The sequence below is a fragment of the Cynocephalus volans genome, chromosome 12, assembly GCF_027409185.1.
Source record: "Cynocephalus volans isolate mCynVol1 chromosome 12, mCynVol1.pri, whole genome shotgun sequence".
Taxonomy (NCBI): Eukaryota; Metazoa; Chordata; class Mammalia; order Dermoptera; family Cynocephalidae; genus Cynocephalus; species Cynocephalus volans.
Genome location: NC_084471.1, coordinates 96,055,235 through 96,127,323, shown reverse-complemented (window position 1 = coordinate 96,127,323; position 72,089 = coordinate 96,055,235). Strand labels below are relative to the sequence as shown.

Below are 72,089 nucleotides of genomic sequence, written 5' to 3'. Positions count from 1 at the left end.
TGGTGGCCACTCAACAGTGACTCAGGATTCAATGTTGTGACAAGGTCACTTGAGGGATGGTTCTGGTATTTTGTTGGGATGACTTGCTGAACTTTGGTCATGATAATAACCTATGATAAATGAAGTGGAGAGGCCAGAACTTCCGTGGAATCTTATTGAGGAAGGTGAGAGAAGGTTCAGGGAGTGAGAACGTTTGAGTGGTATTGTTGGGAAAGACCCACCACTTGACAATGGTCCCTGGGAGGGCCTCGGAGAAGTCAAAGAAAGGACTATCCCTTCACTAAGGCAATAAGAAATGCACTCGAGAGGAAGACACCAAAATCTTTGAAAAGCTTGTTGGTGGCTGTTCTCTGCAGGCTATTATTGACAGTAGTATATGACAGAGAACTAGGCTCCCTATTATCTGTAGGGATTTTGGGATTCCATCATGTCAGGGATCAGGTGACTGTACTTCAAAATCAGAGATAAGATGGATTCAATTACAGAATCCAAAGTAAAGATACCAAAGCAATTGTGACCATCAGATTTCTTTATCTGCAGAAGTCTGTGGCAATCACCAATATGTCATGGTATTCCTAAGACTGATATGTAGGAACAGCTAACTAAGGTATTGCTCAATTTGTGTGTTAAAAAAAATGAAAATAAAGATAGAGCTTGCAAGTAGAAGTTGCTACAGTGGAAAATTGAGATCCCTCGCTCAGTTTATGAATCTAAGTCAGTTCACAGATCTAGATGTCATTGATGGACAGGAGAGACCAGATCCTTTTGAGAAGAGACCCCCGCACCATCACCTAATACTCCTCTGAACCTCCAGCAAAGAACATGTGCCCATTTACCAAAGAACAGTGAAAGGGGAATGCAAAAAGTTTTCAAAGATATTAGATTTGTGATCTTATGTAAAATGCCATCGTAGTCACTCAGGCAGAATGGGGACTTATGGAAAGCAGGTGATAACTGGATTGCTGGTCTAAGACTGTCTTACAGTGGATCCTGTGTGTCCGTGGATCTAACCTGCAGTTCTTTCCCCATTTCTGTAAGGTAAAGGGGAATAGATATGCTTAGCTGCTGGCAGAACCCTGTTACTGTTTCTCTGACCTGTGGAGAAAGGTCCGTTATGATAGAAGAGCCAAGTGGGAGTCCCGATAACTGCCCCCACCCTTTGGACAACACAGTGAATCAGAAGCAGTAGTACATCTTAGGGGGGATTGCAGAGATTGTCACCCTTATTAAAGGCCTGAAAAATATGGGGATAGTGGTTTCTATTCTATCTTTGCTCAATTCACTTGTCTGACCTTTGCAATAACCTGATAGATCATGACAGATGACACAACAGGATCATTACAAACTTGGAGCCCCAAGCACAGTGGCTATGTCTTAGATAGACTCCTTGATGCAGTAGATCAACATAGCCTCTGGTACTTGGCATGCAACTATTGATTCAGTGAATGCCTTCTTTTAGATCCCCATCAATATGTACCCCTCACTGTTTTGCATAGGACTATACAACTCTCCTGCTTTATGTAATAATACAGGGACCTGGGCAATCTTGTCATTCTTCAGACTGTCACACTGCTCATCTATGTCGATGGCATCATGCTAACTGGACCTGGTGAGCAAAAGGTAGTAAGCAACCCAGATGCTTTCATAAAACACATACCCAATTATCATATTGTACTCTCTCTATATATATACAATTATCATGGGTCAATTAAGAAAAATAAATTAAAAAGAGAAAAAAATGAATTGAATCAATACTAAAAAATCAATCAATTAATCAATCACATGTAAATGAGTCACTCAATCACATGTGCAACAATGGGAAGAAAAGATAAACCCAGGAAGTGTCCTAAAGTGTTTAGGAGCCCAGTGGTCTGGAGCATGTTGGGAAAACCCTTGATAAAGGACTTGCACCTCTTATCACTAAGGATGATGCACCTTGCCGCTCTTATCACTAAGGATGATGCACCTTGCCCCCCTTATCACTAAGAAAGAGGCCCAGCACTTGGGCCTTTTTGGATCTGGAAAGCTGCATGTGTTACTTATTTACCAGGGTGATTTGGAAAACCTCCAGTTTATAATTGAGCACGGTGCAAAAATGGCCTCTGTCATGGGTGCCAGCTGCAGCATAAGCCACCAATGCCATTTGGATCATATGACCTAGCAGTTCCCTAGTGCTGGGGTAAACATCATGGTGAATAGGATGGCCCAGGAGGAGAGTCCCAGTGCAGAACTTTAGGGTTCTGGAGCAAAAACATTTCTGCTTATTAAAAATAGCTCCCAGTGTGTTTCTTTCTTTCTTTTTTTTTTTTTTTAAATTTTATTTTGTCGATATACATTGTGGCTGATTATTGCTCCCCATCACCAAAACCTCCCTCCCTTCTCCCTCCCCCCTCCCCCCAAAAAATGTCCTTTCTGTTTGCTTGTCATATCAACTTCAAGTAATTGTGGTTGTTATATCTTCTCCCCCCCACCCCGGTTTGGGGGTGTGTGTGTGTGTGTGTGAATTTATATATTAATTTTTAGCTCCCACCAATAAGTGAGAACATGTGGTATTTCTCTTTCTGTGCCTGACTTGTTTCACTTAATATAATTCTCTCAAGGTCCATCCATGTTGTTGCAAATGGCAGTATTTCATTCGGTTTTATAGCTGAATAGTATTCCATTGTGTAGATGTACCACATTTTCCGTATCCACTCATCTGATGATGGACATTTGGGCTGGTTCCAACTCTTGGCTATTGTAAAGAGTGCTGCGATGAACATTGGGGAACAGGTATACCTTCGACTTGATGATTTCCATTCCTCTGGGTATATTCCCAACAGTGGGATAGCTGGGTCGTATGGTAGATCTATCTGCAATTGTTTGAGGAACCTCCATACCATTTTCCATAGAGGCTGCACCATTTTGCAGTCCCACCAACAATGTATGAGAGTTCCTTTTTCTCTGCAACCTCGCCAGCATTTATCGTTCAGAGTTTTTTGGATTTTAGCCATCCTAACTGTGGTTAGATGATATCTCAGTGTGGTTTTGATTTGCATTTCCCGGATGCTGAGTGATGTTGAGCATTTTTTCATATGTCTGTTGGCCATTTGTATATCTTCCTTAGAGAAATGCCTACCTAGCTCTTTTGCCCATTTTTTAATTGGGTTCCTTGTTTTCTTCTTGTAAAGTTGTTTGAGTTCCTTATATATTCTGGATATTAATCCTTTGTCAGATATATATTTTGCAAATATTTTCTCCCACTCTGTTGGTTGTCTTTTAACTCTGTTAATTGTTTCTTTTGCTGTGCAGAAGGTTTTTAGTTTGATATAATCCCATTTGTTTATTTTTCCTTTGGTTGCCCGTGCTTTTGGGGTCATATTCATGAAGTCTGTGCCCAGTCCTATTTCCTGAAGTGTTTCTCCTAAGTTTTCTTTAAGAAGTTTTATTATTTCAGGGTGTATATTTAAATCCTTAATCCATTTTGAGTTGATTTTAGTATATGGTGAGAGGTATGGATCTAGTTTCATTCTCCTGCATATGGATATCCGGTTATCCCAGCACCATTTGCTGAAGAGGCAGTCCCTTCCCCAGTGAATAGGCTTGGTGCCTTTGTCAAAGATCAGATGGCAGTAAGTGTGTGGGTTGATTTCTGGATTCTCTATTCTATTCCATTGGTCAGTGTGTCTGTTTTCATGCCAGTACCATACTGTTTTGGTTATTATAGCTTTGTAGTATAGCTTAAAGTCCGGTAGAGTTATGCCTCCAGCTTTATTTTTTTTGCTCAGCATTGCTTTGGCTATGCGTGGTCTTTTATTGTTCTGTATAAATGTCTGGATAGTTCTTTCCATTTCTGAGAAAAATGTCTTTGGAATTTTGATGGGGATTGCATTGAATTTGTATATCACTTTGGGTAGTATGGACATTTTCACTATGTTGATTCTTCCAATCCAAGAGCATGGGATATTTTTCCATCTTCTTGTATCCTCTCTGATTTCTCTCAGCAGTGGTTTGTAGTTCTCATTATAGAGATTTTTCACCTCCTTGGTTAACTCAATTCCTAAGTATTTTATTTTTTTGGTGGCTATTGTAAATGGGCAGGCTTTCTTGATTTCTCGTTCTGCATGTTCACTATTGGAGAAAAGAAATGCTACTGATTTTTCTGTGTTGATTTTGTATCCTGCTACTGTGCTGAAATCATTTATCAATTCCAAGAGTTTTTTTGTAGAGGTTTTAGGCTGTTCGATATATAGGATCATGTCATCTGCAAACAGGGACAGTTTGACTTCATCTTTTCCAATCTGGATGCCCTTTATTTCCTTCTCTTCTCTGATTGCTCTGGCTAGTACTTCCAACACTATGTTGAATAGGAGTGGTGAGAGTGGGCATCCTTGTCTAGTTCCTGTTCTTAAAGGAAAAGCTTTCAGCTTTTCCCCATTCAGGATGATATTGGCAGTGGGTTTGGCATATATGGCTTTAATTATGTTGAGATACTTTCCCTCTATACCTAACTTATAGAGGGTCCTTGTCATGAATGAATGCTGAACTTTATCAAATGCTTTTTCAGCATCTATAGAGATGATCATATGGTCCTCGTGTTTGAGTTTATTAATATGGTGTATCACATTTATTGATTTGCATATGTTGAACCAACCTTGCATCCCTGGGATGAATCCCACTTGATCGTGATGAATAATTTTACGTATGTGTTGCTGTATTTTATTTGCTAGTATTTTAGTGAGGATTTTTGCATCTATATTCATCAAGGATATCGGCCTGTAGTTTTCTTTTTTGGTTATATCTTTACCTGGTTTTGGTATCAGGATGATGTTTGCTTCATAGAATGAGTTTGGGAGATTTGCGTCCGTTTCAATCTTTTGGAATAGTTTGTAAAGAATCGGTGTCAATTCCTCTTTGAATGTTTGGTAAAATTCTGCTGTGAATCCATCTGATCCTGGGCTTTTCTTTGTTGGGAGCCTTCTGATAACAGCTTCAATCTCCTTTATTGTTATTGGTCTGTTCAAATTTTCTACGTCTTCACGGTTCAGTTTTGGGAGCTTGTGTGTGTCCAGAAATTTATCCATTTCCTCCAGATTTTCAAATTTGTTGGCGTATAGTTGTTTATAGTAGTCTCGAATGATTCCTTGTATTTCAGATGAATCAGTTGTAATATCGCCTTTTTCATTTCTAATTTTTGTTATTTAAGTCTTCTCTCTTCTTTTTTTTGTTAGCCATGCTAATGGTTTGTCAATTTTATTTATCTTTTCAAAAAACCAACTTTTTGATTCATTGATCTTTTGAATTGCTTTTTGGTTTTCAATTTCATTCAGTTCTGCTCTGATCTTAATGATTTCTTTCCGTCTGCTAACTTTAGGTTTGGATTGTTCTTGTTTTTCTAGTTCTTTAAGGTGAAGTGTTAGGTTGTTCACTTGCCATCTTTCCATTCTTCTGAAGTGAGCGTTTAATGCAATAAATTTCCCCCTCAATACTGCTTTTGCAGTATCCCACAGATTTTGGTATGATGTATCATTGTTTTCATTAGTTTCAATAAATTTTTTGATTTCCTGCTTGATTTCTTCTTGGACCCATATGTCATTAAGTAGAATGCTGTTTAATTTCCATGTGTTTGTATAGTTTCCAGAGTTTCGTTTGTTATTAATTTCTAGTTTTAATCCATTGTGGTCTGAGAAGATACATGGGATAATTCCAATTTTTTTGAATTTATTGAGACTTGATTTGTGACCTAATATGTGATCTATCCTGGAGAATGATCCATGTGCTGATGAGAAGAATGAATATTCTGAGGTTGTTGGGTGGAATGCTCTGTAGATATCTGCCAATTCCAATTGGTCTAGAGTCTTGTTTAGATCTTGTGTTTCTCTACTGATTCTTTGCCTAGATGATCTGTCTAATATTGACAGTGGGGTGTTCAGGTCCCCTGCTATTATGGTATTAGTGTCTATTTCCTTCTTTAGGTCTAATAGAGTTTGTTTTATAAATCTGGCTGCTCCAACATTGGGTGCGTACATATTTATGATTGTTATGTCTTCTTGATGGATCAGTCCTTTTATCATTAAGTAGTGTCCCTCATTGTCTCTTTTTATGGTTTTTAGTTTAAAGTCTATTTTGTCAGATATAAGAATAGCTACTCCAGCTCGCTTTTCTTTTCTGTTTGCATGGTAAATCTTTTTCCATCCTTTCACTCTTAGTCTGTGTGAATCTTTATGGGTGAGGTGGGGCTCTTGTAGTCAGCATATAGTTGGGTCCTCCTTTTTGATCCAGTCAGCCAGTCTGTGTCTTTTGATTGGGGAATTTAAGCCTTTTACATTAAGAGTTGTTATTGAAAGGTGTTGATTTATTCCTAGAATTTTATTGGATGTTTGGTTGTCTTAGGTGTCTTTTGTTCCTTGCTTTCTGATTTACTGTTTGGTTTCTGTGTTTGTTGGTTTCTTAGGTTGTAGATAGCATTTTTGTTTGCTTGTTTTCTCTTCATGAATGCCATTTTTATTATACTAGTGGGTATTGATTTTTCTTGGGTTTTTATGGCAGTGGTAGTTATTTTTCAGGAACCAAACCCAGTACTCCCTTGAGGATTTCTTGTAAGGGTGGTCGTGTGGTAGTGAACTCCCGCAGTGTTTGTTTGTCTGATTAATATACGATTTGCCCTTCATTTCGGAAGGATAGCCTTGCAGGGTAGAGTATTCTTGGCTGGCAATCTTTGTCTTTTAGTATTTTGAAAATATCATCCCATTCCTTTCTAGCTTTTAGGGTTTGTGATGAAAAGTCTGATGTTAGCCTGATTGGGGCTCCCTTATAGGTGATTTGACGCTTCTCTCTTGCAGCTTTTAAGATTCTCTCTTTGTCTCTGAGTTTTGCCAATTTGACTATGACATGTCTTGGAGAAGGCCTTTTTGGGTTGAGTACGTTTGGAGATCGTTGAGCTTCCTGGATCTGAAGATCTGTGATTTTTCCTATACCTGGGAAGTTTTCTGCCACTATTTTGTTGAATATGTTTTCAATGGAATCTCCATTTTCCTGCCCTTCTGGAATACCCATGACTCGGATATTTGAGCACTTAAGTTTGTCTGATATCTCTCCCAGATTTTCTTCAATGTCCTTGATTCTTTTTTCTTTCTTTTTGTCTGCTTGTGTTATTTCAAACAGCCCATCTTCAAGTTCAGAGGTTCTCTCGTCAAATTCGAGAAGCCTGCTGGTTAAACTCTCCGTTGTGTTTTTTATTTCGCTGAATAACTTCTTCAGTTCAGCAAGTTCTGCTACATTTTTTTTTTCAGGAAATTGATTTCCTTGTACATTTCCTCTTTCAGATCCTGTATACTTTTCCTCATTTCATCATGATGTCTAGCTGAGTTTTCTGGTATCTCATTCGGTTTCCTTAGAATTATCACTCGAAATTCCTTGTCAGTTATTTCAAGGGCTTCTTGTTCTATAGGATCTAGAGTTTGAGATTTATTAACTTTTGGTGGTGTACTTTCTTGATTTTTTGTATTTCTGGTATCTTTTTTTTGGTGTTTATTCATTGTGGCAGGGGGTTTCACAGTCCACCGGTTTGAGACTAATGACTAACTAGGATGTTGCTGTGGTTGCCAATTTGGTATGGCTACCTCTGTGACTGCTCAGTTGGCCTCTAGTGCCTTGTGTGTGTGGTTGCCTTGGGTCTTTCACTTCCTGTGCAGGACTTCTCCCTGTTCCGTGTGCTCTGGCCCAGGCTTTTGGATCATGCAGTGGTGACCCCACAGGGTGTGTGGTTTCTGTCAAGTCTCCGCCTCCCTGGCCGCATGTCTCCCCACTCTGTGCGCACTGTGCTGGGCTGGGGCGTGTCTTCTGCAACCTTTGTCTATCAGCTGGGCCTTCAAGACCTTGCTTGGACCCTGCTCGGCACCACCTCGCCCAGGAAGTCTGCCAGGTTTCTGGTAGGCACAGACGACCGGTCACTCTGGGTTCCTTTGTAGCACTGTGTAGATCTTTCTCGGGTCTTGTTCACCTTTGTATCCCCCCGGAATAGACCGAATCTAGCGCCCGCCTGCAGCCAGCTCTCCGGCAGGTTCAAGCGGACCTGGGAACTCTCCTACCACACTATTCCCAACCAGAAATTGGTTAGGCTTTTTTCTGAGCTGGTGGCCGCAGAGATGGTATCTGCCTCCCAGTAACAGGAAGTTTACCGGGGGCCAGAGTCCAGGGTGTGGTGGAGTGACAGTCGGCCCGCCCATACTTCCTTGCCCTCCCGACACTGGCCGGGGATGCCCCACGCCACCAGCCCCACCAGAGAACCGTGGAGGGAGTGGGAGGGGAGGCCGGCCTGCAGGCTCCGGAAAGCCCCGCGCTGGGCCAAGGAAGTGGGAAGGCTCAGTGACGGCCAGGCTGGGCAGAGCTGCCAGCACCTGGGAAAATGGAGGCAGCCCCGGGGCGGTGAGTGGACCAGTGATGCAGGCGGGAGCCTGGTGGGCGTCAGCCCCCCGAACAGGGCTGGGCCAGGGATCACTCACAGGGTTGTGCCAGGTTGGGTTCTCACTCTCTGCCTCTGGTTTGTCGTCTTCTCCGTTCTCGGCCGCTGCCGCCTCGGGCTGTTCAGTCGCGGCGCGGCTCGGGCGCTCCCAGGAATCTTCTTTAATGTCGGCCTGAAACCTTGAATCCTGAATAGGGCAGCTGGCCGCCTTCAGCGTGGCCCCGGCCTCTGGGATCCTGTCTGCATCCACAGCAGCCCTGGCCCCGTGTTCCCTGTTTCGAGACTCGCTTTTGCAGCTAAGAAACAGTTCTTTTCCTGCTCCACACTTCAAAGCTGTTGCCTGTAAATGAGGCAGCTTCTCCTGCCGGGGGCAAAGTGGTGGTCAGCCCCCACGACCGGCCAGCAGCAGCAGTCCTCCCTTAAGAGATGGCAAGAGGAAGGTCCACAAGTTTCTCGGCTGCCTGAGGCCCAGTGGCCGCCTTTTCCACCTCAGCTACTCTGCGCCAACCGCCGCAGCCACCGCTATCTTGAAACGTCCTCCATGAATTGCCCAGTGTGTTTCATATCCCTAGTAGAGACTAAGTAGCTGATCTTGGGACACCAAATGAAAATGAGACAGAATTACCCACCATGAGTTGAATGTTTTTGTACCTCGACATTACGTCAAGTGGGCACAGCAGCAAATCATTGTGGGGTGGACACTGGCATTCAGGCCTGGACCTCAGAAGGTCCAAAGGTGCAAGAGAAACACGTGGGGCTGAGACTCCCAGGTCACTTACATTGGGTGTACCAAGGACTCTCCTTCAGTTTATACCTATGACTTCATGGGGCTTCCTTGTGACCAGTTACAGAGGAGGAAAGGACAATGTTGTCCTGTTTCACAGATGGGTTGGCAATTACATGGATGCTAACCAGAAAGGGACTGCTTTCCTGTTACAGCACCACACAGGAGGGGTCCTGAAAGAATGGGCTGATGGGAACCCCTCACAGTGGGCAGAACAAGGACAGCTCACTTGGTTGTCCACTTTGTCTGGACAGAAGGTGGCGTGAGTGATGGGCGTTCAGCAGCTCCTAGCCAGGGGTCACAGGACTTGTCCAGCAGGTCAAAGGCCTGGGAGAACAATGCTAAAAGAACAGGGACGAGACGTCTGGGGGTGGATCTCTGAGGACGGGAACAAAGCAAGTTTTTGTTTCTGATGGGTGCTCACCAGAAAGCATCTACTTCAGCAGAGGCCATAGCAACCAGGTGGATAAGTGGCCCTATCCTATAGCTGTCATTCAGCACTCTCCCCAGTACCTCAGTACTTCTCTACCCCGATAAACAGAGTGGCCATGGTGGCAGGGATGGAGTCTAAAATGAGCTCAACAACAAGGCCTTCCTCTTACTAAGGATAGTCTAGTTACTGGAACTGTGGAATGCACAATTTGCCAGCAGCAGTAACCAATGCTTGCCCTGGATTGGCACCATTTTTTGCAAAGAACATCTAGCCACATTGTGGCAGGTCACCTACATTGCACCCCTTCTATCTTGGGGAGGACAGCAATTTGTTACTACCAGAATCGATAATAGATTGAAGCATATGAATTTATCAATATTTGACCATTTTTGTCCTATGTAAATGACAATTTTCTGTGGTTCAACAAAATACATTATTCTGGATGTGGGTGTAGCAGGAAGAACAATGCTCCCCTCTCCCCAAAACACATCTAGGTCCCAATCCCTGAAATCTGTGAACATGTTAAGTTACATGGCAAAAGGGATTTAAGATTGCGGGTAGAATTGCTGATCAGTTGCTAATCAGCTGATCTTAAGATAGAGTATCCTAGATTGTCCAGGTGGACCCACATGGGTTAATCATTAGGATCCTTAAAAATGGAAGAGAGAATCTGAAGAGAGTTTTCTGCCAGAGAGATGGCAGCATGAGAAAGACTCAATCCAACACTGGTAGCTTCAAAAGTGGAGGAAGGGACCTTGAGCCAAGGAATGTGGGAAGCCTCTAGAAGGTAGAAAAGGCAAGTAAACAGATCATTCCCTTAGAAAATTTCAGAAAAGAATATACCCTGCTGAAACCTTAATTTTAGTCCAGGGAGATCCATATTGGACTTCAGATCTATAGAACTGTAAGATAATTAATTAGTATTGTTTAAAGCCACTAACTTGTAATTTGTCATAGCTGCAACAGAAAACAAAAATAGTAGGTTTATTTCTCTTGCTTGCAGTGCTGATAACCAGCATTACATTCCAAGCCTTTGCAGAAGCCTTATCCATTGACATGTTATTCCATACAACATTGTCTTGGGCCAAGAGATCCATTGTTTGACAAAGGAGGTACAACATTGGGTACATTACCATGGAATTCATGTGCATCCCTTACAACTCGTAAGGAGACAGCTTGAAAAGATGGGGAATAGCCTCTTGAAGTCTCAGTTAAGGCACCAGTTTAGGAGCAGACTTTGAGAGGTTAGTGCAGTGCATGTGCTGTACCTGCAACCTATATATAAAGCTGGGTCCCTGATAGCAAGAATATTTAAGATGAAGAATGAAGAGAAAAGTAGGAATTTCCCATTCTCACTATACTTGCATTCTCCCTCTTGCCTAATATTCTAGAAAACTTAGGCTCTGCTTAGTTGGAACTGAGAGCTATAAGTACTGCTTGGCCCGTTTGGAGTTTCCATGCCAGTAGATCAGCAGGCACAAAGGAGTTACTCTATGGTCTGGGGTAATTAACCCTGACTACCGTCAGGAGCTAGGCCTTCTGTTACACATTGCAGGCAGGAAGAAACATGTCTGGAACCAAGGGGATTCACTGGGTCTTCCCTTGGTGTTCCTGTGCACTTTGGTAACTGTTAACAGGCAATTGCAGCAACCACAGCCTGAAAAACACAAGGAAACTGAGAGCTCAGACCCTTCCAGAATGAAGGTCTGGGTCACTCCAGTAGGCTAGAAATCCAGATCAGCTGGAGTACTGGCCAAGGGTAAGGAAAATCTAGAATGGGTTGGGAAGAGAGACATGGTAAATGTCAAATTGGCTGTAGGAACAGGTAAAGCAACTCTGAAAGTAGTTTGGGTTGCTAACCCTCATTAAGTTGTTTAGAAGATTGCAATGGTACAATCTTGGAAGACTGAGTTTGTACTGTGTTTGAAGAAGTGAGAACTTGTGAGTGGCAAGTAAATGACTGACATGTCACCACAGGGCACTCCCCAGGCCTGCTGACTTCTGTTTCCCCATCTGCAAATCATTGTGTCAGTGTCTCACCCATTCCTTTCCCATTATCTCCCTAGAGTTTTCTTGGCTCCTCCCACATGTATTAGAGTACGTAGGGACTAGAAAAATTTCTGCTTAGCTTTCATCTATAGGTTATGACTTGTCCCATACGGTGAAATCAGCCCAGTCCATAGGTGCAGGTAATTGAAGGGCTCATACTTAAGAAGTTTAATCTCCATATTAAATCAATTTGTTTGTTATCATTACACTGTGTCTAATCAACCAAGTTTCCCCAATGGCGCGGTCCACGCCATGGCGGGGTCTTGAAAAGAATAGCTTGGGCTGCCCTTTCTGAGTTGGCAAGGCCCCGGAGGGAGAGCTGCTGGCAGGGCCACAGCTACCAGCGCTTGCTTTCACTGTAAAGATCTCTGCCTTGGCATAGTGGTGGGGCTTTCGCTTTCTCTTTTGATGTTTTGGTCAGCGTGGCAGCTTCCTGAGTTTCCAAAAGATATAAAAAATGACACACAAACAGTTGTTGTCATAAAATTAGATTATCCCACAAAAGATCCGGGAAGATTGAACAATTCCAAATTGTCCCTTTTGAGTCAATTTATTACACCAATGGATGTTTTAAAAACACCTTATGAATAGCCATGAGCAATTGCTTTTACCAAAGAAATTAATAAACAATAGAAATCCCCATCCTCTTCCCACCATCTGGGTAAATGATTATATGGATTATAAAACGGGAAAAGGAAAAATTTGGCACCCTCCTAGCGGACGTCCTAAATATGACTTAAGTTGGCAAACGTCATTTACAGGGGATTATATTAATGGTAAGAGAATGGTTGGAATTAATGGAAAAAGATACTATACAAAGAATTAAGTTTATGAGAAAGAATGCGTAGAAACCCTGTTACTCACTGGTGTCCTAAGTTAAATAAAAACACCTTAGTAAGATATTGGGACAAAAACATATGATGCACAACTTTCCCTCCTAAAAATAAAGATTATAGATGGAACTTAGAATGCACCTGGTTTCGTGAGGGATGGTGCTGTGCCCTTTGACACTTTACACTGGGCCACACAGCCGTTATATTAAGTACATGCATGATAAAGCTGTTCAAATATCCTTTATTCCTTTCCCTAATAAACAATAGGTTCATGCCTATAGAAATATGAGAATCATTAAATTTTTAGTTGATTTTAAGTTTAATTGTTAGATTTATAAGTTTTAAATATAATTGTTAGAATTTTCTTTTATAGTACTTAAAAGTTAAAAATATATATATAAGGTTTGTTTAACTAATTTATGCTTGCTGGTAGTAATAAGTTTAAGGTTAATACGAGGGCAAGAAGAAAAGAAACACAATGGTGAAAAACGTCAAGAACAGCGAGTCACGGACTAATTGACCACCCAACAGATATAATCACCAGAAAGAATTGGCTGACCACCGAGTTTTATTTAACTTTGTAGATTATTAATTTTATGAGAACTGACGTAATTTTAAGAAAAGTTTCCGTTTAACTATTGGCTTAATAATTTTAAAGGTTTATGTAGTTAGAATGCCCACGTTAACCCCCCCCCCCCCGTGTTGTGCAACAAATAAAAATGCTGTTTTCAGTCTAAAAGCTGCTTCAGCTGCTATAGCTGCTCTGGATGTGACAGCGCTGACAGCCCGCAGGATGAGAACGTGCTTCAAAGGAACCAAGGTCTCTACCTGTGTTTTTTATTTTCGCCGCCTTTCCATCCCTCTTTCCACAACCCCCAACTCGACTGGAGCTGGTCTCCGGCACCCCAAGGTGGGTTTCTTGATTCTGGGCCATCTTTATTACCTGGGTCCTCACCCAAGCCGTGGACTCAATATTTGTGTCCCACCAAAATCTGTATGTTAAAGCCTAATCCTCAGTGTGATAGTATTTGGGATGGAGGTAATGATGTCACTAGGGTGGAGCCGTAGGGTGGAGCCATGCAGCCCTCATGACAGGATTAGTGCCCTTATAAGCAGAGACACCTGAAAGATGATTTCTCTCTCTACCATGTGAAGATATAGCAGGAAGGCATCCACCTGCAAACCAGGAAGAGGGCCCAAATCAGCTGGCACCTTGATCTTGGGTTTTCCAGCCTCCAGAACTATGAAGAATAAATGTCGTTTAAGCCACCCGGTCTATGGTATTTGTCACAGCAGCTCAAACTGACCAAAACATTAACATGCACCTCATCCCTACATCTGGCTTCATGACACCTGCCAACAGAATATCTGGATACCTGCCTCTGTGGATCTCTGCCAGTTGTTCATTCTGTGTGCCCCATAACTACCTCTTCCACTTCTGCTTAAGGTGACATGTGAGATTCATTCTAATCTTGGTTTATACCATATCTCTTCTTTCCCCTTTGAGTCATCTCTCAATTTCAGATTCCTTTTCTGTATTCACATCCTCATCAGGCCAAAGCTAAATCAACACTGTGGCTACAATCCTAACTCAGAAGTATTGAGGGCATCTACGGACTCTTGGTCCTGGCCTTCTTTGGTCTGTTCAGCTCTGTACCCGAGGTATAGCAGGTGCCATGTAAGTAATAAAAAGCATGAATGATAATAGTAACTTCTATTCATTGAGTACCTACTAGGTGTTAGGCACTGTATTTTCAATCATTATGTGAATATGCACAACCATTATTTTTCATTTATACAGGGCTATACACTGCAATACTTTCTCATAGGTTAGTAAATAGCCACTGCACCAGTCTTCCAAGTGCCCCCACCTGAATCCCCAGCTTCCAGGCTTTCTTGCCACCACCTGCCCTCCCTTTTCCCATGATCCAACACCTAAAAGAGTGGTGCCTGGCACAGTGCTCTGGCCAGTGGGATTCTGATTGGTTGCTGCTGTACCATAATGGCTGTCAATCTTTTTTTTTTTTTTCTGACTGGTAAGGGGATCGCAACCCTCCACACGCTCAGCCAGTGAGCTCACTGGCCATCCCTATATAGGATCCGAACCCGTGGCCTCAGTGTCTTCATACACCATTCTCTTTCCCCTATACCAGACACCTAATAGATCCAGAGAGGTGTTTCCCAAACCTGTCTGATAGTAAGAGTATACAGTATGCATAAAGCAAATGTACTTCACAGGGCCTGGTTTTCCAAAGCCTTGCAGTTTCAAATATTGACCTTGCAAAGGACAGGAAATTTTCACCAGGCTATCTAGTCTCTGTTGTAAGATAAAGAATTGTAACACAGCAAGGTTGCTGGCTCAAAGACAGACAGGTTACTGATTGATATGCAAAGATACTGGGAAGCTGCTGTAGGGAGAAGAAAACGTTTGCTAAAATCAAGCTTTTGTTGCAAATTGCATTATAGAATGTCACCTTACTAAATGTTACCAGCTTCTATTGTTAAATTTGTTAAACAGTACTTAGCAAAAACTCCACTTATGCTCTCTTCCTGTAACTTCCTGGTCTGGAGAATAAATGCAGGAAGAGAACCCCAATTCATGGTTAATTTCCCAAATGGAAAGAATGCTTCTCTCTTGAGGGTTCCAGGAGATTAACCGCTTTTTGGGGCATCTCACTGCTCAGAAGAGATGGGCTTTGAGTAATCTTTGGTGGTTCCATCACCCAGGGGAAAAGGGATGACAAATCCGTAGGAGGCAAAGCAACATAAGAGTAACCATTTTGTCAAAATTACAGATACCTGGGCCCTATCCCCTGGAGATTCTGATCCAAACCAGTCAAGTTCAAGGCTAGAATTGGTGTGTTCAAGAAGGTGACTTTTACAGTTAGACAAGCTTTGGAAACATTGCACTAGTTTTTTTTTTCTGAGTATAATTTGAGACTTGCTAGAAATATGATAATATCTCCATGTTTTAAATGAACAAGTAAAGACTTTATTACAATTCCTGAAATGTAGGAAATGCCTTTGAACCAAATGGACTATGTGTTTCAGGCAGCAGGCTACTTGCTGGTTATTTTAGGTGGGTTGGTGTCATTCAAAAATAGTGTCCTTATTGGACAGGTCTGGAAACATCATTCATGACAACCAATGATTAAAATGAAGCCAGAGTACAGTTTACAAATAGGTCAAGTGCAAAGGACATAGAATGAGCTAAAAGAAAAGTAATTCCATGAAACCTAGAAAGGGGGCATTGAGTTTACTAAGGAAAATTTTCTGACTCTAAATACTATCAGTTTAGCCAAATAACAGTCCAGTATATGCTTTGCAGAACAATCACCCGTGAATAAAGAACTTAAGGGACATTAAATGCATGGCGTTGTCTGTGATGGTCATTGGTGCTTCCCCCCACAAGTTGCCACCATTCTGCAGTGGTGTTTTTCCTGTTAATGTTTGACAATATGGTTTGTCACATAAAGCCTTTTCAGTAGCTTCTCTCTCCTGACCTTTCTTTCCCATTTGTGCTGTTAGTAAAAGCTAATCATGAAACATAAAAAGGTGTACAGGAAAAAAGGCAAGTATCACATATTAATTGCACACAGCAGGTTTATGATGCAATTCTCTTTTCCATTAAAGGGCTTAGGAAAATATAGGCAGAAAAAGAGCAATATAGGAAGAGCAATTGTCTCTAGTCTGGTCTTATAATAAGAACTGATTCATTAAATATTTCTGAGTACGTCAGAGTCATTTAACTCAATAGGACCTCCTAGATGTTCTTCCTGATGTGTAAATCATCAATGAGCAGGAGAAACCTACAGTGGAGCTGAAATTTACTAGCACAGGGCATGGCCCAAGCTGGGTTGGTTCTTTTCCAAGTGACAAACGCTGCCAAACGCTAAGCAGCTGCTGCAGTTATCAGTACACATATTCCCTTAGACAACTGAGAAACAACTCATCGGATAAACCAATAAGTAAAACAAAGTGCCAAATATACCCTCAGTAGAGGCTGATAAAATAAGACATTTAAATAAATTTAACTGAATACTTCCAAATGGCACACCTGACAATGAAGAGAATGCACAGCAGTGGGAGCCTTAGAGAGAAAAACAATATTACACATTTTTTCTATAACTCTAAAAAGCCAAGCCCATATCTAATCACACCCTCATCATCTGCAGATAATGTGACTTCCTACTCTGGAGTGAAGAAAAACGAAATAAAATAAAACAATAGTCAAAACAACAATAAGAAACCTTAGAATTACATGGTACAAGGGATTTGGAATAAGAAACGCCTTCCTCCCTTGTTTACTTGGATAAAGGCTGAAGCTTTTCTTCATCTACTTGTTAGTTTTTTTCTCCCTCCAGTACTTAACACCTGTATGAAAGTCCCTGACTTAAGAGGTAAGGCTTAGCTAATGAGGTGTGGCAACACAATTGGAAGCCCATTTCTAAATGAAAATTGCATTGTGCTGCTAGCACAATCCCTCAGGGTTGAAGAGAGCATTTATAAAGCAGCAGGGGTGGTAGCCAGTGCTTGCTCTTTAAGAAGGAGCCTGTAGGGTTACCACAGCTAGGGGAGAGAGAGGCTGACCTGGAGCTATGGGCTAACTTGATAATTCTCCTCCAAATTAGTCATATTTCTCCAGGTTACCTTCGTAGATAGTGAGTAAAGGCAGACATAATCCCTTTCCTAATTGTAAACCAGCACCAGCCTAATTATATTCCCACTTACCCCAAATACTCTGAAATCACAGGCTTTCTGTTTGCTAATTCCTCTTATTCATGGTTTTATGACTCCAGAGGAGGCTTTGGGGAGTACGAATTGAAAAACAGAGCAGCGAGTTAGTTCCACATAGACATTAACTATGAAAAAGTAATGGCACGGAGGAGAAAAAGAGGTGGAAAGAAAAAAGTCTCATATTTAGTTTAGACTGATTTCAATCAGGATTGGAGGAGCATTTGTGGTCTTGCCTAGCAAGCACAGGGGTCAAGGCCATAGGTGCAAGAGTACCCAGCGGTGTTACAGCCAACCAGCCTGCATGCCTCATCTACTAAACAGAGCTATTCTGCAGGAAACTCCACTCCTTTTGTCTTAGAATGTGTCTTACTTAGTTGATTTCTTATATCTACATAATTTTTGAATATTTTTAGGTCAACTTATTAGGGAGGGACCTATCTTAGGGAGGGACCCATGCACCAAAGCTTATGGGGTAATGTTGAAGATCACAAGATGTCGGGAGCTGACAAGATAAACAAAAGGTGAAGTTTGCAGTGGCAAACAAATTCATTCCAGTCTTTCCAGATAATGTTACCTCCATGTTCCTTTCTCCCATCGCCATCCCAGATGATGTGTGTGGGTTCTCGCCTGTGTAGGGGAGTGATAATTTGGAAGACTCCATAACTATATGCTAGGAAAAGACTGTGTGTCTGTGTGCATGTGCGTGAAAGAGAGAGAGATCAAACTACACGATTCTTGATTGAAAATGAACACTCTTGAAAGACGCTTAAAGTGTTTTATTCTTCTGAGGTTTTTTTGCAGTTAAGTAAATAATAAAAATCTTTCAAGTTATTGCCAAGATCATACAACGTTTGTCTCTTAAGTTTTCCCAAGGCCACAATTGAAAAGGTGGTTATGGCCCCAGTATTATATAGTGTCACTATCATGGAAGGCCAGGCATTATTTTTGTCTATAGTTGGGGAATGTTCATTGCTGGTTCACTAGGTTTCTACCAGTTCACAAGACAAAGGAGAGGCAAAAGTTCAGGTGAGCAGGTGCCAGTCAGCCCGCACTCTGAAAGAGAAAGTTTATGCCCTTCCTGGAAATGTGGGCATTTCAGTTGTAGACACAGTACTCCAAAGCAGTGTGGATCTAGGATTTGATCCTCTGCTGCGACAGGTCAAGGAATTTAATGGTCAGCTCCTCCAGATGGCAATAAGGTCCACATTTATACTAAACACACACACAGTCTCACCTGACAGCTTTGTAAGTGAGAAGAGGACAGGGATGATGTTCCACTCATTTTTGTACCATCCCCACAATCTGGAAGAGTTTCTTGTGTAGATTAAGTACTCACCAGCATTGCTTGAATTGGTAACAGGCAGCAAATTTAATAATTTTTCCATAAAAGTCCTTGCTTTAATGCAGATGGGTTGTTTGTGTTTAGTTTTTTGTTTCTAAGTGCTTTCTCATCCAGGTCAGGAAACATTGAGAAATTGAACTTATTTTTTGTATTTCTTTTAATCATTTTTTTTTATTGGAACATAGTTGATTGTACATATCTGTGTGGTAAAGCATTGAATATTAATACCTGTGCGCAGTATGTGATGTTGAAATCAGGATAATTAGTATATCCTTCATTCTACAATATAATCAATCGAGAAACTGAACTTAAATGTGATGGTTGCTTGGTAAATATAGAATCAGAGAAATGGAAATTGCATGCCTCAAGATATAATATTTTCATCAAGCTATGAAGACTGGTGAGTCATTCTTCTCCACAGAAGGGATACGTTTGCCAACTTAATCACACATTTGTGTTCTCTAGTCAAGTTACCCTTTCTTTTGAATGCTACTCTTCCCCTTAAAATACATCCATACTTAACCCTACTTTTTATTTTTATGGATACCATAAAAATCCTATTATTTGTATTTTTTATCACCATGTTGCCCATTTTTATTTAATCTTTATCATTTTTCCTGCCAATCTCTAGAACATTCTGCCAACCAACTTGTTAATTTTAATGCCTAGCTTAGGACCTTTCTTTCGTTACCTACCCTGCTGACATTCTCAGAGACTTGGCATCTCATTCTATTTAATACACAATGATCACAGGTAAGGCAACGGATTAGGTGCTAAGTGGACACAAACATTTATAAGGTATGGTCCTGGCTTTCACCACCTAGCTTCAAGGACCACACTGATGAGTCTGTTATGCTGCTCTGGAGTAAGGTGGGCATGTGCAAGGGCTCTGAAATCAGACTGCTCGGATTCACACCTGCCCTGACATTTGCTAGCTGTGTGATCTCGAACACGACTTACTCAACTGCTTTGTGACTGTCTCCTCATCTGCAGCCTGTGAATAATATCTTCTGCTTTGTAGGGTTGTAGTGAGAATTGCATGAGTCACTATGGTTGAATTTTTTGGAAAAATCCTTGGCAAACAAACAAACACACGAACAAAACCCAATGTGTTTTCTATTATTAGTACACACTGCTTTCTCAACTGCTAACCCTCCTATTTACTTCTTTTCAACTACCTGTCAATCAGCATAGACACCTTGTATGTCATCATGTGGGTTATCTTCTTTGCCACTCATTCTTTGACTCTGTTAATCACGGAGACTTGGATGAGCAATAATATGTCCTATGGTCATTCATTTATTCATTCACTAAACAAATATTTATCGAGTGCCTGCTCCATGCCAGGCTCTTTTACCATCAAGGATATAAAGACAAACAAGTTAGGAATAAGGTGCCTAGCTCATAAAGCTCTTATAGAAGAGGGAAGTATATACAAATAAAATAATAAAGAAAGAAAAAAATTAAAAACTATGACATAAGATCTGTGAAGAAAATGAAAGGGGTGTTGTGATAGCAACTCACAGCAGGGAGATAATTTGTGAATGATTCTGACACATCATGAGCTGGGAGGGAAGATTTCAGGCTGACGAGATTAGTGAAAAGGCCCAAGAACAAAAGCAACCAAGAAAGAAGCAAAAAGGGCTGGGTGTTTGGAGAAACACAATGAAGTCCTGTGGCTGATATAAAATGAGGTAGGAGATGGAGCAGGAATCTACTGATGTGAGGCCGTGGAGGCCATAGTCAAGAGCTTGGATTTTGCTGTAATCCAAACAGGAATCCATTAAGGGTTCTAAATATGGTCTTTGGACTGGAAAGAGAACCAATTGTAGGGGAGGAAAAAACAAAAGTTGGAGTCTCAACAGGAGACCGCTACCACTGACAAGGCCATGTAGATGATGAGAGGTGGACAATTTAAGATGTAATTTAATGGTAAAGCAGAGAGTGTAGCTTCCAGGTGAATACACAAGCACCATAACACTGAGAAGCTGCTTTCTCAGGGAACCAGGAAGAGAGGCAGGGAGATGAGACTTCTGCAGGGGTCAGGGTCGGGAGTGCTTGAACCAATCTGTTTACTTGAATCATAATGTAAATGAATTAAGAGAAAAAAATGGATCCTGAATTGCAATTTACTTACAAATGATTATACATTATCAAAAGGCCTTTTCCAGACAGAATTATAAAGTAGGTAATGCTTGTCTTTACCATCACAATCCACATCTTTAAAAATTATTAATAATTTTTGAGAGCTTATCATAAACTAAGTGCCCTTCATCCATTTTCCCATTTAATTCACACAACAACCCTATAGACATTTACAGTGATTGTGACCAATTTTATAGATATTGTGAAATCACATCTCGGTGAAGTAACTTTTCCAAAGTGATGGAGCCAGAGAACACGTAGCTGGGATTGAATGCAGGTCACTTACACAAGGGTCTAAGCCCTTAGCCACTAGACGGGACACTTCTGTTTTACACCATGATGGCACTTGCTAACTAACTCTCTCATACACACACATGCACATGCAAAAGCACACATGCACCTACCACTCTTTACAATCAAGTTCTTCTCTCAGGGAGAATGTTACTCTCAGGCTGTCCAAACCCACTAATGATCTATAGAGTTATGATGAATTCTATCTTTCATTTCAACAGTAGAACCACTAATTGTAAAAATCAAGCTTAAGCAAGGCAGCAGAAGAGGTACTTCCTGAGACAGAACAGACTTACTGATGCCTCTGATAGCACGTCATGGCCAGCCTTATGGATAAATGTGGTCTTAGCCAGGAAAGGATAAATGATCGATGATTTGGAAGAAATAAATGACAGGAGTGTTAAAATGTTTTAGGGCAAGGGACATTCAAATAAATGCTATTGGATGATTTATTTTCCAAAAGGTGTTATATTCACTGCTGAAACTCACCTACATATCTGCCAGAAATGTGGCCATAAAAAAATCTATGTGTGTAAAAAATTTACACTGTACTGGGCTGACCTCAACTTTTCATTCCTAAAGCTACCACCTTAGCACCAAGCACACATTTCCACTTTCCTCCTGTACTTCGACACCTGCATGTCCCACAGCTACCTCAAGCAGAATGTATTCAAACTTCAGCTCATTGCCTACTCTCCAAACATTTATTATTTGAAATCTCACTTAATGAATCATTTCAGCAATTGCCAATGCTATAAACTTCAAAGTTTTCATAATTGCCTCTCTTATCCTCACTCAGTTCTCCAATTCAAATCTCATACAATAGGAAATGCAGAAAATTCATCTCCGTAATTATCTCACACACCTACCTATTCCTCTTCACCATCTGCATTGTGATTCCTATAGGTCAAGTCTTCAACATGACTGAAGAACAATATCTTAGTCTAGGTTTTCTAAAAATCAGAGTTTAAGGCAGAGCATAAGTACTAACACTTTACTGAGGGAAAGGGCAAGGGGAAAGGAAAAGTGAGGCAGGGAATACGGGAGATCAAATATAAGATGATCTGTTACTGAGCTGGCCACAGCTTCTCAAGGAAGCTCAGTTCCGCTGGGCAGAATGAAAGCATTCCTAGGAAAAATCTATGGGAGAGGAGGAGTAAGCAAATTACCTGCTGATCCTGTCCTCTGTCTCTCTTTAATCAAAGTTTACCCCTTGGGGCTTTTTTCCCCACACTTCCATCTTGGTTACTGGTTCTCCATGGACAGCCACAGGAGTGATTGGAGCCTCCTGGTATTCACTCCAGTAGGACCTACAGCTTCCTATCACACTGCAGTGAGTGAGATAAAGTTGTCCTCAAACCCAGCCCTAAACTTCTGGGGAAGTTGTAAATAATTGGAGGTATTAGGATATGGGGTGGCTGAGGCTGCAGCCCAGCATGGTATGAGCAGTCGCTGGGACCAATCTGGAAAGAAAGCAAATGGCTGAGGTTGGGGTAGGAGGCAAGGGACCAGGCTGACGTGGGATGACACATAAACTGAGTCTGATAAAGTTCACTCAGTGTCACTCAGTTCTGCTCACACACTCTATAATATATAGATCCTATACATGAACAAGATGCCCTCACTTCTTCTCCAACTTGTGCTTTGGGCTGATGAGGATGTGAATACAGAAAGGGAATCTGAAATTGAAAGATAACTCAAGGGGGAAAGAAGAGATATGGTATAAATCAAGATTAGAATGAATCTCACATGTCACCTTAAGCAGAAGTGGAAGAGGTAGTTATGGGGCACACAGAATGAACAACTGGCAGAGATCCACAGAGGCAGGTATCCAGATATTCTGTTGGCAGGTGTCATGAAGCCAGATGTAGGGATGAGGTGCACGTTAATGTTTTAGTCAGTTTGAGCTGCTGTGACAAATACCATAGACTGGGTAGCTTAAACGACATTTATTCTTCATAGGTCTGGAGGCTGGAAAACCCAAGATCAAGGTGCCAGCTGATTTGGGCCCTCTTCCTGGTTTGCAGGTGGATGCCTTCCTGCTATATCTTCACATGGTAGAGAGAGAAATCATCTCTCAGGTGTCTCTGCTTATAAGGGCACTAATCCTGTCATGAGGGCTGCATGGTTCCACCCTACGGCTCCACCCTAGTGACATCATTACCTCCATCCCAAATACTATCACACTGAGGATTAAGCTTTAACATACAGATTTTGGTGGGACACAAGTATTGAGTCCACGGCTTGGGTGAGGACCCAGGTAATAAAGATGGCCCAGAGCCAAGAAACCCACCTTGGGGAAACTTGGTTGACTAGACACAGTGTAATGATAGCAAACAAATTGATTTAACATGGAGATTAAACTTCTTAAATATGAGCCCTTCAATTACCTGCACCTATGGACTGGGATGATTTCACCGTATGGGACAAGTCATAGCCTATAGATGAAAGCTAAGCAGAAATTTTTCTAGTCCCTACGTACTCTAATATATGTGGGAGGAGCCAAGAAAACTCTAGGGAGATAATGGGAAAGGAATGGGTGAGACACTGACACAATGATTTGCAGACGGGGAAACAGAAGTCAGCAGGCCTGGGGAGTGCCCTGTGGTGACATGTCAGTCATTTACTTCCCACTCACAAGTTCTCTCTTCCTCTACCCCATTTCTCTCTCATCCACTGACATCTGCTCCCCTGTAATGTAATTGTGTAGAAGCCTATCTGGATTGCCCTGGGAAAGCATTACATGTATTTATTAAATGTAAACAGAACTAATTGTAGAAAAATTAACTTAAAAAAAATTGAAAATCCTACTCTTAAGGTAGTGTCAGCAGCGTAGCTGGCAAATCTGCCATTGAATCACCACTGGAAAGAAGAGGAATCGAGCTGCTGGCCCCTCTGTGGGGCTGTGAGAGCCACCGGAGCCAAAATTGAGAAAAACGCCATGCTTTGTAACCCATAGCAGTATTGATTATTCTCTGCTGCTTTCTGTGGAAACCAGAAATAATTGTAGCAAGTAGGCTGGCCAGGGGCAAGTAGGTAAAGGGGTTTCCAACTAGTTCGTGAAGCACAAGGGAGGGGAGCATCCCCAGACTGGGACCTCGGGGTCCCAGGCTGCCTTGTGCAACCCGCCTCTTTCTCCACAAGGCTCTGGCCAGGGCTGGTGCAGGGTAATGGGGAACATTCTTCATTCTATTCTCAGTAGACTCTAAAGGGAAATCGTACTAAACTCACTCCTGCTTGCTCTCGTTTCAAAATTTTGAGCTGGTGACTAGAGTTATTCACAAGGTGAGCATCTTGTACTTAATGACTTAAGTAATGCATATTTATTTCTATCTTTAAATAAGTTTCTTTAGGCACCTTCTGTTCTAAGAATTGTCATAGCTAAGCTGCAGAAGGTGAGCTCAGGCTGGAAAGAGTTTCTGTTTCTTGGGTTTAAATTAAATCCCTGACATTATGAAACATTACAGATACATTACCATTGTCGATTGTGTCCTGTTCATGTTTTTGCTATTGCATTATTCAGAATTAAGTTAAAAATTCTTTTTTATTGTGTTTGAGTGTTTCTAGGATGTGGACAGATCAATATTTCTAGCCTGTGTGCACACTCTACCTGAGGGCTGTGAGTCATATTTGCTTTGAAAGAAATAGCACTTAAGGACTGTCAGTCAAGTCAGTTGTAAGAAACATAGCACTCTTTAAGAATTACTCTGCCTCCTCCTCACATCTAAATATAGTTAACTGGTTGGAGTGTCTAAGAGAGATAGCTAAGCTGTATTTAAAAAACGGTGCAATTGGAATTAATAAATGTAAATAAAAAGCTCAAGGTCTTTTTACCCACGCATGTCAAATATATAATCTTTATTAAGTTAAAAATTGTGTAACAGTATGTGTAAGGATTATGTGTAAGGAAATGACCCAGGTTCTTAAAGTCATTTGTATATTGATATTATAGTATTTTGATTTTATAGATCCCTGGACCGTGGTTGAGAAATCATTGGGCAGGTTGTATAAAGATGGTGTTTCTAGTCTCCATTTGGCCATTGCTTAACTGCATCTGTTAAAACCACTCTCTTCATCTCTTCCCTGCCAAAGTTTGAATCCTCTTTCAGATTACAATTTAAAAACTACATATTAAGAATTAACTGTGTATTTGCAGAAATATTTACTGTGTCTCTGTGAGAAGTTTGAGTTAATTTCAATAAATCTAGATATAAAAATATTCTCCTTCAGCACTACAACTGACTTGCCTAATTAAGATCTGTTTATTGTTCCTGAATGTAAATAAGACAAAATTGTTTCTCTCTTATTTAATATACTAACAACATAACAACTATTTCTCCAGCGACTCATCCCTGTGCTAGGTGTGTATATATTTGAACTTCTCCCTGTATCAGCTTCCATTTACCTACCACATAATTTATATTTACGAAGTGATATTTGGATACTTCTGGTACATTACTGCCAGGAGTGCCAATAAAGGAGCCATACTGTGCCTTAATATCCCTGATTATATTTGTATCACTGTCTACAGAGGTTGTACAGCAGACGGAACAATGGACCGTACCATTAAATTAGCACAATTTTGCAGCATTGCCTGGCAGAAGCTCACACTTAATCCAAGAGGTTATTCAACCTTATCCAATGTGATTACTCTATAAATATTTGCCCAAGCTCGGCACCAGCCGTTATATCACTAATCACGCACAGGTTTGTTATAGCGAAGACCCCCAGTGTCAGCAATTTGAAAAACAAAGCTAATTAGTTTTGATTTAGGGATGGGAAGACTTATTAAGTTGAAAGTGAACAGTTTGCATAGTACAGTGGCTATTTAGAGCACATGTGAAAATGAAAGAGATTTATTGTTGTTTGCATAGGATTTTGAGGAGTAGAAAGACCTCTAGGCTAGTAATGCAGACGTATGTGACAATCAGTGATGGCTGCGGGGGAGGTGGGACAATAGAAACACCCCCTTAAAAGCACTACTCCAAATATCTAAGTAAATTATGTTTGGTGTGCAACCAGCTTTAGGACAAGTCCTTGGTTTCCCTTTCCAAATGGGTCAGTGCCCCTAAACTCCTCCAATAGAGAATTTTGGGACCAACCCTAGTATTGGCTACTAGCATTGATTTGGGGGAGGGCAGCAAAGAAGTCCTTTACCCCTACATCTCTCAGCCACCAGTCTACTGTGACACTTGAGTTTGTTTATTTTATTCTTTTATCTGCATCCTTTAAAAACTGTTTTAAATTGTAAAAAATTTACTTTGTAATGTGTAACCTTATCAGCACCAAAAACTATTTACCCCAGTTTTTGAAAGGCAATATCATTCAGTGGAAAGACATTTACTCTCAGGCATGAAAGAAAGAGAACTAGCATGAATTGAGCCCTTAACTTGTGCCAAGCACTATACCACCCTCTGTAAATATACTGTCATTTAATTTAATACTCATAATCTTATTGGCAGGGCTTATTATCTCTTACTTAAAGATAAAGCCACTGAGACCCAGTGGGGTCGTCTCACACTGACTCCCATTGACAGCCAGGTTCCTCCACTCACAGCTGAGGTCTTGGATAAGTTGTTTCTCTTCTCTGGGTCACTTGCCTCTTCTGTGAAGAGAAGTAGATGAGATCACTGGTCTCCCAACTTTTTTGATTATACTATTTTATTAGTTAAAAAAAAAAAGCTTCCAGCATGAACTGTCTTATCTATACTTATTTTGAATCATATATATGTACTACTTTGAATACATTCATTAAATAGTCATCTCATTTCTTTCTTTAATTTTATGCAAAAAAATACACACAAATATATTTTTAAATATTTTTTCCCCTTGACTGAATGGATCAAGATTCCTGTGTACCCTACTTTGGAAACTACTGGACTCTATAGTTCCCACACGTTCTAAAAATCTGTGATTCTAGGTTTTCCAGCCAGGTTTGTAAATCGTAGAAGGAACGCACTGATAAAAATCTCATTGGAAAGGGTATTATGATAAAGAAGCCAGAGCAGCCTGGAAATGCTAGATTAGGTTGTGAACTCTGAGTGAGACAATTTGGAGAAACTGGAAACTCAAAAGATGGGGATGAAGTGGGAATCAAAGGAGGTGATATAATAATAATAACTTAAAAATACAATAGAATACTTTCTATGTGTGATATCCTGTCTTAAGCATTACGGATATTTGTTTATTTATTTGATCATCACAGCTATCCCATGAGGTAGGCACCATTATTATCTCTAGTTTACAGAAAGGGAAAATGCAGTACAGAGGAGTCAAGTAACTTACTAAAGGTCATACATATCATAAATGGAAGAACTGAAATTCAACCCCAGTCACTTGGTTCTAGAAATGAGCAAAAAAAAAAAAAAAAGGAGCAAAGGAAACAAATAGTCATAGAAAATTGCTAAATTTTAGTGGATATTTGTTCATTGCCTTGTTAGGAGCTGAGCTTCCCTACCCCGTTTCTAAAACTCTTCCCAAGTTTCCCAATTGACTTTTGGATGAGGTTGGCTCTTATCCCCAACTCTGGGAGTAGGCCAACCCAGTGCAAGACATTCAGTGTATGTCATCTTACTAATTACAGAGATGAATACCTGACCCAATTAAAACAAACCAGGGTCAAAAAGGCTTAATTCTGTGACTTAATGTGCTTTCAGAGGCAGACCTATCTTGCATACATGACCAGAGAGGTTGCCTGGAATGCAGCCAACACCAAAGTAAAAGAGCAGAGAAGTGGAGAGAGATCCTAGCTTCATTTTATGAAACATGATTTGAGCCCTTACAGAAATTAGATATACCTGTGGACTACCCGATTATGTGAATCAATAAATTCCTTTTAGTTGAATTTGGGCTGAGTATTCTCATACTTGAAACTTAAAACATTTTAACAAATATGCATATATAGTTAGGCAGGGAAAAAACCCAAATTCTTTAAGATCAACCTCAGGTTGTAGGCAGCTACCGTGCTCCTTCATAAAAGGGCCATGGAGCTGACTATTAGATGAATCCAGGATAGCATTGCTGACATTTTTGTGTTTTTCTAGGTATAGAAAAAAGCCTAGCTGACCTTTTCTGCCACATGAATTATTACCTACTTCATGATTTTGCCTAAGGCCCACCAAATGACTAACAAAAGAAGGGATGTGGCCATAATCCATTAAATCCAAACTAGAAATCTGGAAGGATTTATGACCAAAGTTATCTTAATATATGCTACAAAATAATTAATTCCAAATTCCAGTGAAAAATAATCTTGGAAGAATGTTCTATACTCTATACAAACATTTCTCTTTTTTCTCAATCCAGGTCACTATTCCTTGTATTTCTAGTGATTCTTCTGCTTATATCATCTCCCTCTCAACCATCTATGCAATGATACTGAGAAGGGCTGTTCTTCAAAAGTATGTCCTGTTTATTTTCACCAGTACTGATTTTTCTTTTTCTAAACCATTGAAGTTGGTTTGGGCTCTTCTACTCATGTGCATTTAGTCATTTGTTGTCTTATCCCCTTGCAGATGTGTGTGTGGAAGAGACAGAGACACGCATCACTCCAGTTCCTTCTTAGAGGACCATGATGGAATGAACTCCAGCACTAATCCCTACAGATTCAGTGAGGCAGAGAAAGCAGAAGAATAGAAGGAAAGTCTAGATATGTTGCTCAGCTTGGGGGTGGTAAATTTAGAGACAGGCGCGAAGAGGCTGGAGTGCTTTCAACTGCAAAATCAAGCCAAGTAGGAATAGACAGAAGAGATAAAAATACCTTCAGGTTCAAACAAATTCTCACTGTCTGTCAAAGGAGGAGTAATGTAGGTGATGAGCAGGTGGCTAAATAACAGGCCAGGCATTGAGGACAGGCCTTTGGAGGTCAAGAACAAAGCCATTGGCTGATGAAGATTCTTGGTATGGACGCCTTTCCTGCAGTCTAGAGTGAAAGCAGGACTCTAGACATTGAAGACTAGGTGGAAACAGTGTAGGGGCTCTAGGATTCGTATTGTATGTATGTCACAATCTGGAATGAGGTCAGAGAAATATAATGCTCTAAAATCACAAACAATAATTAGGACAGTATATATATATATATATATGTGAAAACTATATATATACTATATGGACTATATATATATATATATACACACACACACACACACACATACATATATATAAAGACAGTATATATATGGGGATCTGAACCCTTGACCTTGGTGTTAAAAGGCTGTATTCTAACCAACTGAGCTAACTGGCCAGCCTTATTTTTTTTCCCCCAAAAATCTTAGGGATGTGCTTCATATTCAAAGGTGAGTTAGGATGGCCTAGTAGAAGTGTTAAAATTACAAAAGTAATAAAAAAAATAAAAATTACAAGCTAATGTAAACATGCTGTAAAAGGGAGTAAATATAATTTGCTACAAAAGTTCAACAGAAAGTGAGATCATGTTTAGCTAGGTAAGAACTTATGAATTAAGAAGAAATAGGATCTGGGTTAGGCTATATGGATTTGAGAAAGACACTCTCAGAGAGGACAATCAGAGGACAGCTATAACATGTGTGAATTATACCCACTTCCAAACTAAGCAACACATTTAGACTTGCACCTGATTCTTCTGCATTCTCTTCCTCATTAGGAATTTCATATGCAATCAGTATATCAAGGCAAGAGCCACGGGCAGCCCCCACCACACGGCAGAAGGCAGGAGTATGCACAGGGCCCTAGGCATGAGCCATGGGCATCCCCTCACCACCTGGCATGCTAAAAACACCACTTGCATGTGGGTGGTCCAACACAGCCACTGCCACAGCCATAGCTGCTGCAAAAATTGCTCGATGTACAAGTAGCAGCCATGGCCACTGTGCAGGCAGCCCACCAGCCACTTGACTGCATTGACACAAGGAGAATCACCAATGGAGACCAGAAAAAGAAAAGGCAGTCTCTCTCCTCAAAGCCCACTCCAGAGTAATAGAGGAAACAAATGCTCCACCAGATGACTAGAAATCAACATAAATACTAGAAATATGAAAATCTGAGAATATATGACATCACCAAAAGACTACAATAATTCTCAAATACAAGACCCCATAAACAAGAAACTCTTGAAATGACTAAAAAGGAATTCAGAGCAACAATCCTAAGGAAACTCAATGAAATAGGAGAAGACTCAGTTAGACACCATAATGAAATGAGAAAAAAAATCCAGGAAATGAAGGAGAAAATTTACAAAGAGATTGATATCTTAAAAAAGAATGTAGCAGAACTCATGGAATGGAAAGTTTCATTCAATGAAATAAAAAACAAACTAAGATTAAATAGCAGGCTAGAACAAGCAGAAGAAGGAATTTTTGATCTTGAAGATAGTCTTTTAGAAATAACCCAGGCAAACAGAAAAAATGGAAAAAAATGAAATAAATCTAAGAGACTAGCAGACAACTTTAAGCACAGAACATTAGAATCATAGGTGTTCCAGAAGGGGAGGAGAAAGGAAAAAGCATTGAAACCTATTCAATGAAATAATAATGGAAAACTTCCCAGGTATAGGGAGAGACACAGAACTTCAGATCTAGGAAGCTCAAAGATCCTCATACAGATTAAACTCAAAAAGATTCTCTCTGAGACACACTATAGTCAATCTGGCAAAGTTCAAAGAAAAAGAGAGAATCCTATAAGTAGACAGAGAAAAGCGTCAAGTCATCTATAAGGGAGCCCTATCAGACTAACAGCAGATTTCTCAACAGAAACTCTATAGGCCAGAAGAAAATGGGATGACATATTCAAAATACTAAGAGAAAAAAACTGCCAGCCAAGAATACTATACCCAGGAAGGCTATCCTTCAGAAATGAGGGAGATATAGTGTATTTTCAGGCAAACAAAAATTGTGGGAGTTCACCACCATATGACCAGCCCTGCAAGAAATCCTCAAGGGAGTACTGCATCTGGAATCTGAAAAACAATAATTACTACCATTAATACAAGAAAGAACAAAACCCACTGGTAGAACAAAAATTCAAATAAGAAAGAGAAAGAAACTCTTACCACCTCAAAAAAACAAAAATGTCAAAGACAAACAATAAAAGGGGAAGAAATGAACAAAAGACATTTAAAACATTCAAAGAAAAATCAATAAAATGCCAGGAGTAAGACAATACCTTTCAATAGCAACCCTAAATATAAATGGATTAAACTCCCCACTCAAAAGACACAGACTGACTGATTGGATTAAAAAGCTAGAGCCAACTATATGCTATCTTTAAGAGACTTACCTCACCTGTAAAGACACACACAGAGTATTAGTGAAAGGACAGAAGAAGAAATACCATGCAAATGGAAACCAAAAATGAGCATGAGTAGCTATTCTTATATTGATTGAAATAGACAATAAACCAAAAAGTCTAGAAAAAGACAAAGAAGGCCACTATATAATGATAAAGGGATCTATCCAGCAAGAAGACATAACAATCAAAATATATATATACCCAACACTGGATCACCCAGATATTTAAAGCAAACACTAGTACACCTAAATAAAGAGACAGACCCCAATATGATAATAATAGGGGACTTGAACATCACTCTCTCAGCACTGGATAGAACATCTAGGCAACAAATCAACAGAAAAAGGATTTAAATGATACTTCAGACCAACAGGACCTGGCAAATATCTACAGAACATTTCATCCCCAAACCACAGAATATTCATTCTCATCATCACATGAAACATTCTCCATAATAGACCATATGTTAGGTCGCAAATCAAGTTTTAACAAATTTTTAAAAACCAAAATCATTTCAAATATCTTTTCACACCACAATGGATTAAAACTAGAAATCAATAACAAGTGAAACTCTGGAAACTACAAATATGTGAATATTAAATGAAATGTTCTTGGATGATCTATGGGTACAAGAGGAAATTAAATTTTTACAGGAAGAAAAAAAATTTTGAAACTAATGAAAATAAAGACACATCATACCAAAACCTGTGGCATACTGCAAAAGCAGTATAAGAAGGAAGCATAAACACATTAAAAAATAGAAAGATTTCAAATAAACAGCCTAATGCTACACCTCAAAGAACAAGAAAAACAAAAACAATCCAATCCCAAAATTAGTAGATGGAAAGAAATAATTAAGATCAGAACAGAACAAAATGAGAGAGAGATTCAAAAAGCAATATAAAGATTAATGAAACAAAAAACAATACAAAAGATCATTTTTTTTTTTGAGAAGGTAAACAAAATAGACAAGCCTATTAGCTACGCTAACTACAAAAGAAGAGAGAAAAACCAAATAGCAAAAATCAGAAATGAAAAAGTAGACATTACAAACAATACCACAGAAATACAAAGAATCATTAGAGACTATTATAAATAACAACAAATTTAAGAACCTGGAGGAAATGGATAAATTTCTAGACACATACAAATTACCAAGGCTGAACCAAGAAGAACTAGAAACCTGAACAGATCAGTAACAAACAATGAAATTGAAGTAGTGATCAGTATTTTCCCAACAAAAAAAAGCCCAGGACCAGATGGCTTTACTGCTGAATTCTTCCAGACATTTGAAGAGGAATTAATATTGATTTTCTTCAAACTATTCCAAAAAATTGCAACAGAGGCCACTCTCCCAAACTATTCTATGAAGCCAGCACCACCTTGATACCAAAATCAGAGAGACATACAACAAATAAAGAAAATTACAGGCCAATTTCTCTGATCAACACAGATGCAAAAATCTTCAACAAAATATTAGCAAACAGAATACAGCAGCACATCAAAAAAATTTATCCTGCTCAAGTGGGATTCATCTGAGCGATGCAAGGATCGTTCATCATATGCAAGTCAATAAATGTGATACATCACATCAACAAAATCATTGACAAAAATATTAGTATCTCAACAAATGCAGAAAAAGATTTGACAGAATTCACCATCCCTTCATAATAAAGACTCAGAAAATTAGGTATAGAAGGAAAGTATCTCAACACACTAAAAGCCATGTATGACAAACCCACCACCAATATCATCCTGAATGAAGAAAAGTTGAAAGCTTTTCCCTTAAGAACAGGAATAAGACAAGGATGCTCACTCTCACCACTCCTATTTAACATAGTCTTGGAAGTACTAGCCAGAGCAGTCAGGCAAGAGAAAGAAATAAAGAGCATCTAGACTGGAAAAGAGGAAGTCAAACTGTCTCTGTCTGCAGATGACATGATCCTATATATAGAAAAACCTAAAGACTCTACCAAAAAACTGTTAGAATTTGAGATCCAAACTGAGATCCAAAAAACTCTTAGAGCTCAAAATTTTGTAAAGTTTCAGGATACAAAATCAACATGCAAAAGTCAGTAGCTTTTTTATATTCCAATAATTAATAGCAGAAAAAGAAATCAAGAAATCAAGCCCATTCACAGTAGTCATCAAAAAAATAAAGTACCTGGGGACCAATTTAACCAAGGAGGTGAAAGAGCTCTACAATAAAACTACAAATAACTGCTAAAAGAAATTAAAGATGACAGAAAAAGATGGAAAGAGATTCCATGCTCTTGGATTGGAAGAATTAACATTGTGAAAATGTCCATATTACCCAAAGCAATCTACAGATTCAATGTAATCTTCATCAAAATACCGATGACACTCTTCACAGAAAGAAAGAAACAATTCTAACATTCATATGGAACAACAAAAGACACCAAATAGCCAAAGCAATCCTGAGCAAAAAATAAATAAAAAATAAAAAATAAAGACAGAGGCATGCACTATCTGACTTCAAATTATGCTACTAGGCTTTAGTAACCAAAACAGCTTGGTACTGATATAAAAACAGATACTCAGACCAATGGAACAGAATAGAGAACACAGAAATCAACCCACATACTTACAGCCAATTGATATTTGACAAGGGTAACAAGAGCATATATTGGGGAAAGGACAGCCTTTTCAATAAATGGTGCTGGAAAAACTGGACATTCGTATGTAGAAGAATAAAACTAAATCTGTACCACTTGTCATATACCCAAATCCACTCAAAATGGATTAAAGACTTAAACATAAGACCTGAAATTATAAAACTACTAAAAGAAAACATAGGGGAAACACTTCAGAAAGTAAGACTTGGAAAAGACTTTATGAATAAGACCCCCAAAACGCAGGCAACAAAAGGGGGGAAAATGGGGGGATTAGATCTAACTAAAAACTTCTGCACAGCAAAAGAAACATTTAAGAGAGTGAAAAGACAACCTACAAAATGGGAGAAATATTCACAAACTATGCATTCAACAGGGGATTAATATCTACAATATACAAAGAACTCAAACTACTTAACAGTAAAAAAACAAGTAACTTGATTGAAAATGGGCAAAGGAGCTGAAAAGGCATTTCTCAAAGGGAGATATACAAATGTCAATAGACACATGAAAAAATGCTCAACATCACTCAGCATAAGGGAAATGCAAATCAAAACAACATTGAGATATCATATCATGCCAGTTGAACTGGCCAGTATTAAAAAGAGAATAGCAAAGGCTGGCAAGGATGCAGAGAAAGGGGAACACTCCTACAGTGTTGGTGGGAGTGTAAATTGGTGCAGTCATTATGGAAAACGGTGTGGAGGTTCCTCAAACAACTACAGATAGAACTGCCATATGATCCAGCAATTCCCCTGCTGGGTATATACCCAAAGGAATGGAAATCACCACGTCAAAGTGATACCTGCGCTCCTGTGTTTACCCCAGCTCTATTTAAAACAGCCAAGAGTTGGAATCAACCTAAATGTCCATTGTCAGACAACTGAATAAGGAAAATGTGGTGTATATACACAATGGAATATTACTCTGCCATAAAAAGAATGAAATACTGCTATTCACAGCAACATGGATGAACTTAGAGAAAATCAAGATAAGTGAAATAAGCCAGGCACAGAAAGAAAAATACCTCCTGTCCTCACTCATAAGTTGGAGCTAAAAAATAAACAAATACATTTTAAAAACGAAAGAAAGAAAGACACAATTACAATAATACATGGAACTTTCAAAAGCAGAGACAGAACTATGGTTTCCAGAGGTGGGAAAGGAGGTGGGGGGGAGTAAGAGAGGAACTGATAAAGGGACACAAAAAACAATTACATTGTATAATGTTGGATATACTAATTATCCTGATTTGAACATCACATATTGCACACAGGTATTGATATTCAACTCTGTACCTCACAGAAATGTGCAATTACCTATGTTACAATAAAAAATAAAGTTAAAAAAAAAAAAAAGAGCTGTGATTCAGAAAGTCCAAACAGGCAGTGCCTGGGAGAGAGGCTAAAATTGGAGATCCAGTTAGGAAACTGTGGTAATATTTCTGTGGCCGCTCAAAAGGTGTCATCTGAAGAGAACCTGAGATAATTCTCCAAACTTTACTACAACTTGGATAAAACATTCCTTTTATTCTGGAAAATTTGCTATTTCTCGTTTGGTTTTCCACCTAAGAAGAGAGGACCTCATAAAGTTGATATGAGTAATTTAAGGAATGGAGTTCCATCGAACTCCCCTTTTTTACTTACCAAATTGGAATTCTGGTTTCTCAATCAGCAATAATAAATATCTTGGTATGAATTCATTCTGGAGAGGCTGAACACTTGCCAGACCAATAAAAAGGGTATATTTAAAATATTTTCGTATTGAAAGACAGAGACATCTGTGAGGCTCAGTATTTGCAGCCCACCCAGCTCTTAATCAGCCAGGCTTCCCACCCTCCCTTTTTTAAATTGCCATGTGACATTTCAAGGTCATTTCATCTTTGTTCTTTAGTTTCCTAATCTATAAAAGGAAGATAATACTTGTCATAAAGTGTTGTTCTGAGGATCAAGTTACCAGTCGAAAGGAAGACACTTGGGAAAAAACTGAAGTGCTATAAAAATTTAAAGGGATAAAAGGTCAACTTTGTAAACAGAATTTATTTGGTTCTATGTTCCTGAGGGCCTTACCTGGCTGTGCTGAAGAGAAAAAGACATTTAACTTATACAAAATGTGTGTCCCTGACTTTTAATATTTGCTATAATGTGCTCTACTCTTAGGCTTTGTAAAATGTTGGGAAACCCTGATAATGGATGTATGAATATTCTAGGATAAAAATTTTAATTGAGGATAAATTGAAAACTTTATAGAAGTTTTAATGGTTGGAAAATGCAACTGAGATGAGTCAAATCAGATGTTCTGTTTGGGATAAGTTGTTCTCTGTTCACCATAATAAGCAATTCTTAGTAACATTGAATAATCTCAGTGCCTCAGTCTCCCTTTTCCAGTACTAATGCTATACCTCAGCCTTTCTTGAAAATGTGTACTGTTGCTATCACTGATGTACCTGTTTTAGAAAGAAACAGGCTTTCTTTTCCAGGACTGTCAAATCAGGAGTTTTCACAAGAACACAAAGATTCACTCCATTATTACATGTCGTAGAACTCATCCCTGTAGCTTGAAAATAGAAGTCTTTGGTGTAGGCATTTGCTTGTTTGACAGTTCTGTTCTAAATTTTGAAACTAGTGGTACTGTAAAGTGCCTGTCTCACAATGGTGTACCAGAGCTTAGTCATGCAAAATAATTATTGTTCACGGTTCCTTAGCTGAAGTCAATAGCTCCCTGCAAAATACAACATAATGCAGAGATCTAAAATTACTAAATCAAAATGGGGGAAAAAAAGAAGAATTTTAAACAGGTTTGTCAGAAAAAAATAGGTTCTATAAGATTTACCAAGTGATTTCTCTCAACCCATGGAAGGCTCTCATCTTTCTAAGAGAGGCTCCTGGTAGAAATGATGGTGACTTTTATATGTATGCTCTAACAATTGTTGTCAGTGAGCTTATATGATGTCAAAGAAACAAAAGCAATCATAGAGATATTGGCAAATAGTGCACAGTGCTTGTTTTCTACACTCGAAATAATATTTTGAGGTTTGCTACTGTGTTGTATTCCTAGTTATAAAGCCACCAATAAATCATCTATACTGAAGAGATTGATTAAATTAACCTAAATATATAGCTAAACTTTTGGGACTGGAGTGGCAAGATGCCTTTTCTGGGTCTTTAGTATGGTCCATGAATCACTGGAGTGGTGTATCCTGGAAGAGTCAACATTTATCCCACAAATAAATAATTATGTCTCCGTGTTGCCTGAACACTTGCCAGGGACTCCTGGCGAGACTGAGTGCTGCTGCCTCACTGCTTGAATGAAAAGGATAATCTCCTTCTCAACCCTTGGTAGGCAATTGCACTTAAGAATATTCTTCTTCTGGGAAAAACAAGGAAACAAACAACAATATCTGTTGTTTCCCCAGAAGAGTCAGAAATACAGAAATAAACTAGGATTTCACAGACTTCTCTATGACATGTTTACCTACTATTCCCCTCAATACTTTCAATCTGATATGAAAGTGGAATTACTAGTGTTTACTATGTAATTATTTTAGTCTTCGTTTATTGCTACCTTTCATAAAGTTCATAAATTTTTTAAAATTAATTTTTATTGAGATATAATTTGCAAATAGTGAAATACATAGATTTTAAGTATACAGGTCAGTGAGTTTTGACAGATGTAAACTCCCCTGCAATCAATACACTGAACATTTTCATTAGTCCAGAAAGTTCTTTTATGCTCTGCTACGGTCTGAATATTTGTGTCCCTCCAAAATTCATAATGAAACTTCATCTTCATTATGGTGGTATTGAGAGGTGGTGTCTTTTGAGAAGTGATTGAATCATGAGGGTGGAGTACTTATGAATGGGATTATTGCGCTTATGAAAGAGGTTGAAGGGAGCTGCCTTACCCCTTGTGAGGACGCAGCAGGGAAGCACCATCTTGTAAGCAGAGTGCAAGTCCTCACCAGAAAACAAACTTGTTGGTGCCTTGATCTCGGACTTCCCAACCTCCAGAACCGTAAGCAGTAGATTTCCATTGTTTATAAACTACCCAGTATAAGGTATTTTGTTATAAGTAGCCCAAACAAACTGAGACACGCTCCTTTGCAGCCAATTACCGCCCCTACTCCTCTAAAAACAAGTACTTTTCTCAATTCTATTACTATAAATTAGCTTTGCTCATTTTTCAATTTCATGTCAATGAAATCATACTCTTTTCTTTTGCTTAACATAATATTGAGATTCAGTCATCATTATTAGTCATGTTCAGTTATTGTGTGTATCAGTAGGATTTTTTTTTTTTTTAAATTTTGAGGTAGTTAGTATTTCCTTGTATGAATATACCACAATTTGTTTTTCCAGCTCTTTTGCTGATGGACATTTTTGTTTTTCCAGTTTTGGGTAATTACAAATAAAGCTACTAAGATCATTCTTGAGCCATCCTTTTTGTGGCCATATGTTCTCATTTCTCCTGGGTGAATACCCAGAAGTAGAATTCTTGGATTGTAGGATAGTTCTATGTGTATTTATATAAGAAACTGTGGGACAGTTTTCCTAGTTGATGTTCCATTTCATACTGTCACTGGCAATGTATGAGAGTTCTATTTGCTCCACATCAAATCAAATACTGATTTGATTTTATCTGTCTTTAATTCTTGCCTTTCTAATGATTGTGAAGAAGTATTTCATTGAGGTTTTGATTTGCATATCTCCGAAGACTAATTACATTAAATACCTCTTCATATGCTTCTTAGCCTTTCATATATCTTCTTGTGTGAAGTGTCTGCTCAAATGTTTTGCATTTTTTCTATTTTTAATTGTATATTTTTGTCTCTTAATTATTGTCATAGGTGTTCTTTTGCATTCAAGTTCTTTGTCAGATAAATGTATTGAGAATATTTTCTCCCAGTCTGTGGCTTGCATTTTCATTTTCTTAATGATGTCTTTTGATGAGAAGAAGTTTTAATTCTGATGGAGAACAATTTATAATTTTTTTTGTTTTAAAAATAATGTTTTTTGTGCTCTGTTTAAGGGGGGAGAGGAAAAGGGGTAAGGGAGGAATTGGTAAAGGGATAGAAAAATGATTACATTGTATAATGCTGGTACTAATTATCCTGATTTGAGCATCACATATTGCACAGAGGTATGGATCTTCAATTCTGTATCCCACAGAAATGTACAATCAACTATGTTACAATAAAAAATAAATTAAAAAAATAAAATAAAACACCTTTGCCTACCCCTAGGTCATGAAGTTAATCCGTGTTTTCTTCTAGAAGCTTTATACTATTGGCGTTTAGGTCTATGATTCATCTTGATTTCATTTCTGTGTATAGTGTGAGCTAGGGGTCAAAGTTCATTTTTTCATATGGTTGTTTCATTTTGGTTGTTCCAGCCCTCTTTGTTGAAAGCTTTCCTGTCTCCTTTGAATTGCCTTAGAGCCTTTGTTGAAAATCAATTGAGCAATTAAGTTTTGTTCTATTTAGACCTCCTCGTCTATCCTTGTACTCTTACTACACTCTTGATTAGCTTCAAGAATTTTATCATTTTTTAGTTCTGGACCTTTCATTGTGGCTACTTTGCCTCTTGTAGGTATTAGGTTCAAGGTTTATTTCAGAAGTCAGCACAACTTTCAAGCTGCTCTGGATCTCAGAGTGTCCATCTGTAAAATAGGAAAAATAAGAACTCCCTTATAGGATTGTTGGGAGAAATAAACAATCCACACTTAGAAAGTATATTATCATTCTAAAATAACATTTACATGTTTAGAATATTGTCTATTTTAATTTCACTTTATGCTTCCCTTACTCTTAAGACATAGGTGTGTTTAGCAAAACCCCCGAGTAGTGTCTGCACCCTAAGTTTCAGATTGTGGGGCACCTGTTCTGTGGATTGAAGGAGAAACAAATATCCAAGGTAATTGAAAGGAGTGATAAGCACCTGTTTTCCTCCCATTTCCAGGAAGCCTAGTCTAGTGGTGATAGAAATCCTTTCTGATATTTCTCTTTTGTCTGTTTAAAAAGGTAGGAACTTCTAATGCTGCTTTGTTCTTCCAGGTATTTCTGATTCAATCACTCCAACAGGCAGCTTTCTTTTCTTTATTGTGCAAGCTACTCTTTATTGAATAACCTTTGCTCTCCCTACGCCAAATCAATGATCTTTTAAACTGTTGTAATATTTACTAAGAAATTACCTGTCCTGAAGCTTGGATGGAGTTTCTCTGAAAGATTTTATGTAGGATTGAAATAGTAGTGAGGAGAAAAGTTGAAAATCTGAAAACTTTCTTTTCCCCAAGTGAAAGCAAGCTCAATAATAACGCTCTCTCTTCCTCACTCATCAGAGAGCATATTACAGAGATGAATAAAAAAATTGTGTGAATGTACCCTCTCTCGCTCAAAATATTTTCTTCTACTATATTCACCCTTCGTCTTCTTGTGATGATGAAGGGACAGAGCAGGACAGTGTGAGATTTCATCATGCTGCTCAGGACAGCATGCAGTTATGCAATTTAAAACTTTTGAATTGTTTGTTTCTGGAATTTCCCATTTAATATTTTTGAGCCACTGTGTTGGAGTGAGCAGGACTGACGCCAAGTTGGGACCTAAAACCGCCTACACTGTGGGGAGGGAGGAGTGGATTTTAAAGAGGATAGGTTTTTTTCTCTCCGCCCTTTCTTTCCATCCCTGACTTTCTTATTTTGCTTGTTAAACAGGAAAACAAGGCTGAGAAATTAATCAGTACTTTGCAAAGCTAACAGTTCTTTCTTTGAGACTTACAGAGGTTTGAAAAGTGATCAAGGCTAAATGACTGGAAGCTGACCTTGGGCAGCAGCCAAGTTAACCAGAGCTCTGCAAAGTGAAACTATGCAAAAGGCTTTGCAGAAGAGTCGATTCTACTGCAGAGATCTTGCAGGGGCCTGAGATAACAACGAAGATGAGAACAGAAATCAGACGAGGTCTTGGCAAGACTTTGCACCTGACTCCCCTCACAGCTCACGTCTCCTCTCCTGCTTTTCAGTTCCCACGTTCCATCCCCTCAACCCTTCCTAAAAACCCCTCAGTAAATCTACATTTTTGAGATGGATCGCCTACCGTCTCCTTCAGCTGAATACATCTGCTTTTCTAGCACCAACCATTTGACTTCTGAGTCTTTTTTTCTTTCCTTCTGAGGGGGGCGGGCAGCCGGATTTGAGTTAGGAAACAACTGTGGTAACTGAAACTATGGAAAGTGAAACCACAGATTAAGGGAACTAGTTTATTGCATAAACAAACATACACTAAAAAAATATTTAAGTTGGCTTAATGTTAAAACTGCAAAATAGGAAGTTTAGAGATAGATTATGCCGTCTGCAAACTTTGGCAAGCTAAGTTAATTTTTTTTTGGTTAGAAAACTTTAGTTTGTGCATATTGAAAAATTCTTATTGTAATTGAATAATATTGATCAGTTGAAATAAAATGTAATTTTCCTAAAAAAAAGTGTCATGTCTTTCACAACCTTTTTCTTGTTACTGCCCTAGATCATACCCCAATTATCGTTCTTATTTCTAAATCGAAATCTGTTCCTCCACAAATTTAATGGCAACTTTTTACTTTTTTGGTCTTTGTGTTTATTAGATTGCAAACTTGAGGACAACTATTTCTTGTATTCCTATGAGAGAAATAACATAGATTGAAATACTAAATCTTTGAAAAATTTCATGTAAACCCATGGATACATAAATATTATATATACTTAAATATTACTGTGGACTAGGAAGCTGGGAAGTATCACTAATCTAGAGAGTGATGGTAGACGAACTATATCTTCCTAAAACAACTCCTCTAAATGTCCACGAAAAAAAAACCATACTAAGCTGATTGTGTAATAAAGTGATCCGGGATAATCTCTTCCAATTCCATTTTGGACGCCGAACATGAGGGGACATAGTGACAAAGCAAGATGTCTGGTGTTATGGATTTGGAACACTATCAGTGATCTTTGCTAAAGGTGACATCTTGTCAGTGCCAGCCTTTTAAGGAGGCCTTGGCCAACCGGTGTAGGGAAGGTGAAGTTTAACGAAGGTAATTTTGCTAATGACTTCTGGTTTTTTTCCCCCTAGAGATTTTAATTTTCTATGAAGCTTTTCAAAGCTTTCGAAATTGAACGTTAAGATATTTAAAAATTGTTCCCAGCTAGATAAGAGCTGGCCGCCTTCGCCGTCCTTTCCTTTCCCTCTCCCTCTCCTGAACTGTTTGAGGATACAAAGTCCCTATGCAATCGCTAACGTCCCTCCCCACTGAAAAGGGGAAATGGCATTTCGGAGACCAGAGCTTTTAAAGGGATCGCCAAATAGGTTCAAAGGGCACCGGTCGGAGGGCGCGTTTACACGGGGAGAGAATCAGGCGATTTAGGGGCGGCGCTGTACGGTCTGACAGCTAATTAATACGAAAGTAGCTGCAGAGGGGGCGGCGCCTGCGTCCCTCCCGCTCGGTGAGACGCCCGCAGTGCCCGCGCCACCAGACGGCAGGGACGGGCTTGCTGCCACCACCTACCTCCTCGGCTTCACCGTACGTGCCCGGGAGGGCATGGGGAGGGTGGCGGGCGGGCAGGGGACAGGTTGGTGGCGGGCGGGGGACCGGCTTGAGAGGTGTCTGCCGGCCTGAAAGTTGTTGGCGCTGTTCAGCTGCGAATCGTTCGCTTTGCACTCGATCCCCTCCGAAGGGGGATCGTGTTGCTGTTCGCAGGGAGGTGGGTTTTCCCGTTTCTCTAACTCCGAGAATCAGACTGGAGAGAATAAGGCTTCGTGTGTGAGAGATGGCTTCTTCACTTTTCATCTTCGAGGCAAAGTAGCATCCACCTTGAAAGGGAGCCTTGAACTTTGGGGGAGTAAAAAGTACGCGCACGTTGCAGCAAGGAAGGAAGTCGCTGCAGTCGAAGCAACTCGTGTGCGTTCATTCCAAGGGTGTAAAATCCTGCGGTGGCTCTGGTTGCGCGGACACGGTGGCCTTTGCATCTAAGGAAAGACAGGATTTGCTTTTCTCGGCTCATTTTGATAGGCAAGAGAAACATCAAGTTTTTAAAAGAGTAATAATAATGTTATGTAATAGTGTAAGAGGACCATTAGATTATGGTATTATTGCGTGACATTATTATAGCCGGGTGACTGGAGAGCTGAGGGATGAAGCCCCTTGGGAGGGTTCTCAGCTTGTCCCTTCGTCCCCAAATCTGGAGGAGGGAGCCATGTGGTGGGGTGTGGTGGGAGTAAAGTAAGGTAGAAGGGAATTCTTTGGGAGTTAATGCCTCAGATATTATTGCTATGGCTGGACTGTGACAGTGGACAGAAGGGTGCCTGCAAGTCTTCCTGTCTCTTTGCTTCTCCTGAAATAGTCCCGAGGCCTCTTGGTAGTCTTAACACCACATGTATTTCCTCCTATTTCCTCTCCCTGCCTTGTCTCCAAGGGAGTGCCAAGTGGGTGCCTGTCAATCAGCTCACAGTCTTCAAGCCTAGGTTCGGGAGCCCTCTCCTGCTGTGAATCCCAGGCTAGACCACCTTTTGCATACCCTGCAGGCACGCCCTCCTGGCAGCTGGGGTAGTATTGGGCTTTGTTGTCCTCTCTTGTTTCCAAAATAAGGGGGCTAAGTGTGCTGACCATCTTTGGTGATTTTAAAAAATGGCAAACTGGTCCAAATTTGAATATTACTCTCTGTGGCAGACAAAGTTTTTCTAGAAGGGTTTGTTTCGAGTGGAGTTTATTAATCCCTGGGCCTGGAAAAGGAGGTTGGCACAGTCCCCTGAGAGCAGCATCAGTCCACCACATCCCCCCAGAGCCCCGGCATTTTCTTCCCAGCCCCTGGGTGCCGAAGTCCTCTGTGCCTGAGACTGCAGCCACCACAAGCCTTCAGGAAATTCTAGAATTGATAAATAGCGACATGGTCACTGACTGATCTTTTTTCTTTATCTCATGTGTTTGTTAGTTTCAGAAGGTACAAAACTGCAGAGTCATGGCCTCAGGAAGTGTGCCCAGATTTTCTGTGTGTTTCACAATGTTGACGTATGTTGTTATGCCACATAAACCTAAGAAGAAAACTCTGCTCTTTTTGGCCAAGTCTGAAAAGGGAAGGGGAGTTCCTCAATTGAGAGATGAAGATGCTCCTGTGATAGACACCATGTGGGGAAAAAGCAAGATAGGAACGGGATTTGATGGGAAAAGACCTCCAGACCAGAACTGTCTAGAATTCTTAGGCCCAATGGCAGACAACCTATGTGTCAAAACAGCTGAGAAAGCGAAGTTCCAGGCTTCGTCCACCCCTGTGAATTAATGTCATAGTCCTTACTCTTCCTCTCTGGGCCTTGGATTCCTTACATACCAAAGGTAGAGAAAAATAGTATTTGCTCTGATTACCTTAGGGTTTTTCAGATCAAGTGAGGTAAACTATGTGACAGCTTTTTGCAAACTCTGAACCTGTGTCCTCAGTGCCTAGAACAGCGCCGAAGTAGATTTTTTATTTGTCCAGCACTTACATAGCTCTTATCAGGCCCAGTGCTTTTCTAAGCACTTTATACTTTACCCACTTACTGCTCTCAGGAATGCTGCGAGGTAGGACTTATTACTGACGTTGTTTTATGGATAAGGTAACTAGGCCCCAAAGAAGTTAAATCACAATAAGTGGAAGAGTTGAGACCACCCAGACTCCAGTCAAGTTGCAGAGTTTGTGTACTCAACACTCTACCCCGTGTCCTCTTTAAGTCACCTCCAACCCCCCCTGAGGGGATTGAGCCCTGGTCTTCGGGGAGATAGGTGGAGAGATTCACTCCAAGGCCCACCAACGAATGGATGATACAATGAGCAAAGCACTGTGCAGATATAATTCATCACTGTAACCATGTATTTTCTATAATTCCTCACTGAGCTTTGTGTTCACTTTTCTTGGATTATTTCTACCTCATTCCTAGAATACTCAAATCACCTAACATTTTACCTTCTTATTTATTAGTGCTAGTATACTGCTCTTCTCTCTCCTGGAGCCCTTTCTTGGTAAAAAGCTTTCAGTAATTGTGACTGCAGTGCCTGGTCAGGATAACGACAGAGTTTTATGCAGCAGGCTCATGGCAATTTATTGATAAATCAGCTTTGGGGGCGGGGGGGAATCCAAGGTAGCATCGCCATAATCCATGCTATAAACGACTCCTAGTTCTTAATGTTCTCACCGATGCTGCTTATCACCTGGCTCTGGGGTATCTGAGAAATGGAAGATGCTGTCTGGGAGAGGTGGCGGGTAGCCCCGCAGTGTGTGGTATCAGAGGCTCGGTGCTGGCCCGTCTCCCAAACCACAGACTTGAGGAGTTAAGCCACATTCTTCTTGATTGAGAAACTCTTCGTGTAAGGTGTGCTTTCTACATGTGTTTCATTTTTAAAGAAAAAGCCTCCCATTGCTGTTTCTCCCCCAATGCAGACATCTTTGTGTTCTTTTCCCACTCACAGTTCTGGAAGGCTTCCACTTTTTCTCTACTGTTTCAAAACTGATTTTCACTGAGGGAAAAAAAAGTTCTGTTCCATCCCTAAATAAATTTCATTCTAAGAACATTAGTAGAGACCTACAGAGACTGTTGAAGTTTTAAAATTATTGTTAGGTAGTAGTTTCCTACTTGATAAACTTTTCTTAGTTTTAAAAAAAAACCATTAAATTAAATTAATTTCTTCAAATCCTTGTTTAAAGGTGTAGGACTTAGGGGTCTTTTATGAAGGAACAATAGTAGATACATTAGATGTTCCTGAAAGTATTACCCTGCACTGAGAACTAACCTAACATACCATGCTTTCAAGCCTTCAGACTTATGGAGTGGATTAATATGCTATCAAATGTGTGATTTTTTTTCTTTTTTTGAAACTGGAATATATAGTTTCTGTTTGCCTAAGTCCAAGGAGTACATTTTTAACCCAAGGAAACAAAAAATAGGGGTTTACTTAGGAAGTTTTTTTTTTTAACCTGCAAAATGGCAATAATACCTACTTCTTAGCATAATTTGAAGAGAAGATAACCGATCTAAGAGGTACCCAGCCATAGAGAAGGCATTCAATCAGTGTTAGCTAAAATTAATCAGTTGAAACCAGAATTAAGCAAGTCTGTTGAAGGAGACAGTGCAGTATGGTTAGTGGAAGGGTGTTACTGAACCCAGGGCTGGCTGCCTGCCCCATACAAAGCCCCTGGCTTGGCTGGCCAAAATCTGAATTTCCCCAGGGCATCCAGCTCCTGGTTGTGGCTCACTAAAATCTTGTCACTGAACCCAAGTCCAGCTGCCCACCATCCAAACCAAAAAACAAACAAACAAACAAAAACAACAACAGATGACTCTAAAGTCAAATTGTTGGTGGAATAGGAAGGTAGCTTTACTCATCTGAAGGAGACAGTAGGCTACCCCATCTCTCTGGTAAACCTGACGGAGAATGGCCAGACGGAAGCCATCTCAAAAACTCAGATTTCCTGAAGGGTTTTTAAAGAGAGGGTTAAGGGAATGGAATGTGGGAAGTGAAAAGCAGGAGGGAGGGGGATGTGTAAGGGGCCAGGTGCAAGGTCTCCCTAAGGCTCCATTTCTTTTCTGATCTCATCCTTGGTGTTATCTTAGGGTCTTGCAATACTTTGATTTGCTTCAGGGTGGAATCAGCATGGCTTTATTCATGTCCCTCTTGGTTTCTCAGTGTCTGGATAGTGCATGCCTCGTTGCAAGTCTGTAGTTCCAGGCTCACTGGGAAATAAGTTTTTTTTTTTCCCAGTATTTATTTCCCATTATTTACATTTATGTAGATAAAGTCAGTCTGCCCCGTAACTAAGGTTCAAAATATCAAAAAACTATAGGAAAAGAGGGAACTCAGAGAAATGCATGCTAAGAAAAAAACTGGCTTTTGAAATCTCCTTAAAGCCCATGTGGCTTTAAGTCCCAATATGGCTTCAGTCCTGCTCACTTCAGCAACAGATATGAGGTCAGAGACTTGAGTTTGTGTCCCAGGTTGGCTGCTTAACATCTCTAATTTTATTTTCTTCTTCTGTGAAATGGATATAGTTACAAAGGATTATAATCTTATAGTTACAAAGATTATGTGAAATATTGAACATAAAGTACATGGCCTAGTAGACACATAGCAAACTCCTATAAAAGTAAATATATGTTTATATGTATGTGGTTTACATCACATTTAACAGCAACACAAAGACAACTACATGACCAGTAACAAAATATAGAACTACACATAGGTTTATAGATTATTGATAGATGGATAGAATGATCACAGTTTAGTAGATGTCAGGCTAGTAAGGTCACATGCAGGTGTTGAGTTTTAAAGGCAGGAATGACTATCATTTAGAAGAGGTAGATAGTACTACATGCTAAGCAGGTTAAGTAGCATCTGAGCTTGGGTATGAGAAAAGATGTGTTTCTGTGGAAGAGATAGGAGAAGCAGATAGCAGGGCTGGTAAAAGAACAAGAGGAGGTTACAAAGAATGACTACCAGGTAGGGTGGTGAGTTTAAATTTTAAGCCTTGCCCTAAATTCCTACCCACTTTGACTTGAGTATCACCAGTTTGCCTTAGCTTTCCTCCTGAACACAGTCCTGATTATACTTCCAACTTCAGACTTAGATGGCTACGTTCAATTTCTTGACAGCTTTTAGATGGTTGTAAATACAGAATGTCAAATGACCTGAAGAGTCATAGAAAGTTTATCCTCCTTTCCTCGTTCCTTCTATGAAAGTACCATAAATGCCAACACCTTACCTTGCATGTGCAAGCCTGTTATTTTGATGTTTCCATTTTCCTGCTTCTCCTTCTTTACCTGTGTCAGTATTAATGATGACTGTGATCATGATGGCAATGAAGATTAACATAAAGGTATCATCAACTTTATTGAGGGTTTTTCATGGGCCAGGTGCTGCGCTAAATATAGTGCACATGTTATCTCAATTAAATTCAACAGCAGCCCAGTAAGTCAGAAGCTTTTGCTATAGCTGTCTCACAAATAAAGAAATTTAGTTTTAGAGAGGCTAAATCCCTCAAGCAAGATTAATAGCCTAATGGTAGAACTGAAATTCAAATCCTGGAGCCTGAGATTCTGAATACTAATGAAATGACAAAAAGCTGTAAATTGGGTTTCTGAAGCAGGACATATATTAGAACTCAGGTATTCCGAATAAAACATCATTGGTGCTATTATGTACATAATTTGATGTTTCTAAAGAGATCAATCCATGACATCTGTTCCCCCCCCCCCACATTCAACTTATTGTTTACATTCATTCAAATACAAGGGTACTTCATATAATTTGTGGAAAAATAGGGTTAAAATATAATATGCATTTTCACATGAACTTTTTTGAAGACATTTTGTACATGATTTTAGTCTATCTTTAGGGCATTTTGGCAATTTATTTTTGCTTGTAATATCCCCTACATTTGCATTCCCTACTTGGTTTGATGTCTTCAAGCTGAATGATATAGAACTAGAGAAAACATAACACAATTTACTTTGCAGTTTTTAAAACTAAATGATCATTACTTTTGCAAATAGTACAAGAGATGTGTAAGAACAGTATAATTAATGCTGCAATATAAAAGCACATCAAATGATCAAGTTATTTTAGATATTTATGTTTGCTTTTCCCCATCTTGTCTAAAATCTTTTTGATTCCAGACCAAAATTGAAAAAATGGTTGAGCTCACCCAGCTGATGGAAAATGAGGTATTCATGGCCTTTGCCTCCTATGCAACAATTATTCTTTCAAAAATGATGTTTATGAGTATCGCAACTGCATTCTATAGAATGACAAGAAAGGTAAGAAATTTGAAGGTAGTGTTTTCTTACTTTTAAGAGCTGGAATCTGGAAAGCAATTTTCTTAATTTACTTCTTATTTATTTATTGGTTAAGTCCAGTAGCACACTGTTTAATGCTGTAAGTGTAAGTGAAGTATGTAGTCATTTGGTACAGATGGTCTAATATATTTATGGAACAGTTGCTTTTCCTGAGAAACTAGTAGATGGTTTTTTCATTGTGGCATTTACCTTTTCTCATTCTCTTAGCAGATGAGACTTCTGGAGAATCAAAGTTCTCAAGGAAACTTTTTATGATTTTGGAGTTAATTTTGCCAGTTAGAGTTCAGAAAATCATCATTTTCTAGACAGTTAACTGGTGTTTTCAGTTCTATTACAGTGTGTCAAGGGTATTGCTTTGGGGAACAAAAGAGGGAAAAAAAGAAAGAAAAAAAAAGAAGAAAGAAAAGAAGAAAAAAGGCTGAGAATCAAAGTTCTCGTTCCCACAGTACAGCCTGATATGACTGTGATAAGCCATTTGAACTTTGTTACTTCTGACTTCTAAAGTGGATAATATTTCTATCTAGCATTATAAGAATGGGTTTTTAAAATACTGCAGGTGTAGGGAAGGTAGCAGAAAGATTTTGAAGCACATAGCCTGTATTCAAGCAGGGTTTATGACACCATGAGTGGGAAGAGCAAGGTTGTCTTAAGTTAAAAGATTTTCACTGCTGTGGTCCCTGTGCCTGTTCAGCAACTTCTTCCTGGAAACCACCTGTTTCTCTCTTAGTGCCTTTCCTGAGTTTTTGCCCTCCTGAGCTTTGCTTTTATCTGGAGGTCATAGTCTTCCCTATGGTGTTTTCTTATTACTGTCTTGAGGTGTAATGGAAAGATATTTGCATTTTAATGGGGCACATACTCATGAGTTTGAGGTTCTGATGGGCAACCTGTTGGAGTAGCAGGCCACAAAATAGCTGCCTGCCACCAGGTTCTCACTGTCCTCTAGAAACAGAGTGACACCAAGGAATTGTACCCTTTCTTATAAAAAAAGAAGTGGAATTCAAACTTGTGGAATTCCAGGAGCCACAATGCTTTTTTTATGTGCTTGATCCCTGAATCATTTATGTAATTGTGAGCATTGTCAGGGGAAATGAGGGTTGCTCTTCCCATTTTACAGAAGAGGAATTGAAAGACAGGTTAAGTAGCTGTCTGAATCAGTTCAGGCAGTGTTACAGAATAGACTGGGTGGCTCAAGCAACATTTATCTTTCACAGTTCTGGAGACTGTCGAGTCCAAGATCAAGATGCCAGCAGATCTGATGTTTAGTGAGGGCCCAATTCCTGATCTGCAGGTGGCCATCCTCTCATTGTATCATCACATGGGGAGAGCAGAGAGAGGGAGAGAGAGAGAGAGATGCAAGCTCTCTCCTTCTGTCTTCTGATTAGGACACTAATCCCTTTTGTGAGGGCTCCACCCTCATGACCTAATTGCCTCCCAAAGGCCCCACTTCAAATATCATCATATTGGAGATGAGGCTTCAGTGTATGAATTTGGGGGGGCACATTCAGTCCATAGTAGTACCTTACTAACTTTACATACCAGTAAAGAGTCAGGTTGAGATTAAAATTCAGATTGGTTTAAACTCAAATCTTATGCACTCTCCATTGTAATACATTTATTTCTTTAGTCAAAATATATCGAACATCTATTATGTTCTGACATTTATTTACGGGACACTATGATGAATAAGACAGACAGCCCTGACCTCAAGAACTGATACTGTGTCATGCCCCTGACCGTCAGTTCTTCTCAACATCTTTATCTAGAATAAATGCTAATATCATATTAAGAAAAGATATAATATTTATGAGATTTTTAAGCTTAAATTAAGACTAATTTTATGATTTGTGTTTTCCTTTATTATAAATTACTAAAGAGTGTGATATAAATACATTTTAAATGCATATTTCAAGTTTCAAGGGATGGAAAAATCATTTCAAACAGCATAATAATTGCAGGAAGGATTACAGGAGTATACACTCTAGAACATATACTTTTATTCATAGGAATGAAATTGAGCTTCTTAAATTTCAAGCTGGGACCCCACAGGCAGCTTCCACATGGGTGGTCTGTCACATCCACCATCATAGCCACTGCCAGCACAAGGTCAGCTCACCACCACAGTAGCAGCATGACCACCGTGCAGGTGAGCAAGCATAGACACACAACCCAGTGGCCCAACCCATAGGGGGAGTTACACTGCAACATGTGGTAGTCCACCTGGTGGTGGGAGTTACATGTGCAGCCCATGCAACTGCCTTGATCTGGGAAGAGACACAAGTGGAAAACCTCAAGAATGCAGAAACCCAGGATACCCAAATAGAATAAGAAAGAGAATTCCCAATCACCACCAGCCCATCCCCCAACCAGGAGAAGCAAGGACCCAAGAGGAGCCTCTGCCTGTGCAAAAAATGAAACCCCACCCAGTGTCACCCATTCAAACTGAGGGGCTCCAGTATATTCCAGTGCACCCATCAGGGTCACAGGACACTAGCTGGGGTGCCAACAAGCCTGCTCAGGATCACCTACTGCAGCCAGAGAGCAACAGTGCACCCAGGTGCTTCTCCCAAGAACTCAAGAGCTTGCCCATGTCCTCAATGAGCCAACACCAGGTCACTAACCTCAACAAGGTACCATTAAGTGACCCAGTGCCTAGGCCACAGAGACACTCACATGGAACTCCAACACTGAATACAGTGGGAGTACTGTATTACACTACACATGGATATTACACTACTGCATCTATTCGGAACCAGTACTAAAACACCCTACTCAATGGTCAATTTAAAACACATCTCCAGGAGGAAGTCTCTATCCTCAAAGCCCACTCCAGAGTAATAGAAGAAGCAACTGTTATACCAGATGACTAGACATCAATCTAGAGATACTAGAAATAAAAAACAAAACAAAACAAAACAAAACAAAACAAAAATGCCAAGAAAATATGACACCACCAAAGGAATACAATAATTCTCAAGTACCCAACCCCATAGAGCAGGAAACCCTTGAAATGACTGAAAAGGAATTCTGAGTAGCAATCTAAGGAAATTCAATAAAATTTGGCAAGACTCAATAACACAACACAAGGAAAAGAGAAAAAGCATTCAGGATATGAATGAGGAAATTTACAAAGAGATTAACACCTTAAAAAATAATGCAGCAGAACTTATGGAACTGAAGGAATCATACAATGAAATAAAAAACACAACCAAGATCTTAAGCAGTAGTTTGGAGCAAGGAGAAGAAAGAATTTCTGATCTTGAAAATGGTCTTTTTGAAATAATCCAGGTGGACCAAAAAAAGAAAAGAATAAAAAAATAAATAAAATGAAGAAACTCTAAGAGAGCTAGCAGACAACCTTAGTGCACAAACATCCCAATCATGAGTGTTCCACAAAGGGAGGAGAAAGGAAAAGGCATTGAAAACATATTCAATGAAATAATAATGGAAAGCTTCCCAGGTATAGGGTGAGACATGGACCCTCAGATCAAGGAGGCTCAAAGATCCCCAAACAGATTCAGTCTGAAAGGTCCTCTCCAAGACACATTATAGTCAAATGGGGAAAGCTCAAAGACAGAGAGAGAATCTTAAAAACAGCAAGAGAAAAATGTTAAGTCTTCTATAAGGGAGTCCCCATCAGACTAACTGCAGACTTCTCAACAGAATCTCTATAGGCCAGAAGAGAATGGAATGATATATTCAAAATACCAAAAACAAAAAACTAAAAAAATAACATTTAAAAACTTCCAGCCAAGAATACTATACCAGCAAGGCTATCCTTCAGAAATGAGGGAGAAATAGTTTATTTCTCAAACAAACAAAAACTGTAGGAGTTCACTGCCATACAACTGCCCCTGCAAGAAATCCTCAAGGGAGTCCTGCGTCTAGAATCTGAAAACTGATAATCTCTACCATTAATACACAAGAAAGAACAAAACCCACTGGTAGAACTAAAATACAAATGAGAAAGAGAAAGAAACTATATCTTATTACCTCAAAAAGTCAACAGACACTGAAGATAAACAATAAAAGGGGAAGAAAGGACCAAAAGATACTTGAAACATCAAAACAAAAATGAATGAAGCACCAGGAGTAAGATAATACCTTTCAATAACAAGCCTGAGTGTAAATGAATTAAATACCCCACTTCAAAGATACAGACTGAGTGGATTAAAAATCTGCATCCAACTATATGCTGTCTTCAAGGGACTCACCTATCCTGTAAAGATACACACAAACTAATATTAAAGGAATGGAACGAGATATACCACATAAATGGAAACCAAAACCAAGCATGAGTAACTATTTTTGTATTGGATAAAATAGACTTTAAACCAAAAATCATGAAAAGAAACAATGAAGAACATTATATAAAGATAGAAGGATCTATCCAACAAGAAGACAAAATAATCATAATATATATGAGAGTGAGAAAGAAAGAGAGAGAGTGTGTGTGTGTGCGTGTGTGTCTGTGTGTGCACGCACATCCAACACAGGAGACTCAAACTTATAAAGCAAGCACAATCAGACATAAAGAAAGAGATAGACCCCAATATGATAATAGTTAGGAATCTAAACACCTCATCTCTCAGCATTGGACAGATCACCTAGGTAATGAATCAACAGAGAAACACAGAATTTAAACTATACTTCAGACCAATTGGACCTGGCATATCTACAGAACATTTCATCCAGCAACTGTAGAACATACATTCTTCTCATCAGAACATGGAACATTATCCAGAATAGACCACATGTTAGGTCACAAATCAAGTCTCAGCAAATTAAAAAAAAAAAAAAGTTGAAATCATTTCAAGTATCCTTTCAGACCACAATTGATTAAAACTAGAAGTCAATAACACATGAAACTCTAGAAACTATGCAAATACATGGAAATTAAACATGCTCCTGAATGACTTGTGGATCCAAGAAAAAATTAAATGGGAAATCAAAAAATTTCTTTAAACTAATGAGAATAAAGATACATCATACCAAAACCTGTGGGATACTGCAAAAGCAGTACTAAGAGGGAAGTTTATTGCAATAAATGCTTTCATCAAAAAAATTGGTTCCGGCCCCATGGCTCACTCGGGAGAGTGCTGTGCTGGTAGTGCTGAGGCCACAGGTTCGGATCCTATATAGGGATGGCCGGTGTGCTCACTGGCTGAACATGGTGCAGACCACACTGTGCAGAGGGTTGTGATCCCCTTACCGGTCACGCACACACACACAAATATGTGTGTGTGTGTGTGTGTGTGTGTGTGTGTGTGTATGTTTCAAGTAAACAACATGATGCTACACTCAAAGAACTAGAAAAACAAGAGCAATCCAATCTGTAATATAGTAGATGGAAAGAAAAAAATAAGATCAGAGCAGAACTGAATGAAAGAGAGACAAAAGATCAATGAAACGAAAGTTGGCTTTTTTTTTTTTGAGAAGATAAAGAAAATAGACAAGCGATTAGCTAGGTTAACTAAAAAAAGAAGAGAGAAGACCCAAATAACAAAAATCAGAAATGAAAAAAGAGACATTACAACCAATACTACAAAGAATTATTAGAAACTATTATAAATGACTATATGCCAACAAATTTGAGAACCTGGAGGAAATGGATAAATTTCTGGACACATACGAACTACCAAGACTGAACCAGGAAGAAATAGAAAACCAAAGCAGACCAATAACAAGCAACGAGATTGAAGCAGTAATCAGAAGTCTCCCAACAAATAAAAGCCCACTACCAGAAAGCTTTACTGCTGATTTTAGCAAACCTTTAAAAAGGAATTAATACCAGCTGTCCTCAGACTATTCCAAAAAATTGAAACAGAGGCCATTCTCCCAAACTCATTCTACGAGGCCAGCATAACCCTGATACCAAAGCCACACAAAGATGCAACAACAAAAAAAGAAAACTGCATTCCAATATCTCTTAAAAACAAAGACACAAAAATTGTCAACAAAATATTAGCAAACAGAATACAATGACACATCAAAAAAATTATATTACATAATCAAGTGAGATTTATCCCAGGGATGCAGGGATGGTTCAACATATGCAAGTCAATAAATTTAATACACCACATCAACAAAATCAAGGACAAAACCCATATGATTATATTAATAGATGCAGAAAAAACATTTGAAGAAATTTGCATCCCTTCATTATAAAGACTCTCAACAAATTAGGTACAGAAGGAAAGTATCTCAGCACAATAAAAGCCATGTACAACAAAACCACTGTCAGTATCATCCTTAATGCGGAAAAGCTTTGAAGAACAAGAACAGGAACAAGACAAGGATGCCCACTCTCACCACTCCTATTTAACTCAGTATTGGAAGTTCTAGCCAGAGCAATCAGGCAAGAGAGAGAAATAAAGGGCATCCAGATTGGAAAAGATGAAGTCATACCATCCCTGTTTGCAGATGACATGATCCTATATATAGAAAAGCCTAAAGACTCTACCAAAAAACTCTTAGAGCTGATAAACAATTTCAGTAAATTTGTAGGATAGAAAAACAACACACAAGAACCATTAGCATTTTTATACTCCAGTAATGAACTAGCAGAAAAAAGAAACCAAGAAAGCAAACCCATTTACAATATTCACACAAAAATAAAATACCCAGGAATCAATTTAATTAAAGAGGTGAAAGATCTGTACAATGAAAACTACACATCACTGCTGAAAGAAATTAAAAAGGACAGAAAAGGATGGAAAGACATTCCATGTTCTTGGATTGGAAGAATTAATGTTGTGAAAATGTCTATACTACCCAAAGCCAGTTACAGCTTCAATGCAATACCCATCTAACTACCAATGACATTTTTCACAGAAATAGAAAAACAATCCTAACATTCATATGGAGCAATAAAAGACCCTAAATATCCCAAGCAATCTTGAGCAAATAAATAAATAAATAAATAAATAAATAAATAAATAAATAAATAAATAAAGCCAGAGGCATAACACTACCTGGCTTGAAATTATACTACAAATCTATAGTAACCCAAACAACATGGTACTGACATAAAAATAGACACTTGGACCATGGAACAGAATAGAGAACCCAGAAATCAACCCACATACTTACAGCCAACTGATCTTTGACAAAGGCAATGAGAGCATACATCAGGGAAAAGACTGCCTCTTCAATAATAAATGGTGCTGGGAAAACTGGAAATCCATATGTAGAAAAGTGAAACTAGATTCATACCTCTCACCATACAGCAAAATCAACCCAAAATGGTTTAAAGACTTAAACTTAAGACCCCAAACCATAAAATTTCTAAAAGAAAGCATAGAGGAAACACTTTAGGAAGCAGGACTGGGCAACGACTTTATAAATAAGATCCCAAAAGCATAGGTAACAAAAAATAAATAAATAAACAAATGGGATTATATCAAACTTAAAAACTTTTGCACATCTAAAGAAACAGTTAACAGAGTGAAAAGACAACCTACGGAATGGGAGAAAATATTTAAATACTATGCATCCAATAAGGGATTAATATCAAGAATATACAAGGAACTCACAACTTAACAGAAAAAAAAAACAAGTAACCCAATTAAAAATGGGCAAAGGAGCTAAATAGGCATTTCTCAAAGGAAGATATACAAATGGCCAACAGATGTGAAAAAATGCTCAACATCACTCAGCATCAGGGAAATGTAAATTAAAACCACAGTGAGATATCATCTGACCCCAGTTAGAATGACTATCATCAAAAATATAGAGCCTAAGAAATGCTGGCAAGAATGTGGAGAAAGGGGAAGCCTCCTACACTGTTGGTGGTACTGTAAATTAGTGCAGCCACTATGGAAAACAGTATGGAGGCTTCAAACAACTACAGATGCAAATGCCGTACTATCCAGCAATCCCACTACTGGGTATACATCCCCCAAAATGGACATCATCATGTCAAAGGGAAACCTGCACTCCAATGTTTATCACAGCTCTATTTACAATATCCAATATATGGAACCAACCTAAATGTCCAGGTGGGGACGACTGAATGAGGAAAATGTGGTATATATACACAATGGAATCCTACTCAGGAAATTCTTCCATTCACAGCAACATGGATGAACTTGGAGAAAATTATGTCATTGATGAACTTGGAGAAAATTATGTTAAGTGAAATAAGCCAGGCATAGAAAAAGAAATACCACATGTCCTCACTCATGAGTGGGAGCTAAGAAAATAAAATAAATAAAAATAAAGAAAATTTCCCCATATTATTCAACCCAAAGTTTTATCCAGTTCAGAAAAAGGAAAGAGGTACACATATCCTAACAAAATACTAAATACCTTTCCCATCCCTCAGTTTTTTATGCTTCGTTCCTGCTAACATCTTTGGTAAGTAAACTTATTATTTTCATATGAGCCAATCACTTGGAAATGTTAATACGCTTGAGGGAAGATATGTCTACATTGCTATGAAAAAGATGCCCGTGCACGTAATAATAGTCCACGATGACTTAGAATTATGCCTCTTTTCCATTTTTGCTTCATTTTTTTTTTACTATTTTTATATGCTCATTTTTATTTAAGTTCTTATTTATGCTTCTTTTATAAAAATTTTGCATTGTTAGTTAAAATTCAGGTTTCAACTATAGACGCTCTCTCCTCCTTCTGTGTTTGATTTATTGCTCCACATTTTCTTTACATAATGGCCAATCTGGAAGCCTGTCTTTCTTCTGTTAAAACGCAAGTAACTTATTAGATGGAATACCCCATGTTATTTGTATTTGGAATAAGTTTTTTCCATGGTATTTGGAATAGGTTTTCGCCAACCCAGAAGACTGTGCAACCCTTGGCAAAGGAGAAAGTGCCAAGAAGTATCTTCGAATAGATGACAGAGTGGAACGTGTACGAAGGTAACCTACTGTCTGTTAAAATTATTTACTTGATCAAGGAGTTCAGTGAAGATGTTGAGATCTTGGAGAAGAAGAAAAAAAAGTCAGTTATCTTATCTACTCCATATAATAATTACAGAAAATTAGGGATCTAAAAGTCCCCAGGTGTCACCGCCATTGTACGTATTGCCAATTTTTCTATATTTTTATGTGCATTTTGTTGGGGTTAATGACTTTGTCCCACATAGGGACGTATCGAGAGTAATGGCAGGTGGGAGGTAAAATGGGGACAGAAGATTCTTGCAGTCTTGTCATCTTTCTCCAGAGGTGACACTGTCAACTCATGTAAATGGTTGAAGAAGTAGGTGTTTTTGCATAACATTCAAAATATGAATGTTGACTATCTTTGAAAAAATAAGGAAATTTTTCTCTCTCTCTCCCTCTCCTCTGTACATGTTATGTTTAATGTACTGGGAATTCAATGAACAGTGAAAAGCAATAAGTCAAAATACCATCGATACAGCCTTGTAACAGTACAATTAATATACATTGAATTCCAGTTCTGGAGCTGTTTTTCTTAATCCTTGTCATAAGTCATGTGAACTGCCGCATTTTTAATATTGAAATTCCACTGCCAATCCATTAGTCACCTTTTCTAACATGGGAAATCATCGAAATTATATACCATCTTCTCATTTAGTATTTTCTAATGCTCATCCAGTAGAGATCTAGGCACATTTCAAGGAATAAATAAAATCATATAAAATTAAAGAATCAGTGAAAAATTTTTATAGGCATAATTAAATGTATAGACATTTAGTTTGTGATAAGTAGTTAAGAGAAAATATAATAAGCATATTTGAATACACTTTTTCAATTTGGTGAATACGAATAGATAGTGAAATGGAGACTGAAAGAAAGGAATTACTTTTATAATTCGGTATCAGTTGAAGTTTCTAGTCCCTTTAGGATCTAGATCATATGTACATTGTCCCTTTCCTGATTCCCTGTTTGAAGCCCCTGCCAAGATTTCTGCAGATTCCCTTATGGTATACTTGTCTGAAGATTAACTCTGGATCTGGTTTCCTGCTTTTATTTGTGTATGTTTTTATATTCTGCATTTGGTCCGCTGGATGTCAACTTAGCCCTTTTCTCAACTCCCTTGACAGATCAACTTAAAAAATGTGGACAAAAATAGACTTGACTAAATGGGAGTGCAGAGGAGTTTACACTGTGGCAACAGAAATGTTTCAAGCTGTACAAGTGTGTCAGACCTCTGTGTCTGATGGTGTCCTTCAGCGTCCCCTCTGGGGAATTTTCACCGTCCCTTCTCCTCAAGTAGTGCCCAGCATTACACCGTTTCCCAGACTGCCCTCTGGCCCCACATAGTGTTCTCTCCTTACAGTACTAAAATTTCATTCACATTCTGGCTTATGCAAAACAGTTCTACCCCCAAGCTATTTGTCAAGCAAGAACGTTTTCCTTCTCAGAGGAAGTCTGTGCTAAGTACTTAGAAGAAAATTTGCACTTCTTTTTCACTTAGTTATATACTCGTTAATTCAGCAGTCCTACCGAGTATATCAGTCAGTGTTGAAAATGGATGTGCCAAGAATATGGATCAAAAATAGTTTCAGGATGAAGAATTGATGTGAAAATTTTAAATAGTATCAGAAGAAAACTTGTAAGTGTTGGACTGGTCAGTTAGCTCGGTTGGTTAGAGAGTATGTTATAACACCGAGGTCAAGGGTTCAGATCCCCGTACTGGCCAGCCACCAAAAGAAAAGGAAAGAAAATTAAGTGTTATGAGGAAAAGAATAAAAAGCAGGAAAGGCGAATGAAATTTTGTGGATTTCTCAAAACTCCCAAAGAGAGACCCTGAAGCAGTTTCATGCTTTGCATTGTCCTTTCTGAGCTCTCTTTTTAGAGCCGGCTGCCACATGCATAGCACTAATCATGACGCTGTAATGATAAAGTTGCCCAGGGCTGGAGAGGGATAGCAAAGTGACCCTCAGTAGCATTAGTAAGATTGAAAGAAAGTGCCAAGTTAGTCTCGTGTATGAAAACTTCACAGAAGCTTTTACTTTGGAATTTTAGATTCCTCCCTACTGTCCTTTCCCACCTCCAACCCTTATACCCTGTGCCCATGGGATTGCACTTCCGCAGCAGAAAGCCATTATCTAAGCGGATCCTCTAGTCAGGTCGCACATACATTTTAGGAAGAATTGACCCTAGTTCTAAAGAGTTCAGTGTCCTTGAGGAGGTGCAGCGACTGTGTGCATAGCACCCCCTGGTGACCAGACACTGGCTTTTCCTTGTGGTCAGAAGTGAGCCTCAGAGAAAGACAAGGTGTCGTCCCCAGGTGTTTTTGAGACCTTATTTGCCCCATCGAAAAAGTTCCTCATAACAACACACTTTTGGAGATACTTTTCAGAGAAGGAGTTTCCAGAATCTCCCCCTCCCCCTTTTCCACTTTTAACTTAGACGTTTTTCGGTCTCTCATCACTTCAACATGGAATGGTGAAACTGTTACTATTAGCATATTCCAGTGGCAGGGACCGAACGGGCTACTAATGAAGTGGAAGGTGTGTGTTAAGGTGTGCAATATTGAGAAAATTAATCCATACACATGTGGAACAATTAATTAAAAAACTTAAATAAGATGTATTGGAATATCAGGATATATGACTTCAAGAGAGTAAGTTGTTTGAGTTCTGGGCAGACAGACATCAGGGATGGTTAGAAAGCACTTTACATATTTATTTACTTAATTCTACCTTACGTTATTCTAGGAAGAATACAAGAGCACAGACATTCAGTACAACAGGATAAAAAGAAAGTAGAAAGGCAAACAAGGCAGCTGGAGAATCAAAGGGTCATTCAAACGACAAAAACTAAGACTTGGGTTTGGTATTTAGGGAAAGGTGAGATATTTAGAATATACCACCTGCAAAGGTAGAGAACACACCTTCACTGAGAGTATTCAGTGGAGTCTAACGACACTTGCTGGGGACTCTGTCAAGACTGGAGTATGGGCTAGAAGTTGGACTGGATGACTTCCCTTCTGGCCCCAGTGCGTGATCAAAGCGTTTATTGAGAGATTATTGTGTGTGTATCACTGTCACTTCTATTGAGATACTATCAAAGAGCTTTTTTTTTTTTTTTTTTGTCTTTTTTTCGTGACCAGCACTCAGCCAGTGAGTGCACCGGTCAGTCCTATATAGGATCCGAACCCGCGGCGGGAGTGTCGCCGCGCTCCCAGCGCCATACTCTCCCGAGTACGCCACAGGCTCGGCCCTATCAAAGAGCTTTAAGAGTGGGTTCCCGCCCTTCAGGGGTTTATAACCTTCCCCTGAAAATAAGACCAACAAGAGAATTATATGCAGCAGTGTTGCATTAGATGGTGAGGTGGTGGGGTATGAGGCCTAAGTCCCTAGCCTATTTAGAAACATTTCATGAAGGAAGAACTTGAAGAATATCAGAACGTGGGAGGAAGAAGAGGAGAGGAGAAATCATGTCGATTCAGGAACATTCCTTTGTGGGCATTTGGACACACTGCTGTAAGCTGAGCGTGAAGAGCTTTGGCTGAGATAAGGGGGTCAGGACAAGTGTGGAATGAAACTGCTGTGATTGTCCACCCTCTGACACTTCCCAATCCCATGTAGCAGCTCTAGTCCAGGTCAGGGGGATGCTGGGCTCCAAGTACTCTGATCGAAGGGAACGTGGTGACTGGCTTCGTGAACACAGAGCAGGGCTGGTGAGAAGGCCCATCGCAGAGTAAGTTTGTATCAAGGGGCCTCTGTCCAAAGGAGAAAGAAAAGTGGGAACAAGGAATCATGGGAGGGGGGGGGGGGGGTTGGGGAACAGGCCCAGGCAAAGGTGGTCAGACAGGAAGACTGGTGTCCCCGTGGTTATAGGTTTTGGCAGCTGTCTGTAAGTGGCACTACAATGACGGAAGGTGCCTCTCTAGGGAGAGGTCTGTTGTTTGAGCAGAGGAAAGGGTTGGTGTGGAAGGGTGACATGGAACTACAGTAGGGGCTCCCTGGGAGAGCTGGGTAAGTGCACCCCCAGCGCGGGTCTAAAAGGAACAGCGTATAAAATGGCCTAAGTTAGCAAAGAATATGAGGGCCTGTGGAAAGCAGGCCTTACCAGGACGATGAGGAGAGCGATCTGTGAGGAGCTTTTGAGGGCTAAGGAAAGAATTGAAAAGGAGAAAAAAGATAAAGGGAGGCCCGAAACAAACAGAAGGGTCAGAATGGTCAAAGGAACCGCTGTCCCTGACCTTCCTTCTCTGTCCCATGGTCCCCTTACTGTCCTTGGCTTTCTTCTCTGCTTTAACGTTCTGTTCTCTTTGTCAGTAGCTCAGTACAGCCTTAGAAGCAGACCCTGTTTTCCACTGGTTCTTGCTTCTATAGTTTCTTCCCCAACTTTAAAGTGTCTGTCCTTTTAGAATGTTGCGAAGGAGCACGCCAGCATGCCCCAGACTGGAGGTGACGATGTCTCTGTAGTCCTGCAGGAGAATTCCGAGGACCAGAACAAATACCCTGGGGGGCATTTATGGACTGGGCCCTTCTTTAGTAGAACGTGGTATTTCTTGCCCACCTTATTCTCAGTAGCCCTTGTGTTGTTTCATGAAAGAGAAGAATAGAAACACACCTTTCTCTCTGCTTTTATTTAGGGGCAGGTAGTTCTTTTTTTTTTTTTTTGAATTAATTCGTTCTTTTTTTGTTTAATTAATTATTATTTTTTTTTGGTGACTGGCCTGTAAAGGGATCTGAACCCTTGACCTTGGTGTTATCAGCACCCCTCTCTAACCAAGTGAGCCTGTTCTTTACTTATATCTTTTCAAACCATTATTTACGTAGGTTACTGGCACCTTCATATCTTTATGCTGTCATCATCATTGTCAGGCAACCTTAGAGATAATCTAGGGAAGACAGGAGAAAGGAAAGGCAGGGAGGATAATGGTGATCATGGAGCAGTCAATGTGTAATAGTTATATTTTATGCTGAAAGAGAAGAGAATAACATAAAACACAAACATTTTGTATTTTGAAATATGTTATCAGCTGACAAACTCTATCAAAATCTCCAGTTCTAGTTTAAATTCTAAAGCAGTTTCTAATTTTGTAGACATGAAAAGGGACAGTCGATTTTAAAATTAAGCACTTTAAAAAATGTCAGGTCGATAATAATGTGCCTTGTACTCACAGTCCTAGCCAGAGAAATCCAAGATGTTGTGGATTGGAGCTAAACCGTGCTTTTTGCTTTCTTCTAGCTGTGGTATAAAGATAAAATTTAGGACATATCTTCCTCTCTTTCACCTATCATCTTTGTATATACTTTGTACTTTTGCACCAGCACTATTAACTAATTTATTTTGCAACTTGAAGATAGGTTGGCCAAAATATTTGGATGTAAGAGCATGAAATTGTTACTATTGAATTGGTAAATTAATTTTTGGCAGCCTAGTGGTTTGGGTTGGAAAGAATTCCTTCAATAACCACTTCTATCTTAGAGTAAGTGAAAGAGGAATCCTCAGAAAGATCATAACTACAAGGATTTTCTTTCTTTGGGAAAAAGTTTTTATCAGAAGAAAAAAACCCCTCATATTTACAAAAATGAAGTGAGTTTTATTAGATTGATGCGGTTTTGATATTCTAGAAAGTACAAAATGCCTTCTCTGTTATATATTGAGATACACTAAAAATAAAAAGTAACAAAATAATGAGGTGTTCTAAGTAAAAGTCAAGCGGTAAGGAAGTAAGGAGATTTGAAAGAAAAAAAATGAATCCAACTTTGCAATTTAAAGAGGCATTAACAATAACATTTAGTTTTCGAAGAGAAGGAAAAATGAATCTATTTCTACTGACTCTGAAATTAGTGTCTTTAATTGTCATCTTTTTCCACAGAGCCCACCTGAATGACCTTGAAAATATTGTTCCATTTCTTGGTATTGGCCTTCTGTATTCCTTGAGTGGTCCAGATCTCTTTACAGCCCTTCTGCACTTCAGAATCTTTGTTGGAGCACGAATCTACCACACAGTTGCATATTTGATTCCCCTTCCCCAGCCAAATAGAGCTTTGGCTTTTTTTGTTGGATATGGAGTTACTCTTTCAATGGCTTACAGGTTGCTAAAGAGCAAATTGTACTTGTAAAGAAAATCATACCACTCATCATCCAATGGGCTTTTAAGAATTCTGTACTTCCAAGTTAGAATGAATACTTTCTTAGGTTTTAGGTAGAAGGGGAGAAGAGAAATTAAGAATCGGGGAAAACCCACTTTGAATATACCATCAACAATATCCTTTATTCTTATTTTATATTTGCATGAGAAATTTAACATAATGATTCTTATGTCTTATTCTTAAAGTACTGTGTTGTCAATTTTGATTATGTTATAATTTATAACATTCATTCAACATGTTGTATTTTGAATCTATAAAAAGAGTGATTGCATGTATGAGAAATCTGTATTTTAGTACTGTCAAAATGGGCATGTGAAATTAAAAATTTAGAGAATAATTTTGTTTGGTTTTATTTTTCCCAATTTTTTATTTTCAAAAGTTTCAGATCTGTGGAAAAGTTGAAAAATAGTGCAATGACCCTCTATATCTCCTTCACCTAGGCTCACCAATTTGTACATTTTGCCACATTTGCTTCTGGCTTTCTCTCTCTCAATTTTTTTCTGAACAACTTGATAATAAGTTGCAAATATGATGATACTTCACTCCCATAACACTTCAACATGTTTCTCCTATGAACAAAATAATCTCCAAATAATCACAATACCATTATCACACCCAAGAAACTTAATATTAATATGATATTATTTAATATATATATATATATATATATATATAGTTTGTATTCAAAGTTTCCCAATAATAGCCTTTAAAACTGCTTTATTTTTGATTCAGGAATCAAACAAGGACCAGACATTGCCTTCTGTTGTCATTCTATTTAGTTTTCATTAAAATGGAAAAGTTCCTTCATTTTCTTTTTTTTCTGTCTTTTATGGCATTGATATTTTTTTGAAGAATACAGGCCAGTTGTTTTACAGAATAACATTTAATACAGATGTGCTTTGCCTATTATTTTGTCACCCTCGGATTCAGATTAAATATTTCTGGTGATGTGTCCTTTACATTACACACATCAGTAGTCATATGACGTCAGTTTGTCCCATTATTGGTGATATTAAATTTGATTAATTGTAGTAAGGTAGTCTCAGCCAGATGTGTCCATTGTAAAGAGATCTTTTTATCTTTGTATCACATGTGGAGTAAAAAATTGACACTGTGAGCATATCCTGTCCTCCTACAAACTTTCACCCAATGGGTTTAGCATCTAGTGATGCTCTGTTTGGTTTCTACATAAAAATGTAAATATATAAACATGAAAATTTACAAAATACACATAAATATACAAACCTACAAACATAAATCCACATAAATTTGTATATTTTTGTCTTAAATGGAATTATGTGTACTTAAACCTTTATAGTAAAAGGTAGCCTTTAAAAAATATCGATATTTTTCTTATACATGCCATCAAATTTATGTCGCTATTTGTTTTCTATCTCTGATTAATTTAAGTATTTGCACATATTTCTCATATAGCATTTTTAGTGGCTTTTATGAATTGTTTATTTAGGTTTACCACACATGAGAAAAGTCACTGTGTAATATTTTAGGTTTCATAGTTTGAGCAACTCTAAAGTTTATCAACAAAACCTATTAGGCTATTGACTATGGAGAATTCTGTAAAATTTCTCTTTACTTCTTTTCCTAAAGTTAAAAGCATCTTTGCACACAAAGTGGGTCTTGGCTTTAGAATGTCTTTGTGGTGTAATTAATGAGAAAGACCATGAGCTAAGAAATAAAAAGTCTGAATTCCAAAGGTTTGAATCTGCCCACATAAGTGCGCGCGCACACACACACGCACATATCAACACACTGTGTTTGGGTAAATAACTTACCCTGTCTGATCTGCAGTTTCTTCAAACTTTTTCTGACATTTTTTGAAAGTCATATACTTTTACGTATGTGATGCATATGAAAAAAAGTATGTTATGAGCAATTAAGTGTTCTCCATGTGTAAATTATTTGAGTAACCTATCAGTCGTAAAGATTCGGTTAGCTGAGTTTTGGGTAAGGCCTTTGTTTAACCATTGTCACTTCTCTCATTGCTTTCTTAAAATTTCTACTTACCTGGTATGCTTCTCAGAGCAGTAGCAGAATAGATTGTGGTTATTGTGATAGTTATCCATTTAGCTGCTAATATTTGATATTCATTACTAGATAATTATTAGAAAAATATCGCATTTAAATTTTATATTCTCAGAGGTATAAGACCTATGAGCATGCTTAAGGAAAAATAGAAAAGTCTAGGGATTACCAGTTTCAGTTCTACATGGGAATAAAAGTTGTAAAAACAATTTAGAATGGTTTCTACCTACTTTTTATTCACAAGAGAAGCTATAGATGTTGGGGGATTTATTAGTGGAACTACTTTTATGAAGGAGGGTGGATGAAAGGGAAGAATATTTACTGGTCCAAGGACTCCCTACCTGACCACGTGACAGAAATGGCTCTAGTGAGCAGTCTGTGCGGTAAGTGATGGCAGGCAGTTGGAACTGCACAGCTTGTATTTACCCTATTACATATGAGGGATAAAATGGGTATGTTCTTGTTTCTGCTGCTTAATCAGAACTCTTTGAAAGTAAGGCTTGCATTTTATTTATTTTTGTGTGCATATTCACATTCCTGTACACAGACATACACATGCACGCTCACACACACGTACACATGCACACCGACTACCACCACCATCATTGGTACTAATCATTGTGGATGCCCAGTAATTAGGTAACACTGTTACTTCTTCAAACATCACCATTGCTGTCTTGCAGCTCTCTTCTTACCTATTGTAAACCAACTCTATCACAAGTAAGTCCAGATCCTTCTGCGTAAATCAGAAGATATTTATCTGTACCTCTTATAGAGGCATCATCTAGGGCAGTGATGGGAGTTTTGAAGGGAAGGTTCAGTAACTTTCAAATGGGATTGAACAGTGGGCAGGTTTTATCAAAATCTCTGTAGCAAGGGGGAAATATATATAACCTGCATTATACAGGACAAAACCCTATATCCTATTTTACTCATATAATATTATATGAAGTAGAATTTTCTTAACAGGTGGGGACATCTGTAAGAGGCACTGATATTTGTTTTGGGCATGTATAAAGCTGGAGGTAGGTCACGAGATTTTCATGAATATTAAAAGACTCTGTGGTTTAGACAAGATTGAGAAAATCTTGTCCAATCAGTGTCAACTCATGTGGCTGAAATACTCTTCCTTTCACCATTTTAAAACACCAACAGGCTACCTCTTGTGTCTCTCTAACCAGGAAGCCAGTGGCTTGGCATATCCATGCTGTGTTCAGTCAGGAGGTCAACTATCAAAGGGTAATTGTGCAACCTCTGGTCCCTGATTATTTGGGGAACCTCTCGAAAACCCTAGGCATTGCTAACAGCTGCTTTTCTGATTTAATATTCAATGATTCCAAGTCCAGAAGTTTCTCCAGGCAGTGAGAAGGGCACAGAGTTTCTGGCATCCAAAGCATTAAACTTTAATGCAGAGAGGGCCAGTCCCAGGGTATTCTGCATGGGTTCTGTAAATCATTCACCTGAGGGCTGTACTTTATAAATACAAAACAAAAAGTTTTTTGAGTTGCACAGTTGCATCATACTGACTCTTCACAGAGGCATATGGTGAGAAGTGAGGCAATTTGCCTTGGGAGTCTCTAAAATCCATTTAGAAACAGCAGCACAAAAATCCTATGATCATCTCCCCCCTGCCAGCCCCAAATGTCAGCCCTGTGGGAAGCTGATAGGTGTTGCTGCCATCAGCCGAAGCAGCACCTCTGCATTTGTACCTTCCAGTGCTTTATTCACTATATATTCTTTGTAAACTGTTGGATTTGACAAGGAGGAGTTGTTGAAGGCAGACCACTGGGAAGGGGCTATGTTGGGTTGAATTTGGCACCAATCTCTCATACTTGACAGCTCAAGTACAAGATTGTGGATGAGCTATAGGACCTATGAGCCTCCTCAGTCAGCAAGCGCAGGCCCTGAGTCACATTTAATTCAGAAAACCCTGACAATCCTGCATAAAATGTGAGCCGTAAAATGGAGAGATAGGAGTTGTGTGCAAGACTAGGCCATTTAAGTTTTTTCCTTTTACTGGAGTTTTGGAAAATATGAGCCAGAACAATATAGACTCATACACCACGAAGAGATCTGCATTAGTAACTTAGAGGAAATAATCCCAACTCTAAGGCAGGGAGACAAGATTTTTAATGGCTAAAATCAGTAAAAGGGTTAAAATCAGTAAAGAATCAGTAAAGAGTTAGAAGCTGCCCCAAATTCTTCATCTGTTAGTCTAAATCATATATAACTATATCTATATTGCTATATAATTAGGCCACCCAAAATAAAGAGTAAAGGATTCAAGCAGCTCAGTATAGTGAATTGAATATAGTATTTAAAAATATCTGTATCTGAATCTTGGCTCTGAGACTTTCTGGCTGCCCAAGATAATGACCAAGGTATCTAACCACTTTAAACCCCATTTTTAATTCTAAAGTGGCAATATTAATACTTTACCTATTATATTAATAGTCTATTGCTACAATAATTCTATATAGCAAACTATCTCATGACTCAGTGGCTTTGCTAATGATTCTGCAGGGTTGAGTTGATCTTGGCTGGGCTTGTTCATGTGTCCACTGCAAGTCACAGGTTCCCAGGAAGTTCTGTAGATGTGTGTCTGGGCTGTCTCATGTATCGGCCAACTGGCCGAAGCTTGGCTAATTCAGAAAGATCTCAACTGGGATCACTAGGGCAACTCACCTCTATTCCATTTGTCTCATCCTTCCGTACAGGGCTCAGCAAACTGTGGCATGTGAGTCCGATCCAGTCCATGGGCTGTTTTTTATAAATAGTGCTTATTGGAACATGGCTATACTCATTTATTTTAATATTTTCTATGGCTGCTTTTGTGCCCCAATGGCACAAAAAATTGTTGAGTAGTTGCCAGGGAGATCACTTGGCACACAAACCCCGAAATAATTACTATGTGGTCTTTTTGAGAAAAAGTTTGCCGACTCTTGTTCCAGTAGGCTAGCCTTTGTATGTTATAATGGCCATGGCAAAGGAGCAGGGAAAATGGAATGATTTGAGCTCCCTTTCAAGAAAGAGTCTGCATGCGCCAACGCCACTAACATGCCATTGGCCAAAGAAAGCTACGTGGCTAACTTCAGATAAAGTGCTGGGAAATAGACTCCACCTCCTCAGTGAGTGGAGCTGCAAAGTCACATGGGGCAAGGGCATGAATGCATGGAGGGACAAAGAATTTATGTCATTTTTGCAAGCAATCACACTTGCTCACTTGCGATGCTATTATGAGGTTCAGTTCAGACACATGTAAAAAAGCACTTTCTAACCCCCAAACATATGCAGTTAAAACAGAATTTATTCTAATGTCATAATTTTATCAGATTATTGGTAATATGTAATATACTCAGCATAATAGCAATAGTTATAACTAAGTAAAACATGCAATATTGGGTGTGTGAACTTGGCCTTTCTCCTTCTCATTTGCAATGCGCTGCTTTGGGAAGACAGATGGGACAAGGAACAAATATTTGGATAGCCGTATTGCTCTATAACCAAGTTGGTTTCCAAACTGTGCCCAGTCTGTTCTCTTGAAATTATCATCTGTACCCTGCTCCCAACCAAGTGTTTCATCAAATTTAATCAGTTTCTGACTGTTGGCATATTGAATACAGACCAGACAATATTAATGGCCCAAACCTAAAATTGTTGTTCGTGTTTGCTGAAATAATTATATATATTATCTCCTATGGGTTGTATTAACTGTGAAAATAAAGTCCATGCTAAATCCTTGTTTCAGCTACCCAATCTATAAACTTGATAACTAACAGAATGTTTTTACTTTTTTTTTATTTCTTCATCTTTCATGACAATATAGTTAGAGGTGGGATCCAAGAATAGATTCTAATGATAGCTTTGCCACTGATGCATATGGGACATAGAAGCATGTCGCCTACTCATGCTCTCGCCATTTCTTCACATTTTAAATGAAAATATTGAATTAGAAAAACTTTCAAAATGTCCTGTGACTCTAAAAATTCTATTTGTTCTGGAGGCAGGTGCTGATCTACTCTTTCTCCAGCAATAAAATGTGAATATCAAGATGTGGGAATAATTAAAACAGAAAGCTTGTAGCCTCTGTTAAAGAGGTTGAAGCTAAATTTGTGAGTTGAATAGCACTTTATGAGTTTAATATCTTAGAGTAATTTTTAAATTAATTTTGTCTGAATCACCAGTGTGATGTTACCAAAATGAAACAATCATTTATTAATTTTTGGAAAAAATTAAATAAATGCTTTGAGTTACCCCCATTTGAAGATTTTCTTCTATTACTTTTTCTTCGGACATTAAATATCACTTCAGTAGATCTGTCACTGGTACTAGTGTGTGGTGGTGGTACAAACCAATAGAATGCCCAGAAATAAACAAAATAGGGTTCTTTGGTCTTACGCATTCTGGGCTCCCAGAATCTTGACTCTAAGGGTTAGTTAGGTTTCACCTAGTCCAAATATCTATACGTAAAATAGCAAGCAATGTTTATTCATTTTTTCCATGAAAGAAATATTTACCGAGTACCTCCTATATGCCAGGCACTGCTCTAGGTGCCTGGTACACAGCACTGAACAAAGATGCCTGCCTTGTAGAGTCTGCATTCTAGTGGGATTCTTTAACTTAGGGCTTGTAAAGAATGCAAAAGGATTTATTGAAATGACTGAGCCCATACTACAATAGGAATTGTCTATGCCAGAGGTTAGTTCACTATGATCTGTGGACCAAATCTGTCCTGTCACTTGTTTTGTATGGCCTACAAAGTAAAAATGGCTTTTACTAACAAACATTTGCAATCAATTTGATGACAGGGAACACTAACCTTGAATCCCAAGTAAGAAAAATGTTATTCCCTGGGTAAAAATTCTATTCTTCCCAGCAGATCTGAATCATAAAAAAAATAAAATAAAATAAAATAATTATTCGAAGTATTCCATTATTATTGTTATCCTTTGAATTTAATCAATTAAAAATGTAGAAATTCATTTTCTGTTTTGTTTTATAAATACCTACATAACATACCCGATTTTGCCTCTTGGCTCACAAAGTCTAAAATATTTACTCTGGCTCTTTGCAAGGTGTGCCAACCCTTGATGGATACAATTGAATTAAAAGGTTATAAATATATACTGAAATTTCTCTAGTTCTTTGTCACTGACTAACTAGTGCCAGAATTTGGTCTAAGTGACTAAGAAAACCACTTTATTTCAACATCAATCCACTTATATTTGACAAATTATCCATTATATTTTATATGACATGGTATATGCTGGGATTTTCAGTAATTTTTTAAACATTGGTCTAGTTGTTTAAGATTGGGATATTTTTAATTGACTTCTGTGGAACATTGCTTCTTACCAGCATGTTTTGAGTATGTATGTGCCTTCCCTGAGAGCTGAATTTTCTCCATGAAATAAGTACACTTGATGTTACTATTATAGTTTTAAGGCCCTTTGGCTGGAAAAGTCTCTTTCGCTTCTAGTAGATATAGAGAAATCATGACACTTACAGTGTAACACTATTAAATCACTCACTTCTCAGAAATGGTAGTTAAAACCATTAATGTTTAATAACTTCATACCCAATGCCAAGTAGTTTACGTTAATAGAGAGCAGAATATGCTATGGCCAAATGAAACTGAATGGAAAATTCAGAAAGATCTGATGATGTCTAATTTAACATCTTTGTTTTTTCCTGGGATATTTATGCTCACAGTGGTGATTTCATATTGCACACATATAATATAGTCATGGTTATTGCTTTTAAAATTGCTCCTGGTTTCTTTGATGGATTTAAATATATTACTGTTTTATGGAGAGAGAGCATATCGCTCCACCAAGAGCACCATGACTTCACATTGCTCTGACACACAAACAATTTTTAAATCCACTAATTTAAAAAAATCACCTCAAAACCCTTTACCCCAAACAAAAACAATAACAATTACGTTTGGAATTCTGAGTTAGAATTTTAAAATACGTTTCAAAATATAAAGTAGAAAAATTACATAGATTCCTAGTTTTAGGAATCTATCTCAAAAATACACTAGACAAAATATGAAAGTGCTCGTGAACAACTCTATTTATTGAAGCACCATTTGTAATAGCAAACAATTCAAATATTTGCCAATAGAGAAATAAACTATGATGATTCACACAATGGATTATCATGCAGCTGTAAAAAATGCGAAAAATTCTATATGTTACTATAGTTACTA

At 38.9% G+C, this 72,089-nt stretch overlaps 1 protein-coding gene across 1 annotated transcript; it reads left to right on the top strand.

The window, feature by feature from the left end:
- Nucleotides 1-42,395: 42,395 nt before the first annotated feature.
- On the top strand, nt 42,396-64,128 carry MGST1 (microsomal glutathione S-transferase 1). The gene is made up of 4 exons (XM_063075646.1): nt 42,396-42,496; nt 48,613-48,753; nt 57,574-57,668; nt 63,556-64,128. The coding sequence occupies exons 2-4, from the start codon at nt 48,628-48,630 to the stop codon at nt 63,800-63,802; spliced, it is 468 nt and encodes a 155-aa protein (XP_062931716.1). The 5' UTR covers nt 42,396-42,496; nt 48,613-48,627; the 3' UTR covers nt 63,803-64,128.
- The last annotated feature ends 7,961 nt before the right edge of the window (nt 64,129-72,089 follow it).

Excerpts from the sequence above, each read along its gene's own strand:
- MGST1 (XM_063075646.1), top strand. The coding sequence starts at position 48,628 with ATGGTTGAGCTCACCCAGCTGATGGAAAATGAGGTATTCATGGCCTTT. Across the intron at positions 48,754-57,573 it reads TCTATAGAATGACAAGAAAG|GTTTTCGCCAACCCAGAAGA; the intron begins GTAAGAAATTTG and ends TATTTGGAATAG. Across the intron at positions 57,669-63,555 it reads AGAGTGGAACGTGTACGAAG|AGCCCACCTGAATGACCTTG; the intron begins GTAACCTACTGT and ends CTTTTTCCACAG.